The sequence below is a fragment of the Bidens hawaiensis genome, unplaced genomic scaffold (genome assembly GCF_021521415.1).
Source record: "Bidens hawaiensis isolate Kalapana, Puna unplaced genomic scaffold, B.hawaiensis_p1.1 tig00001269_1, whole genome shotgun sequence".
NCBI classification, from domain to species: Eukaryota; Viridiplantae; Streptophyta; class Magnoliopsida; order Asterales; family Asteraceae; genus Bidens; species Bidens hawaiensis.
In genome coordinates this window covers 4,355,694-4,420,135 of record NW_027491072.1, presented here as the reverse complement: position 1 = coordinate 4,420,135, position 64,442 = coordinate 4,355,694, and the positions used below count along the sequence as shown (strand labels likewise).

Genomic DNA, 64,442 nt, shown 5'->3' with positions numbered 1-64,442 from the left:
CGAACCCGGGCCGACCACCAACAAACTTTCTCCCCGTCTTATTCATGAAACGCTTGACTCTCCTCACTATCATGGCCATTTGCCATTGCAAATCCATCTCCTCCAGATCATCAGCATCGATCTGGTCATAATCCTCATCCAGAACAGCAGGGTCCACAATCTTCCCCTGGATGTAGTTTTCATAGGAAGCAATAAATGATGCATAGACTGCAAACTGCTCTTCAGCAGATTTTACACTCATAGGCATCTTGGAATAACTATTGCTAGATGCATTTGCAGAAAAACTACTTGTGGATGCTTGAGGCTTTGAAGTACTAGATCCTCCAGCAACGAAACATACATCACCATTCGTGTTTACAGAAACTTTTCCTTCATGAGACGAGTCAGAGCCTGACTCCCCTTTAGAGTAATAAGCAGCAGATTCAGGCCTTGAACTTGAGCCTGAGTTGACCTTTGCACCATACATACCAGGGTCTTGTATCTGATCTGTAGGTGTTTCTTTTCGAACCATATTAAGCTCATAAGTTCTGAGCTTGTTCACTGCCGTTTCAAGATCATAATTAGGAAAGTCTCTGTCTTCCCTCATAAGAACGGTGTACATTTCCCACTTCGGTGGAAGAGCATCGAGAAGTTTTTCAACGATCTCTTCTTCTCGGTAAGCAATCGAATAATTGCTAAGCTCTGTCATTAGATGATAGTATCTGGTGATAATATCATCCAGCGATTCGTTCTTCAAAAATTTGAAGACGGAGAACTGGGTCTTCAAAAGTTTTACCTTCGATGCACGGATACCCACATTCCCCTCGAATCTATTTTCAAGAGCATCCCAAAGCTCTCTTGCAGAAGTGTACTTTCGGAACGTATGGAGAACCTCTTGAGGAAGTGCCATTGTTATCGCAGCATGGGCCTTGCTTTCGGCCTCGTACATTTTCTTTTCTTCCTCCTCCATTTTGCTGTACTTCTTAACCACATCGCGACCTTCGTATTGCGCAGTTGGAGGGATATATCCATCCTGGATGCACACCCACATTTTGGCATCCTGGTATTTGATGTATTGGATGAATCTGTCCTTCCATGCCACGAAGTCAGTTCCCTTCATCAGCCTCGGGGCCTTAGTGGCAGACCCCGCTTCTACTTCCATCTTGACCAAGTCGGAGATATTGATCGACGACATCCTTGCAAAAACCTGAAAAACCTGGAAAAACAAAAAAATATTAAAACAGCTCAGTTGGCGAAGTTAAGAATAACTTCGCTTGAAGGTTAACTTCGCTGAAAGAGAACTTCGCTGAGATCTTAAATTCGCTTGATTTGGGCGAAGTTAAGAATAACTTCGCTTAGCTCTGGCGAACTTATGAGTTGAGCGAACTTGGGTTTGAAGCGAAGTTGCGGATAACTTCGCTAAGGCGAACTTATGAAGTGAGCGAAGTTGTAGTTAACTTCGCTAATCCTTATATCTTCGCCAAAAACCCTAATTCCAGCGACGGCAACTTCGCCTGAAGAATGGTAACTTCGCCCGATGAACGGTAACTTCGCCCGATGAACAGGGAAGTTTGTTCAGATCTGTTTTCGTCAATCCAGCAGCTCCCGATCAATGCAAAGGCTTGAAAATGACTGTCAAGCACTAGCAAAACTCAATCCCAACAAAAACACGTCCCGCGAATAGGTCAAACGAGACGTTTTCTACACCCGCGTGAAATCCCGAACCTCACAATCGAGCCGATTGGCTCTGATACCAATTGTAGGTTCCAGGACGGATCGTACACGGGATGTCTCTAACAACGCAGGTGCGGAATCCCTGCGTAGGTAGATACGAGTGTAGAGTATGTAGAGATCGAACACACAAGCAATAAACCAACCACGTTATATTGATAACAAACACGTGACCCGAGGTCACCGTTACAGACTATGACACGTAACTCGGTTACTGAAAACTGAAACGAAAACCCTAAACCAACTAAGTAAACTGTTTCGTCTGAAACAGTATATAAACACGACAACTTCGCCACAGGCGAAGTTGTCAATAACTTCGCTGATTCAACAAGTTCGCCATAGCGAACTTGTTGACAACTTCGCGCATTACAAAACAAACATAAACAAAACATAATTACATTACAGACTCGATTACAAATGCTAGACTATGAACTACTGACATACATGTACCAACAAGATATTATGATTTATCCATTGAACTTTAATAAAAGTGTTGAGTAATAACCCGAATTCCAAGAGGAATACTTGCTTAAGCAATTGTTTACAACTTTCGTTTAGTTTATTTAGTTTATAAAATCAAATCAAAACCAACTTGAGAATTACTTTTTCGTCATTTACATTTATATTAGTTTAATTGTTAAGTTACTTAGTAACACATATTCCACAAACTCCTCATGTTCGAAACCCACTTACCGCTATATAGTTAGTTGTATTTGGTTTATTTTTGTGCGAGTCTTCGACCTCGTGTCAATAGTAGACTCGAGAAGTATGATCAAGCGGACTGGATGTTTAAAGTTGATTTTGTGATGCTATTCATCACAACAATGGTGGAGTGTGCTGGGAATGGTAAATGTTTGAAGTCGTTTTTACCACTGTTGAGTAAGGAGTGTGATTTCAAGAACATTGATTGGTGTGAGCTTGTACACCAAAGTATTCGAGAGTGTACGGATAAATGGAAGAACGAGGATGGGAAGAATTTCTATTTGGGGCCTCTAACGATACTAAGTGTAAGTGAATTATCATGTCTTTATTGGTGTGTTGGTTGTGTAGTAGTGTGTAATTAGTTGGTAGATAAATGATAATCAAGTGTAGGAAGAAAAACTGTTAATACACGAATTTAAGGATTATCGTTTTAACAGTTTAGTAGGATGTGTAGAGAACCAATTAGTGTAGCATTTTTAGAAACTTACATTGTTTATGTTGTTGATGTTGCTTGAAGCTATGCTAATAGTAAATGAACTTGTGGTGTGGTTTGTAGTGGTATTATGTTAACTCGGTAACAATCAACAACGTACCTTCCTCACTATCGAATCTTGGGTTATTAGGCTGGACGTTGGATAAGTTGAAGAAGAGGCAACATCTAGAGATAGTAGGTGGTGGGTTTGGTAGATGTACAAGAGTTGGAAAAGACGGATCAGCAATCAGAAGGAGTAGTAAGAAGAAATCTAAGGATAAGACCAGTCAGTCAATACCGAAAATTGATTTGCGGGTAAGAAAGGTTACGTCTCTATTTATTTATTGCATATGTGTAGGTGATTTCCAACTGTGGATATGTGTATGAAACTACATTTTGTTTTGTTTATGTAGGAAAAGTTGAAACAAATGGGGGACACAAGTGAAGGAAGCTAAGGATAAGCCCAGTCAGTGCCGCCCGGAAACTGATTTGCAGGTAATATATTATACGTCTCTATTTATTTAGTACCTACGGGTATGAGGTTGTAACTGTGGATATGTGTATGAAAGTACATTTTTTTTGTTTATGCTGGAAAAGTTGAAACAAATGGGGGACGCGTTATCCATGATGTGTAGATGCAAAGAAGAATTCGAGACGTTTATGAGCGTAGCGCTTGCTGAGTATCCTCGTAAAGGTGATCTGGATGAACTTTTTAACAAGTACGTTGATGTTGTTCAATCACAGTGTGAATGGATTAATGATGTGGGAATATGTGCCGGTACAAGAGAAGGTGATACTTTGTTAGATGTGCGGGCTGCAAAAACCGCTAAAACAGGTGGAAATCGTGAAAAGCGTAGTACGGATGAATTAGATAAGCAGAATGTCAGTGTAACATGTGAAGATGATGTGGGGCAGTTTAAAGAAGCTCGTAGTACAGGTCATGGAGGCGTTGATTGCTCACAATTTTGGGATGATCCTGAAGTTGTAAAGGAGTTGTGCGATAATGCGGACAAGTACAGTGCTGGTGGGAATGGAAGCGGGCTTGGAAATGATGGTGGAATTGTTACGGGAAGGGGGGGAAATGGATGTGGTGCTGGTAAGCAAGGGATATGTTCCTAAGCCTTCGTTTAGTTTGGGTATGACTCAAGTAGATGAAGGATCCGTTTTGAATACACCAACCACCGAAAAAACTGATACAACGAAGGTGCCTGATGATTTTAGGACACCACCAAATGAAGAAACACGGGTGATTGATAGTGATACAGAGCACATACCGTTGAGTAAGTTGTCAAAAAGGATTGGCATGAAAGGTAAAGGTATCGCCAGGGATAAAAGAGAAACACGTCAGAGTTACCGGCTTAGATCGCCGTATTTGTATAGGCCAGTGGACATAGCAAGTAAAGAGGATAAATATGAGACACTAGTGTGGAGATACATAGATAGGACAGGCGGTCCAGAAACGTGAGTTTTTTTGATGGAATGCATTTTAAGTGAATGTGTAACCGTTTATGGTTTTAATAAAGTCGTGTTTTTTTTTGCAGGGAAAAAGTGTTTCTGACTGATGACGGGGTGATAGGGATACGAGGTGCGTTTGAGACGCTTCAGCCAAACATGCTGATTAGTAGCAATGTAATCTCATGTTTCGCAATGGTGTTGAATGATGGGGAGGCAAATAGGAGCGATTCATCACCGTATCATTTATTTCTTGGACCTATCGATCTTGTAAGTCAGTCTACTCGTATGTACCATGTATGATGTCCGCATGTCTGCTGTTCATTTGTCTTGATTATGTGTGTCATGGGTGTTAGATGGTCTGTTACATCGCCATTATTAGATGGTCTAGTCTTATGTATCTGTTACAGCGCCATTTTAGATGGTCTGGTGATATAAAAAGACACAAGTTATGGCAGAAAAAATATGTGTATGTATTGGGTTTAGTGGATTAGGAATTTGTGGTTGTTGGATGGTACGTAAAGTAGTTGTATAAACTAGTATGTTATGGTCTAGTAAGTGATGATCGATGGACTATTATAAAGTTTGCATCGACTAAGTAGTTTACTAGTTTTATTTAGTATCTGGTATTTAAACTTTCAGGATGAAATTGGCATTGGATTTGAAGATGTGAATTTCTTGGCGGGTGTTGACATGATAAAAGATGGTGTTAGGCGCGCGGTTAAGAACGATTCGACAAAACTACATATAAGACCATATGATATGATTGTTGTACCAGTTGTGTCGCGGGATCACCACTATTTGCTGTGTTTTGATGTGAAGAATCTAGAAATTGTTGTCATAGACGGTCTTGATAAGTCGTCAAACAAGCGCCGGTCGAGAACAGCGATGAAGCATGACTAGGAGTATGTTAGTAGGTGCAAGAGTACAGTTAGTGCACTGGTTAGTATCATTTCAATTCAAAGTTAGTATGTTTTTGGTTTTTTAATTGTTGATGATGAAGTTTATGATTGTAAAGTAAGTTGTGTGTTTTATTACATGTAGAAGGAGTTTCTTGTGAGTTATATGATAATTGTTGATCATCCTAAAGCAATTCCAATGGATGGGGTGGAACCAAAGTGGCTGAAGTTAAAGTGTACACGAAACGATAAAGAAGAATCCGGGTTGTTAAGCATGAGGCATATGGAGACTTTCAAGGGAGGGGCGAGCTGCTGTTGTGGCCTAGGGGATGTGTCGGTGAAGAATAAAAAGGTGTTACTCAGCCTAAGGATAAAGTTCACAGCCAAGATTCTGTTTTCCAGCATAAACAAGCTTAAAAAGTAATATCGAGGAATCGGTGGTGGAAGAATGATGATTGTTGACTTGAAGGAAAGTATCAACGGTTGAAGGTCTTTTGGTTTATGGTGTTTTGTTTTATGGTATTTTGTTTTATGCATTTATGGTTAAACTACGTTTTGGAAGCGGCTGTTAAGTCTGCTTTATTTTGGCTGGATAATAAGTTTATATAGGATGATGTAGGTGTTTATGATGTTTAAGCCGTGTTCGAAGGCTGGATTTTGATGACACGATGTTGTCATTGGTTAATGTTATGGGATTTAAGGTTGATTATGAAGTTGGAATTTATGAAACATATATGTGTTGGAATTTATGAAGTTGGAATTTATGAAACACAACATGGTGATCTAATGAACTGTCGCATATACTTTGATAATATGTGATATACCATGTCCTGGAGGCGTTTAATATAGTTCAACTATAAAGTGGTGTTACATAGAATAAGACGGCGTTAAATGCAGTTCAACTAATATGTGACGCATAAGTTGATACTTAGGAGGAAATAGTGACATCCAGAAACAGTTGTGTCGTGACTACATTCACCTGGATGTGTTTTTGGTTAGAAGTTGGTGTGGGCGCGTGTCGTAGCTTAACATACTGTCACATGAACATTCAAGACATATGTAGGAAAAACCCCGACATACGTGGCAATGTTCATAGGGACGTATGAACGCGTAGTTACATATGAGTGGAGGACAAGTTTTTTGCGCCTTGGATTGCGGTTACACCCCAGAAGTTACGTCGTGAACGCAGATGCGAAACTAAAAGGCTCATGATACGGGCGATGATACAAGCTAGTGGCATGTAAAACATGTATAGATAATAGTAGATAAAACAAGCATCTATAATGAAACAAACAGCTACGCAAATACGTTAGTAGATTCATACACCATGTTGGACAAAGCTAGTTACGCGTACAGACATGACAAGTTTGGTAGGTGGACACCGGGGTGGTTTGATAAGTCAGCTAGAAATATTAAACGAACCAGCATCCCCCAAGATGGATCGTACGTGTCTTCCTATATGTGTGCATACACCAGGATGTGAGATAACAAGTAATGAGTTAAGGCCTATGCGTGGATAAGTACATAAGCAATTAGATGTAAATGTGAACATGTGGGTGGAGACGTGTTTTGATACCTGAACTGAATGCCTGCGATAATCAGTCATATCGACATAATAATGACAATTGAAGCAGACACAGGAGATGTTGTATGCTTACGTAAGCGCACATCGAATACACGACCATTGAATCTCATATGCGACCAAGTAGGTAGGCGCATACCAAATGTGTGGCTTCACATATATGAAAAAATAGAGAAATGGCATGTACATTTCTGGAATTATAGATACCCGGTAGGTGCAATTGTAAGTTTTTAAGTAAGCAGTTTGCAAAATGGAATGTGTAATTTGTGGAGTTGAAGATATACGAGTGTGAGCAAACAGACACGGTGAGTGAGACACAGATGTTACACAGATATATGTAACCTGTTGAACACGTTGGTTTGGTGAAACTAGAGGTGTTAGTTAGATGGTAGTATAGACAAGGTAGTTAATTATGAGAGATTTAAGTGTGCGCGAATCAGTTGAGAGTGAGAGACACATAATGTAGATGTAATACATAAGTAGAACTTGCATATGGTTACATGTTTGTAAATAAAGAAGTTTTATGCTACTATTATTTAAAAAAACTAAGACAAGATAGTGAAAAAAAAGCAGTTAATGGGAAAAATAAGAGGACAAAAAGTCATGTGATGTTCCTTCAAATCCAAAAGAGAAAACAAATTGCAAATATCCAAATAAGTTTTATTCTTCGAAACTTGAGTCGGTAGCGTGGCTGCCATCAGAGTCTTCGGATGAGTCACTTTCCGTGGTGTAATCGGTATAGTCGGCTTCAACATATTTCTAAGCTTGATTGTCCATCACTGCAGCTTTACCTTTCCTCAATTGGTCCCTTTCTTTTCGCCGTTGCTCCCTTTCTTTTCGCTGACGTTCCTTTTCTTGCATAACTTTTTCATGGTTACGTGAGTCTTGACCATGAACGCGTTTGTTGCATTTTTTACCAAACCTTTTAGGTTTCTTGCTTTTCTTTTTGGTTGCCTCACCTGGACCCGTCTTGCGCTTGCGTGATCCGGAACCCTTATTTCGAATGCCCGTTGGTGGAGTTATTGTGATTTTTTCGGGTATTTGGTATCCAATTAAATCTTGGATGATGACAGAGTTGCTGTTATACAATGGCTCTGTAGGAATTCTCTCCCAAATCTTATCCTTCATCTGTTGCATTTGGTCGACCAACGAACGAAGAAGTTCTAGGTTACCTCGTGCACGGTCCGCACAGTGGTTGGTTAGAGACAAAAACTGTTGCCTTAGTTTAGTTCTTTCGTCGAGTGGAACACCTATCTGGATTCAATATTGAAAATTGACGATGGCAGCACATCACTCCTCCACCGGGATGGGATGTATTTATCAGGGATTTCATCAATTAGCTCGATCTGGAAGACAGCGAAGATGTGTCTACAAAGGTAGCCAATGCGAGTGAATGACTTACAGGAGCATGAAAATGTGTTGTCAGTGAGATTGTGAGTGACATGCAACACACATTGGAAAAGGGCGAGTGAATGACATTAAAGTATAAACAGCAGAAGCATAGTTTATGGTGTAATGTGGTGAGAATACGAACCTTAATTTCACCAACAAAACCATTCCATTTGTCTTTGTGATTGATGAAATGAGTATTTATTCCGTCTTCTGACTCAATACGAGAACGTGCACAGTTATATAATCCCTTTATAATCTCTTTCTGAACCTCTTTGAAAATTGTTATAGTGTAGACATACGACGCGTGGCGCTCGATTGGCAAACGGGTCTGTAATGGTGGTGCCTTTGTTGTAGTATCATTTTGCAAATCGCGTTGCACGTGCCTTTGAGAATTCAATGGCATTTCAAAGCAGTTCATGAATTGTACTAGATTGTTACCTGGGCTAGAATACACTTTGAATTGTGAGTTGGAACTCTCACACCTAGAAGTCGTCTTCATCAAACAACACATTGGCAACTCTCTAAAGTAAGTCGGTACCCAACTTTCTCGAATAACAAACATGTCCTTTTACCATTTGTTTTCGCTTAAGTTGAACTCATTAATCAAATCGTGCCATCTGGATTCAAAGGTCTCTGGCTTGATGAATACGTTCCAAACTAGCTTGTTTACACGACATCTGATGGTTTCATTAAGCTGCAACTCGCCCTTCAGCTTTAAATAAACAATATTATAAAAAGACAACAATTGAAGAATGAGTTTGATGTGATAGGAAGAATATGATGTATATAATATGGTAGTCACATAACATGGTAAGTTTTAAAAAATGTGGCTTGGTATGTTTAAAGTGAGACCCCAGATATGTGGGCTGAAAAAAGAAAGTATAATGTGCCTGATGTGTTTTGTAGAGTCGATCAGAGCTGCGTAGTTACATGAAATCTTAAAATAATAACACAATAAGATGCAATAAAACAATAGTACAATTGATTTCTAATTAACGTTTAGTAAGTGCATTTAAAAAAATAAATGAACAAGACATAACATAAGATTTTAAAAACGAAACTGGACATTGTAATGAAAGGCATATACGCACCTTAACGGGTATTTTATTTGTTACATGCCACATGCACAGTCGATGTGTTGATTCCGTCAAAACAGATGAAACCGCTTGTTTCATAGCTGCATCCTGATCTGTCAAGACCAACCTGGGCTGCTTTCCATGAGCTGTGAGGAACGCATCTAGTAACCACTGGTAAGAATCGATTGTCTCATTATATATCAAGCCTGCACCGAAGGTAACACATTTCTTGTGGCAATCCACGCCCGTGAAAGGGACAAAAGTCATCTTATGCCTGCATTAAAAAATGAAGGGATATACAATAGTGATAAAGAATGTGGATAAATATATAATAACAGGATCGATACGTGTTAGTTGTGTAGGTAGCATCAAAAGCTAACACTTCACCGAACAAACTGTAGTTGCATTTAGATATGCCGTTACACCAGAATATAGACCTTAGCACACCATCGACAACTTTGTATTGAAAATAAAAATCCTCCAAATGAATCACGTTGTGGTTAAACCTACATACAATCATTTGTGCATCCGCATCAGCAATACAAGCCCTAACATTGCGAGCATGGTTCTTAAAATCATTCCTAGATCCCGTGACCATGTGCTGGCCACCCTTCAAAGATGATTGGACACGGTGAGCAACGGTTGGACTGAAACCCGTAGTTTGAAGACGTTGGATAAATTCCTTGTCTGAGAACTGTAGCTGTCTTCTTCCTCGTGTGAAATCCATATTATAGTCACTAACAAGACCATGATTGTGAGACTCTATAAAATGATAAACCTCGGATCCCGCAGAGCTTGCTATAACTTTAAGTTTGGTGCATGCATTGCAACCTGTACCTTTATATTGGTGTAGCATCGCTTTGTAGATGACGCTGATGTGTCCATGGTATCTAAATCTTTGAAACATGGGCTACCAGCCTTGCTGCATACCATATATCTGTGAGAAATGGCACCTTTTGTCCATGTTTTGGTTGACTTCCTTATATCGAAACCAGCTTTGGCTGCATATGCCTTGCACATAACAACAGCGTCCTCCCATGTTTTAAATTGTTGCCCAATTGAAGGCTTTTCTTCTCATGGAACATTTGGAATGAATAGTTTTGTCCCATCAGGTGAGAATAAATACGTAGGTTGCTCCATTTCTGCATATAATACAAATTCAAAAATCAAACATAAAACTAATAATTGGATAACAATAATACTAATAATAATAATAATAACAATAATAATCATAATCATAATAGTAAAATACATTAAATGAAAGTTGATGAAACTAAATTAAAGTTGGTTAGTCTTACGTTCATGGTTGATAACCTTTGGAACGGTCGACAGTCCGACAAACGTTTCGTTGGTTTCAGGAACAACAGTTTGCATCTCAGGAACTTCGCTAATTTCTAGCAAAACAGTTTGGAACTCGATAACGTGCCTACTTACTGTTTATGGAGATTGAAAACTAGATAAGTGTACAGCCAAGATAACGTAAATTAATCAAAAAGCTGGTATTTAAAAAGTGTAAATAATTATGACTAATAAGATGTTATAAATAAATGCAGCAAAAAAAACAAACATCAAATAACAAATACGAGCCTACTTAAATACATGCATAAAAACAAAGCTACACAGACACAAACATACATAAGCAAACACATACGAATCAGGTAGCTTGAAAAGAACAAAATTACGCCATGTAAACAAATAGCTGGTAATTGAAAAGCGTATACAATTATGACTAATATCAGGTTTATAAAGAAATGACACAATCAAAACAAATACAAATTAACAAAAGATAGACTATGCAAACGCATACATACAAACAAAGGTACACAACCACGAAACGTACATTGATGAATAAAAACAAACTAACAGATTTACACAGATATAACTCAGAATGACTTTAGGTAATAAAGTATTTGTTTATTTGGAAACTCTATCAAATTTTGACTAATCCTTAACATCATGTTTACAAAGAAATGGCACAAGCAAAACAAAGCGAAAATAACAAACTGTAGCCTACAAACATGCATACCTACAAACAAAGATACACAGACAGAAACGTAAATACACACACACAGCCGAACAGAGGTACACAGATACACACTTACATACATACCTACATAGATGGATCCATACATAGGAAGATATGAGCATAAGTATATACAACTACAACTCTCTTCATGGATGAACAAAACAACAATATATAGACACGAAACAAATATTAATGTTACAAATTATAATACAAGTTTAATACACAAGAAAATGGGCAATTTCATCAGTAAGTGTAACTTACTGTCATTGTCATTAGTCGGTATGCTGACTGAGCAGCATGTGTAGTTGATTCCTTTTCCATTGCACCTATATAGACATCAAAGTTGATAACAGCCAAGATCAATTGAACATCCAAGTAACCGGAATAATAATTTTACCAATATATTAATTACCTGTTTTGAGGGAGATAATGTGGAGAATGAAGAGGTGAAAATTATAAGTTAAGGAAAATCAAGAGCTTATAATCATGCTCGGTCATTGATGGTATGCTATATTCAGTTAAGCATCTTCTAATTCTTATTGAATGAATTTGATATTTGATATACAAAAAGAAAAAATATTACACAATTTTTTTTACATAAAAACAATGGAAATAAGTAACACTAAAATTAAATAAAAATCCCATTCAATGTATATTAAATGATAATCATGCCAGAGTATCAACATTACGGACTGGAATAATATACCATTGGTTTTACTGAAACTTAATAAATACAATGATACTACTGGCTGATTTTGAGAACCCAAAATTACGCTTAAAATTGAAATTGATATAAGAAAATTAAAGGAAACCTGGAGTTTCTGGTATTGAATAGACGTATCTTCATGTTGTAATAAGCAACTTCGCAAATAGACTGCAACCGAGAATGATTTAGGGCAGAAATTAGGCATAACAGCCGCTGGGTGAATCTCATATTGGAAATTGACATCGTCGTTGCCGCATAATCTGACATAGTTATAGAATTTGGTTAACAATGAATCTGAAATAGATATAAAATTCGGATTGATTTAGTTGCTGCTCGGAATATGGGATTATGAAGAACGTGGGATTGTTGTTGACAAAAATACTGTTGTTGATCGGATTATTTGATAACTGAAATAGTAGACACAAAGTTAGTAGTTAACAAAAATTATAAACAAGGATATTACCAATGTAACCTTGTATTTAATTAAAAATTAATTTAATAAGAAAAAATATGATTGGTTGTGGTCACTTCTCGCACTTCTCGTTGTAAAAAAACTTCTGAAATGACCCAATACATACATATATATATATACATACATATATATATATATATATATATATATATATATGTGTGTGTGTGTGTGTGTGGATTTTAATTTTATTTATTGTAAGAAAGTTAGTAATTAATATACTTGAGGTTTGATGATAAAATGGTTTCACAAATAAATGATATGTTATAATCCGGTTAAAAAGCTATCTGGGTTTGGTGATACACATTACCCGTTTATTTTCTTTATTATAAAATTGTTTCTTAATTATAAACAATATATTTTTTTAAATGAAATAGGATATTAATTTTTAGTATATCCATATTTTATAGGATTTTCATATCAAATATTTGATGAGATTAATTTTTAATGTAATAAGATGTTATAACCCGTTTAAGAGCTATCTAAGTTTGGTGAGACATTTCCCCGTGTATTCGGGTCAAATGAGTGAGAAGCCTTCATTTACAAATAAAGCAATCTGATGGCTTGAGAGAATGGTTGTTTTACATTTTTCGTTTTTTAATATTTATTTTTTGGATTTTAATTTTCTTTATTGTAAGAAAGTTAATAATATACTTAGGGTGTGATGATGAAATTGTTTCATAAATAAATGATATGTTATAACCCGTTTAAAAGCTATCTGAATTTGGTGACCCATGACCCGCTTATGTTTTTTACTAAAAAATTGTTTATTAATTATAAATAATATCTTTTTCTTTTTAAATTGGATATTAAATTTTAGTATATCCCTATTTTATAGGATTTTCATATCAAATATTTGATAAGATTAATTTTTAATATAATGAGATGTTATAACCCGTTTAAGAGCTATCTGGGTTTTGTGAAACTTTTACCCGTGAATTCGAGTCAAATGCGTGAGAAGCCTTCATTTAAAAATAAAGCAATCTGATGGCTTGAGAGAATGGTTGTTTTACATTTTTCCTTTTTTAATATTTATTTTTTGGATTTTAGTTTTCTTTATTGTAAGAAAGTTAATATTATACTTAGGGTTTGATGATGAAAGGGTTTCATAAATAAGTGATATGTTATAACCTGTTTAATAGCTATTTGGATTTGGTGACCCATGATCCGCTTATGTTTTTTTACTATAAAATTGTTTATTAATTATAAATAATATATTTTTCTTTTTAAATCAGATATTATTTAGTATATCTCTATTTTATAGGATTTTCATATCAAATAATTGGTAAGATTAATTTTTAATTTAATGAGATGTTATAACCCGTTTAAGAGCTATCTGGTTTTGGTAAGACTCATACCCATGAATTTGGGTTAAATCAATGAAAGGCCTTCATTTAAAAATCAAGCAATCCGGTGGCTTCTATGAAAAGGGGGAGCGACCACATCGCGACATGTAGGATTTTAGGGGTTTCGTTTATATGTATTATAGATTATTATATTAGCTAGGTAATTGTTGATGTACCATATTACCCTTTCTTGCTAATCAATGGTTTCCCCTTAGGTGTATATAAATATATGGAGGAGCTTAATTAACATCATAACATAGCTTAATACATACATTAAAATTCGTATTCATCTCTTTCTCTCCATATTTTCGATTTTCGTCAAGAACCCTAATCTCCATCACTAATATACATCCTAAAGAAGACCTCGACCAAGCTGACAATCATGTTGTCTGGATCATTCTCATTAGCCGTGGCTACTCTCTCTGCTATAACAAGTTTGTTTCAGTTATAGTTTTATAATAATATTCATGTTTTCCATAACCATTGTGAAGAACTGATCAACATGTGGTATCAGGGCGATGTTGATTAATTAATTTTTCATGTTTTCCTAAATCTGGATCTTAAACGGAAGACATGAACTAAAATCTGATAAACCCTAAGTAAATATCGATTTTATTATTAATTCCGTCTTATATATTGAAAACCAAATATATGTAGAAATCAATATGTAAATTTTTGATTTTTATATATTGAAAACCCTAACAATTTTTGGTTTTTTCGTTATTAAATTCGTATATGATATAATGTAACAACCCAACCCGAAACAGGCTGGCGTGTCAATATTATAGATATCAAATCAAAGCCACAATCTAAATACAACAAAAAAAAATCAAAAACAACCTAAGTCATATTATTAAACCAAAATGAATTAACTTTTAAGATCTTGAACTTCATTAGTCTCTCTCATCACTAATTCCCCCGAGTCCTGGATTATCTATGAACAATTAAGAAAAACACAACAAAGAAAATACGGTTGAGTCAAAAATTTCCTTGTAACGGAAAGAATAATAGTATATGTAAGGACGAACGAAGGAAAAGTAAGTCTAAGAACTCTGATTCAAATTCGCAACCAACTTTTTACTGACAAAAATACTAAACATAAACTAACGCATAATCCGATACTTGGCGCGGAACAAAATCAAACACATACAGAAACATATCAGAACATATACACACATCAAATCACGCAACTACACATATCAAGAACTCAAAAGTCACGTGAGAAGGAAACACCCATGAGCCTAAACAGAACAGACTGGTACACAGCTAGCTAGTCCATGCACCTATGAGACGGTTAGCGTTGCGTGCACCCATTATTCCATCTCCACATAATAAACACAAACTCAGAGCTAAGATCGATCTATACGCCTCTAGGAGCCAAAGTGCTACACAAGCACAAGCTAGAGACGCCGTGAAATTTTATTACGCACTGTCATGATAAGTGCATGCCTTTGACTCTTATACGACATTTCAGACATGCTTGGGTGACAGAGTACAAAAGTTAATTTCATATAAATATGCAACAAAAATACTACTAACGGGACATGCAATAACGAGTACAAAATATATAATCTATTGCATGTTACAGAAATAAATATATAACATAACAAATAAACAAATAAATAAACCGAACACAAACTGTAACTAAATGGTAACGAAAGGGGCCACACTACAAAGTGACGAACACCTAGTATAAAATGAAATAGAATTTACACTACGAGTAAAGAGAAACAAAATCTGTACCTTAATAGCCGATAAGTAAGCAAAACAATTGTAAGTTGTCCTTAAGTAGACATGACAATTTGATATATTTCAATTTAGAGTTTTACTAAAATTCATTATTATTAGTTTATTAATAGAACTTCTGGCAAGAGGAACTTTAGGATCTTCAAGATGTTTAACATCTAATTACAAACAAGACTTGCAATGTTTTATAAATAAAATATTTTACCCCACCTAGGAGGTTCATTAGATAGCCATTTCAATTTATAAAACTATTTACATAAAAGTATAAATAAATTAGTCTCACGTGATTTATTTAGAAAAACATAATCGATTATTATATGCAAATGCCAATGCTATTGGGGTATTTTTGCCCATGAGAAAGCCTAACAAATATTATCTTTTCATGGGTTATATTATTATTATTATTTAATAATAAAAGAAAAAAATAAAAAGATAAATAATCAAATTTGTTTTGGTTGGGTCCCGTGACCATAAGATGAAGTTGAGTGGGCTTTGAGTGGGTTTTTGTGATGTCTTGGACGAGAAGGAATTAGTAACAAAATAAATAGGTTTATTTTGTTTGGGATTTTGTATTATATTTTTAACCGACACAAGAAGAACCAATTTTTGGTGATTACCTTTCTGTCAACACAACAGAAACAAGAAAGAAGAAAATTTTGCTCCAAATTATTTTGGTGTTTTGGTGAAGATAAGAGACGTTCCAGAGATTGATATATTCTCTCGTGGTGATACCTCTTACTCGTTACTTTCTATATTTAATTCCATATACTTGAAGATTGTTTGAACCAAGTATATGATGATGTATGCCTCTAGTTTTACCTAGAGAAGACTTTGTATTGCTATTATTGGTGATAGTAGATTTGAAGCGGCTCTAGTAATCCCGTGGTTTTTACTCTCGCCTTGAGAGGTTTTCCACGCTAAAATTTTTGTGTCACTTTTACTTTTAAATTACCCTATTTGTTTGCATCCTCATTGGTTCATTCAGGTCGGGAAAAAGTTTAGCCAAACGAAGATTAATTCCACAATTTTTGTTTACCGTTCGTGACTAGGTGGTCGTTTTACCCAACAGAGTGGTATCAGAGCTTCGGCTCTTGTTCTTGGGTTAAGACTTGTTTGAACGATGAAAGCTAATACAAGTAGGATGGTGAATTTGAATGGTCCTAATTATCATGTTTGGAAAGACAAAATGGAAGACCTTCTTTACGTGAAGGATTATCATTTATCAGTGTTCACTACCGATAAACCTGAAGATAAAACTGTTGAAGAGTGGAATACTTTGCATAGAAAGGTTTGTGGGTATATTCGGCAGTGGGTTGATGATAATGTTTTGAACCATATTTGTGGGGAGACTCATGCTCGTACTTTATGGACCAAGATTGAAGAATTATATGCTTGGAAGACCGGGAACAATAAGTTGTTCTTGATTAAACAGTTGATAAACTTGAAATACCGTAATGGTACGCCTGTTAGTGATCATTTGAATGCTTTTCAGGGTGTTATTAATCAGCTTGTAGGTATGGGTATTAAGTAGGTACGGGTATTAAGTTTGAAGACGAGATACAAGGTTCATGGCTTCTTGGTACGTTACCGAATTCTTGGGAGACTTTTAGGACATCGTTGTCCAACTTCGCAGCAAACGATATTTTTACTATGCAATTGGCTAAAGGTAGTATTATAAATGAAGAGATGAGAAGAAAGTCACAAGGTTCCTCTTCACATTCAGATGCCTTAGTTTTCGAAAGTAGGGGAGAAGTCATAGTAGAGGTCTGAGTAATAGATCAAAGCATCGCAGTAAGTCTAAAGGGAAGTTCGAAGATTTTGAGTGCTATCATTGTGGTAGAAAAGGGCACACAGTAAAATTCTGCAGACAATTGAAAAAGGAGAACAAGAAGGCTAATTACAACAATAAAAAGAACAACCACAAGAAAGACAACGGTGATGAAGGTACTTCCGAAACTAACACTGCCACCGAAGAATTTCATATTTGTTGTGATTATGAAAGGGTGAACATTGCACGTGATGATTTGAGTTGGGTTGTTGACAGTGGTGCTACTTGTCATGTGACATCACAAAGGGATTTTTATTCATCTTATACTTCTGGTGATTTTGGGAATGTCAAGATGGGTAATAATGGGCTATCAAAGATTGTTGGTGTTGGGGATGTTTTCTTGAAGTTTGATACTGGGATGGAGTTGGTTTTACATAATGTAAAATATGTTCCAGATATTAGATTTAATTTGATCTCCGTAGAAACATTAGATGAAATGATGGTTTCCACAGTACTTTTGATGGTGGAATTTGGAAACTCACCCGTGGTTCGTTGATCGTGGCAAGAGGTGAAAGAACTTCAAAGGTATACATGGCACATCCAAAGATTTCCAGAGACTCGGTTCATTCATTGACGAATTCTGATGTGATTGATATGTGGCATAAGAGACTTGCTCATATGAGTGAAAAGGGAATGTCCATATTGTTGAAGAAAAATGCCATGTCCGGTGTGAAAGATGTGCATTTAAAGAAGTGTTCTCATTGTATGAATGGTAAGAAAAAGAGAGTTTCTTTTCATAGTCATCCGCCTCATAGAAAAGAAAGTATACTCGACTTGGTGCATTCAGATGTATGTGGTCCTATGAAGACTAGAACACTTGGGGGCTGCTTATATTTTGTCACATTTATTGATGATCAATCGAGGAAGGTATGGGTTTGTACTTTGAAGTCTAAAGATCAGTTATTTGATGTGTTTAAGCAGTTTCATGCCTTAGTTTAGAGACAAACTGGGAAGAAGCTCAAGTGTATTCAAATAGACAATGGAGGTGAATATATTGGTCGTTTCAATGCTTATTGTAGAGAGAAGGGTATTCGACACCAAAGGCCACCTCCAAAGACACCATAGTTGAACGGTTTAGCAAAACGGATGAACAGAACGTTGGTTGAAAGGTTTAAGTGTTTGCTTTCACATGCATGGTCGCCTAATTCCTTTTGGGGTGAAGCTTTAAATACAGCAGTACATGTTATTAATCTTACTCCTTGTATTACTTTGCATAATGATGTTCCAGACAGGGTTTGGAGTGGCAAAGATGTTTCATATCGTAATTTGCGGGTCTTTAGATGCAAAGCATTTGTGCATATTCCCAAAGATGAAAGATCAAAGCTTGATGTGAAGTCTAGACAGTGTATATTTCTTGGTTATAGGCAAGATGAGTTTGGATACAGGCTATATGATCCGGGTTCAAAGAAGCTTGTAAGAAGTCGTGATGTTGTGTTTGTGAAAGATCAGAGTTTGAAAGATATTAAGAAGACACAGGTAGTTCCTCAGTACACTGATGATCACATTGATTTTAATCTAATTTTATTAAAGTAGAGTAAAGTTAAATTACAAAGGACAACAAAAATAAGAAGTGTGAGAAGAAATATAATCCATTAATGTTATATTTGAATTGTGAAGATAAATTTAAAATAATAAATTGATGAGAATGGCATAAATATAATAATCCATTTTTATTGATTTTCTCTTTCCAAATGCAAGGCATATGCTAATTTTCCGACTTTCTCCTTTCACATGCAAGATACATATCAATTTCCCCATCATTTTAAAACGTCCATAACTTTTTCATGTAACATTATTTTTTAAAAAAATATTTCACCATAAGAACAAGCATTTTTTGTCTTTAATATGAGTATCATCTTATTATCTAAAAAATATTAATGGGTTCCTTATATTGTGTTATTGGTTGTTTATTATGATTTCTAATTGGGTTTTTTTATGCATTGTGTTATCTAGGGGCGAGCAGGAAACGGAATTAACCGAAAAGCCCGAACCGAAAGAACCGAAGCGATAACCGACGGTTAATTTTTTGTTTTTTTAAAAACTGAAATTTCGGTTTCGGTTCGGTTTTTCATTTTTAAAAAACCGAACCGAACCGATATGTGTTTTTACTTAAATATTAATACAATTATAATGTGTTATTTTTAGATGTTATGACCGGAAACAAAACACTAAAATGATCTACCATTAATGGTGATGAAGATTATGAAGATAATGAAGATTGGGAGTAAACTTTGAAGATGAATAAGATGAAGAATGAAGATTGGAACTAAACTTTTAGTGTTTTTTGATTAAGAACTTTGTTGAATTTTAAACTCTAGTACTCTTGCAAGTTTGTATTCGTTTGGTTCCATGTAACAAATGGCTATTTTTGTGTTTTGAATCTAATATGCATTTTTATTATTTTGGAATTTTTTTGCAATTTCTACACACGTAACAAAAACCGATTATAAACGAACCGAAACCGAAAAAAACCAAAAAACCGAAAACTGAAAAACCGAAAAACAAAAAACCGAACGGTTTTTATATTCGAAAAACCGACTTTTCGGTTTTGGTTTCACCTAAAAACCGAGTCGAACCGAATCGTGCACAGCCCTACTGTTATCAATTGATACTCATATTAAAAATAACAATTAAAAAAAAGATTATGTCATTGTGTCTTTTTTATTTGTCATTGTGTCTTTATGCTCATAATTTGTCTTTCGACTTATCATTGTGTATTACGTTCATGTCATTGCGTGATATGTAGTTTCCATTGTGCTTTACTTTTAGATCATTGTGTTATACGTATTCACATTGTGTTTTACGTTTTAGTTCATTATGTTATATGCATTTATCATTGTGTTTTACGTTTCATGTAATTGTGTAATATGTATTCAACATTGTGTTTTATGTATTAGATAATTTGTTGTTATTTTATCATTATATTTATATATTATTATTACACAATCGTATTATTAGCATTTAAAAAAACACAATGATGATTTGAAAGACACAATGACGTATTTTTTTTAAATTTTTCTATAACAAAGTCATACTCATATTAAAGATAAAAAAACGCTTGTTATTATGATGAAATTTAAAAAAAAAATGATGTTGCATGAAAAAGTTATGCACGTTTTAAAATGATGGGGGAATTGAGACGTAACTTGAATGTGGAGAGAGAAAATATGTACTATTACTTTTATACCCTTTTACATTTGGTTCTCAATTAACGTATGTCAATCAATTATGGCTTCTCACACTTCTTATTTTTGTTATCATTTGTAGAATAACTTAACCATATTAAAGTAATCTTACAAAATGTAATCTTACTTCTATATTTGATATAGCATTCAATATAATAAACTAATACAATAAACCGTTTTATACAATTCAATATAATAAACTAATACAATAAACAATGTTAATACACTTTTGGTAAAAAATATAAAAAAACATAAATAGTTTTTCTTGGAATATATGAATGGTTTTTGTTTTTTGTTTTTTGAAATAAAGAAAGAGACAATTTCTAGACTAAGAAATAACCTAATTTTATTATAGAATCATTACCAAAAGTAATCTTACTTCTATATTTGATAGAGCATTTCAATATAATAAACTAATACACTAAATTAGGTTAGAATCTCTGTTATATGGTTCGTAGTTTTTTTTAGATAAGAAAGGGACAACTTATAGATTAAGAAATAACCTAATTTTATTACAGAATCGTTACCAAAAGTAATCTTACAAAAAGTAATCTTACAACGTTATATAAATTATTATAATAAAAATGACATTAATAACAAATCATGGGAATTCCAACTCATTCTTGAGTTCTAGTGTTTTGAACTTGATGTAAGCTTCCAATTACCCTTTCAATTACCGTTTGCACCGGGGATAGAACCATACTGTAACATATTTAATTTGAGTACCAAGTACTGTAACATGTTTCCAAAATGGCATCCTATAAAGAAGCGACCCATAGCCAAAAACGTGAGCACCAACAAAATTGATCAAAACATATAACATAAAACAAATTGTGTACCAATTAACCTGAAAAAATCATTCAATTTTCACATGTATAAATCATGTATAAATACTCATTAATTTTCACATGTATAAATACTCTCTCGCTCAAATAATCTACAGTTATGCATAACTAAACACTTACATTACATAAAATCTTGCACATTAACAACTATAAGTACCATAAAAAACCCTGACTAAGAAAAGAAATATTGAATTTAAACTGATAAAATATATTGTCATAATATTTAAGTTAAATGTGAATACGTCATAGAGCCTCGGATCTAGTCGCAATACCAATACGTTAAGATCGTGTTCAATACGTTAAAAGAGGATACATTACATTATGATGAAGGAATACATTAATAGAGGATGAGGAGAAAATCCGGTAGCATAACGTTACAAGGAAATAAATATGGCACGCATCACTAGGTAATTCTCTATGGAAGACCTACTTATAGACAGGTCTCATTCGTTATACTGTATTAACGAATGAGGCCTCTCATTCATTAGAATAGTACTAACGAATGAGTCTTCCTCATAGCGAATGACCCCCATTCGCTAAACACCCTTAGCGAATGGGTATATCTTAACGAATAGCCCTAGTCTTTAATAAATGATGCCTCATTTGCTAAACATACTTAGCGAATGAGCCTTTATACATTAAATGTAAAGACTAAACTACCTATATCCTATTCGTTACTGTTCATAAAAATGAAGGGAATGGAGGCTTATTCGTTAAAGGAGGTAACAAATGTGGATGGATGTGGACGAATGAGATAATGTTCTAGCGAATGTGAACAGGGATTAACGTAAGAGGACAAAAAAAAAGTATTTTCAGAAAATTTTCTTAAATGAATTTTTTCGGTGATATTCCAGATATGTGGGACACTCACTCTTCTTGTAAATTTTGGTGATATATTTTTCCGACCGACTTTTCACGCATATCGATGGGCCGAGGGGGAGTACCCGATTAAGTTAAAAAGGCATTTATTGAAGATTTTAGAGGATTTGTTCAAGACTTTGCCAAATTTGTCAAAAAAAGGGGGAGATAAAACTTTCAAGGAGTTTATTCGATTGTTATCTTCCTACCTTCACAAGTGTTTCTTGAAAAATTACTGTAATTCGGGTGGTAATACATCATTGCAAAGCTACATTTGACTGAGTTCAAGACTGCAATTATTCTTCGATTGCTGATTGATTTGTTCGAGATTGAAACTCGACTATGTGGGATACGAGTGTCTGTCCATTTACTTCTTTCTGAGGGACTTTGATCCTGACTATGTTGGATACGAGTATTCGATGGATTGCTTCTGTTGAAGGGGACAATTCTTGAATGAGTTGATCTTGTTGAGGAATATACGAGTCTAGTTATTGGATTAAAGAATCTGATCATTCGAGATTGATTAACGAAGGTTGAAACTCTAAATCATATGCCCAAAGCAATAACGCATCCAAGCATATTGATCAATTTATTCATGCTTTACAAGACTCCATTTATTCATGTTAATATACCACCATTAATTTGATCAATTCATTCATGCTTTACAAGACTCCATTTATTTTATGTTCTTTGAACCTAAACATGCATTTATTTCCACTCAATCGGTGTAGAGCCTTCTATCATTTTATATGTTTTAGAATGAGAGGACTGATAAGAAAATTTTGTAAATGTAATACAAATAAGAAATTTATCAGATGTGTTATACAATATATCATGAGAGGATTAATAAATTAACAAATATGAGCAATATGTTGTAAATTGTTGACGCCGCCACGTCGTGCGAGTTTTGTACTAGTACACACACACACACATATATATAAACGAAACAAAAAATTCAAAATGGTTTAGGTTTTCAGGTTTGAAAAGTAACGATATTATTACATTTCACCCTAATGGATCAACAATAAAACCAAATCTTAGGATCTTAATTCTTCTTCAAAAAAATCAAGATCGGAATTGAGTGTAAATGGTTACTTAAAAAAATGAGTAATCGAATATGCAAATTGACTTTGTATAGTTGAATCAGATATTTCTAATACCTTTAAACTTGAAGACGATGATTGCTATTACACTTTTCGTATGATCGAATGTGATTCAAAATTAGGGATAGTATACAACACGATTAACGATTACATATGAATTCAGATTAACACCATAATCTTTGAAGAAGATAGAAATTAGGGTTGATGATGATGCTCGGAAATTACTAATGCCTAGAGTTGAGGATTGCATATAAATTCTGATTGCCATTGAATTAGGATTGAGGATTACCTAAACTGAAGATGATTATCTTAGTAGAAGATTGATGAGTTGTAGTTAATATTTGGATTACCAAAATCGATCGATGGTGGTTGTTAGAATTCTAGGGTTACGCCTGAAGGAACAATGATTTGTATTTGACAGTGAAAATTTGGGTTATAAAGGATCCGATTATAAGAGTTAAAGTCGGTTTTTTAGAACACAAAATTTAAGAACTAATTGAATTGAGGCATACAAAATTTAAGAAAAAAATTACAAAATGACATGTAGCAATTTAAATAGATCGGATTTGGTGAAAATCCTATTGTTTTATTTTATAGGAAGATATGGCATTGAATGGGTTAATTACTCTTGATCACGGGAGGACAGAAACAAAAATTAATTTTCAATGTACATTTCGAGAGTTTGTGAATTAAAAATCGTAAAAGAAACAATTACGATGCCTAATGATTTTTTGAATTTAAACGAAAAGAAACTGATGCCGCATGATTAGTTGAAATTAAACGAAAAGAAACTATTTAAACGAAAAGAAATTCTAATTAAGCAACCATTCTTATAACAAGCTGGAAAAATATACCTTTTAAGTCTTTAACATTACTGAATAATGTAAACATGTTTTTTATACGTTGATTAAAGTTATGATAATAAACATAACAATTTTTATACGCTGGTTAAAGTTATGACAATAAACATAACAATTTATAAAATTATGGTATTAGAGTGAGTTTATATGCTGAATAGGCTAATATATAAGTGAGAATTTGTGACGCTCTCTGATTATTCTTGATAACAAATTAGTCAATCAACTATTCTCAATTTATGCTCTTTAATAATTTTGTTCTCAATTGCCTTTTAAGTATTAACATTACTAAATAGTGTAAACACATTTTTTATACGCTGATTAAAGTTATGACAATAAACATAACAATTTGCAAAATCAGGATATTAGAATGAGTTTATAACTAAACTGAATAGGCTAATAGATAACTAAGAATTTGTGAAGCTCTCCGAACATCCTTGATAACAAATTGGTAAATCAACTCTTCTTCAATTTATGCTCTCTAATAATTTCGTTCTCAATAGCTTTCATTGTCAACCCATTAAGTTTTTCTTGAGGCTTTGTAAATTGTAAATAAGATTTCAATAACTATAATTTTGAAAAACTCTTTTTTACAGATGCTACCGTGGCTACTGGTGTTCGAAGTCGACTTTGTTGTTATCATAATGAGTCTTTGTCAGCTTTTAATGAGCCTATAAGTTTTTGGGTAATCTAAAAAACGTGAGTCTAAAATGTGTGAGTATTATAAAAGAATGGTATTATAAGCGTGTGGGTATTTTATAATATATAACATCAGGAACTTTTTTAATTCTGTCTGCCCCAAAGAAAAGTGTCCTGATCGAGCGTTCACATGGCACACCCTTAAAGCCAGCCATGAACCTACTTAAGAAACCACCTTTACCAAGGAAATGGTGAAAGGAAATGGTAATGAAACTTGCTTCTCTGGTCTATGTGTATTTGTGTGTATCTGGTTGGAAATAGTAATGAAACTTGCATCTTGATTACGATTGATCTGTGTTTATTTTTAGCATAGGTTTATAACTGAAGAGCCTACTCATAAGACGGGCTCATGGACAGGCCTCCAGCCCAATAATCCAAGCAAGGCCTAACGAAGGCAGGCCCAATAATGAAAGAAGTTCTAGAAGATGGCTTGGAGGGAAAATGGTTGCGGGGGAAACTCATGCAACAAGTCCGATCCGGTTGGTGGCCCGAGGCACGCATGTCCCGGGATAAGGGGCAGTAACCAGGGGATAAAGATCTGCGAAGATAGAAAGGCCCGCAGGAAACAAGATCGAACCAAAGGAATCGGCCGGATGAAATAGACCATAGGATCATGTACATATATGTTTGTGTCTATAAATAGGGAAAGATAACACTTGTATTGATTCATTCACAATATACCATACATACTTCAAACCACACACTTTACACCGATCCCATTATTGTAATCGTTAGGAACCTTCCCAGGCCTGTCGGAATAGGATCCAACATTGGCGCCATTCGTGGGACCTCTTGATCACGGGTCTTACTTCGACATCCAAGAATGGCTGATCAAACCTCAAAAAACATGCCACCTCCTTTCCCTTCGAGTTCAGGGAAAGGTCATGTCGTTAACGAAGAAGCGAGCGAAGTTCAGCAGGAACCTGATGCCTGACCAGGAGACAGAGGACCCATCCTGGTGGAAGATATCACGAGGCGAGAAGGGGAAGAGGAACAATCCCGAGAAGAAGATGGAGAGAGAGAGGGATGGAAAGTTACCCCGGAGTTCATACGAGCTCATAGGGACGCCCTGAGGGCCTTTTTAGACGAAGAAGAGAAAAAGGAAAAACTAGAAACACTTCGGACCCGGCTCTCTTTCGAGACGCCCGGGTCGCGGTTGAATACAGAAGGCCCCAGTTTCCCCACCGAGGGTCCCGACGCGCTGATAGAATCTCTGGTAACCTTCCTATACACTGCTAAGGGGAAAGAGAAGATATCGGGAAATCAACTGGACGGACCATACCGACCCAGGGACACCTCTGACGTCTCCAAGTTCACCAAACGTATAGCCGAGGCCCCCTACCCCCAAGTTAAAATATCCCTCTACGGTTGACAAATACGACGACACATAAGATCCAGAAGACCATCTGCATGCCTACCGGGGGGGCTGGGCTGGTGAGTGACTGGTCCATGTCGGTGTGGTGTCTTATGTTCCCCCATACGCTGACAGAGGGAGCCCGGGTCTGGTTTGATAGCATAGAACCGGGAAGCATTGACAGCTATGAAGAGCTAAGAGAAAAATTCCTTCGGAATTTTAGTCAGCAAAGAAAGGCCATGAAGAATCCCAACGAGATCCTCCATATAAGAAGAAAAAGATGAAGAGAAAGTAGAGCAATTCATGGAAAGGTACATCTCTGTAAGCATGAATATAAAGGGAGTACCGGAGGTAATGAAAATATGTGGATTCATTAATGGGGTTAGGTTCTCCCAACTTACAGAAAAGTTAGGAGAGGATTTTCCCACCACCTTTGATCAGCTTATGGACAGAGTCCGAGCTTTTGTTAGGGGGAAAGACACGGGGTCCAAACTAAGGGAGTGGAAAGGAAAAAAAAAGGGGAACTGCGGGAAGATATGGAGGAAACCCCGCAGGACGGGGAAGAACGTTGGGGGAAGGGGTTCGATTTTCCCCTTACAAGTCCCCACATCCTGTCAACACATCCTACTACCCCCTCTCTTTTCCACCCCTAGCAGGGCGGAAGCTTTTCGCCTTAAGCCTCTTTTGGGAGATCGGTTGCATATGGGAAACAAGGATGTGATGATGGCCGACCGAGCTAAGTATACCCCCGGGCTCCCACTCAACTGAAGCAACCTTACAGGCCCAACCCTCAGGGGTATTGCAATTATCACAAGAGCCCAGGGCATTCCACTGAGAATTGCTTGCAGTTAAAAAAGTTATGGGAGGCTGCCCTTAAGGCAGGGCAGCTACCGCTCCCTCCCAAAGAGGGGACCTCAATGGTTAAGGAAGAAGATGAAGATAAAGATTTTGTTGATATGATCTGACGAAGAGGAAATGAGGAGGAGCGCGAAGATCGGCGTATTAAGAGGGGGAAAAATGAAGCATTTCCCCAAAATCCTGTATGGATGAATGTCCCCCTATCGTTCTCAGGACTAACTAACGAGGACGCTAGGGATATGCCTTTGAACATATCCACCAGCGTTGCGGGACACCGGGTCGCCTGGGTCTACGTAGATGGGGGAAGCGGGGTGGAAGTCATGTATGAGCACTACTTCACGAGACTTCAAAAGGAAGTGCAGGACCGTCAGGAAGAAGACGTATGCCCTTTGGTAGGATTTTCGGGGGAGGTCGTTAAGCCTTTAGGCTCCATAACCCCCCCTTTTAGTCTAAGGGAGGGCGCGAAGACTTGGACCGTCCAGCTTTGGTTCTCGGTAGTTAGAGCTCCACCAAAGTACAACATCATACTTGGGCGCCCTGGCTTGAGAGCCCTCCGAGCCATAGCATCCACCACGCACGGATGCATTAAATTCCCAACCCCTGAAGGGGTAGCCACGATACGGTCCTCAGCTAAGATTATAGCCAGCCTGGATCCAGAAGGGAAGTCAAAAAAGAAGCATGCAGGGACCGAGGAATGGGTCCTCAACGGGGAGTTCCCCGATCAGACGGTCAAGATAGGGACCTCGTTAACAGATAAAGGGAGGGCAGGGCTAAAAGAGCTGTTGCTGAGAAATGTGGATGTGTTTGCCTGGAGACACGAAGACATGACGGGGATCCCCCGAAACCAAGTGCAACACATTCTCAAAGAGTTCCATTGGATGGAGCCTGTAAAACAAAAGAAAAGAAGTCTGGGGCTAGAAAAAAGCCAAGCCGTATTAAAAGAAACCCGGAAGTTATTGAAAACTGGAATAGTCAGGAAGGTAAAATATCCACAATGGAGCTCCAACCCAGTGATGATAGCGAAAACCGACAACAGTTGGCGAATGTGTAATGACTTCAAGGATTTGAACAAGGCTTGCCCAAAAGATGAGTACCCATTCCCCGAAGTGGAGAAGAAGATAGAATCTTTGGCAGAATATCCTTGACGTGCTTTTTGGACGCCTATAAGGGATACCATCAGGTACAGATGGACCCCAAAGATGAAGAAAAGACAGCTTTTTACACTGACGAGGGGACCTTCTGTTACAGTAAGATGCCGTTCGGTCTGAAAAACGCAGGAGCCACGTACCAGGATTTTATGGAACAACTATTTGAAGAACAAAGAGACAGAAACGTGGAGATTTATGTGGATGATCTGGTCATAAAAAACAAACATGAAGAGGGAATGTTGAAAGACATAAGAGAAACATTTCAACCCCTAAGAAGAGCTAACATGAAACTAAATCCGGGGAAAAGCTCTTCTGGGGTAGAAGAGGGGAAGTTCCTGGGGGGTGTTAGTCACAAAAGGGGGGATTCGAGCCAATCCGGAGAAAGTGGAAGCACTGATACAGATGAAGTCCCCCAAGAACCTCAAAGAATTGCAGAGGCTTAATGGAAGACTTGTGGCTTTACATAGGTTCCTTTCCAAAATAGCGGAAATGACCTTGCCCTTTATGGCCGTTCTAAGAAGAAGTACAAAGAAGAGTAAATTCTGTTGGGACAGGGAAGCAGAAGAAGCCTTCCAGGAGCTGAAGAAACACCTATGTCACCTCCCTACGATTGCAATACCTATGCCGGGGGAAACGTTGATACTATACCTTTCCCAAACACCAAAAACAATAAGTTCTGTGCTGGCGGTGGAAAGAGGAGAAACACAAGTTCCCATTTATTTCATAAGCTGTACATTGAAGGGACCAGAGGAAAGATACTTACCGATAGAAAAACTGGTACTGGCTTTGATTTACATGGTGAGGAAACTCCGGAGGTATTTCCAAGAACATGTTGTGCGAATACTTACCAACCAACCTCTACAGCAAGTTTTATCAAAGCCCGAAGTCTTGGGCCGACTAACAAAGTGGGCAATGGAACTGGGGAATCATGCACTCGAATATCGGCCAAGAACGTCCATCAAAGGGCAAGTGCTGGCTGACTTTTTAGCTGAAACAGAATAAGGGAAGGATAATGAGAAAGAGGAAGAATGTGAGGCAGGGAGTAGTGAGAAGGCAGGGAGTGAGGAACCTTGGTGGAAGCTATACACAGATGGGGCCTCCAACGAAGAGGGAAGTGGGGTGGGGCTAATCTTAGTAAGTTCCGAAGGAATAGAGTTGACTTATGCAATAAGGTTGAATTTCCCAAGAACAAACAACGAAGCAGAATACGAGGCACTTTTGGCAGGGCTCAGGATTGCCAAGGAAATAAGAGTAAGAAAAGTACAAGCTCACGTTGACTCACTTCTGTTAGTCAACCAGGTAGGAGGGACCTACGACGCTAGGGACCCGAAAATGAGGGAATACCTAAGTGTAACTCAGGAACTGATGAAAAAGTTCGAGGAAGTGGAAGTGATACACATTCCAAGGGGTTCGAACAAAAAGGCAGGTGCTTTGAGCAAGCTGGCAGCAGTGGCCTTCAATCATTTGGCAAAAGAAGTAAAAGTGGAAACCCTCAAGCAACTGTCAGTAATGGAAGCTATGATAGCCAATGTAGAAACCCAAAAAGAAAGTTGGATGACGCCCATCATTGAGTACCTGTAGGAAGGGAAGGTCCCGGAGGATAAAGAGGAGGAAAGGAAACTAAAGGTCAAAGCATTACAGTATGAAATAATTGAAGGGAATTTATATAGAAAGTCTTATTTGGGACCATCCTTAAAGTGTATTAATGAAGAAGAAGCAGAATATGTGATAAAGGAAATACATGAAGGGATTTGCGGAATGCATATGGGAGCTAAAATGGTTGTGGCGCTGTTAAAGAGATACAAAAATGTGATAGCTGCCAGATACATGCCCCGGTAGGGAGGAAACCAAAGTCAGCATTAATCCCACTAAGTTCCTCATGGCCATTCCAGAAGTAGGGTATAGACATCGTGGGACCCTTTCCGGAGGGAACAGGATGGGCAAAATTTTTGGTGGTAGCAATCGACTATTTCACAAAATGGGTGGAGGCCAAGCCGCTTCGAACTATCACGGGTGAGCAGGTCAAGAGGTTTATATGGGAAAACATTGTTTGCAGGTTTGGGCTACCATACGCCATAGTCAGTGACAATGGGAAGCAGTTTGCCAACAACCCGTTCAGGGAATGGTGCAATTAAAAATCAAGCAAACGTTCACGTCAGTAGCCCATCCACAGTCTAACGGCCAAGTAGAAAGAGCAAATCAAAGTATGGTAGAGGGGATCAAAGCAAGGCTGGGGAGAGAAAAGGGATCGTGGGTGGAAGAGTTTTCTCACGTCTCATGGGCACACAGAACAATGCCTAAAACGAGTAACACCTTTCAGCCTAACGTATGGAACAGGAGCTATGATCCCTGCGGAGATCAGGGCGCCAACCAGGCGAACTCCGTAGGGGGAAGGAAGAGTTGAGGAAGATTTGAGGTTGAACCTAAATCTGGCAGAAGAAAGGAGGGAGGAGGCAGCGAGAAAGGAGGTGGAATACAAAAAAAAGATGGAAAGATACTACAACGCAAGGGTTAGGGAGGTCAGGTTTAAAAAAGGGGACTGGGTGTTAAGAGAAAATGAGGCGAGTAGAAAAGAAGATCAGGGGAAATTGGGGCCTAAATGGGAGGGGCCCTATCAAGGTATCTGGGCCGGAGAAAATGGAGCCTACAGATTGGTAGAGTCAATAGGAAAGGATATTCCTAGAACTTGGAACTCCATGAAACTCCGAAAGTACTGCGCCTGAGGGCACTAACAAAAGGGCTAAGGATCAAACAAAACAAGTGACCTCTCTGTGAGGAATAAACAAGAAAGTCAAATTGTAATTTTTTGTAACCATGATGTAAACATGATCCTGATGAAAGAAAGTACTTTATTAAGTAAATTATGAGTCCGTCTCATCAAAAGGCAATAAGTATGTTACGAGTCCATCTCGTAGATACTCATGCATTACCCCCCCCCCAAAGGGGAAGGCGTCGCCGGTAGGCTAAACGGTTAACCAATAAGCAAGCATAAATATTTAAAATCCAAGACATACATCAAACATTAGCATATGCATTCAAGTACAATCTAAGACAAAGTTCAAATATACCCACAAAGGGGCAGATAACAACATCATTGTCTAACAACATGAAAACCAACACAAAGTTACTTGTCCAAAACAAATCACATACTACGGCATGGGGGAAGGAGGATCAACAATGGAAGCAAGTGCCCGAATGTCTGCGACAGAGATTCCGGGATCTAAAGAAACTTGGGCAATGATAGGAGGAACGTGAGTTGTAAGGGCCACAAATGCCTCTTGAGCTTCAGCCTCCGTGGTAGGGGAAAATGAAGGAGCATCTTGAATAGGAATACCATGGGAAGAATGTTCATAACGAGCCCGGAACCCATGTTGAAAACCAGAAGCAAACACAGCCCAGTTAAGATTGTCCCGAACTTCCAAAGTCTCCCTACAGCCCAAGCTCGATCGTATACCTACTTAAAACCCATAGACACAGCCATTTCCGATCATCCTCATGCTTCGACACTGATCCCTGCAATCGGGAACACTCACCCCTTAACCACTCAATCTCTTTTGACCAATCAGAAACCTTCTGCTCCTCTTGATGTTTGGCCGCCACCAATTGCTCCAAGGGAGACTTGTGGTCAGAGTGCTCACGATCAAGCAAATTCTCCAATTTCATGAATTTTCACAAGTGGGGGGCTCTCTTCAAGATTCAAGAAAGACACAAGGCAAATATGTAAAAAAAAAAAAAGAAGAAGAGAGAACGATAACAACAACAAAAGGGAGAAATGAACCTTAGAAATTTTAGCCTGAGCATCAACAAGGGAAGACCGAACAGCTTCAAGATCAGCAACCTTTTCATGAGCAAGCTGAAGATTGGCAGTCAAATCAGCTACTTGTTTCTTTGAGGATTCCAATGCAGATTTCAAACCAGGAACCTCCAAACTCAGCTCCTCAGCCACGTTAATCCTTTTCCGCATCTCCCTAACCCGTCGAACATAACCCTTAATAGACTTCTTCAAGCTTGCAACCTCCTTTTGACTATTGTGATATGCAACATTAACATCCACAAACCCCTGACGAAGAGAGGAACCCAGCACCAAGGTACGATACAGGTACGTACCAAACTCCCTAACCAAGACATCCGGTAGCATAGTTTGAACATGAGCATAGTCAACGGGTGGAATAACGCATGTCAAGAACTCATGAGCAAGTTGGGGTGTGTTAACCGAAGAGTCCGTAGTCAAAGACCATTTTGGAAGAAACAAGTCAACGGGAGGGGGATTACCTAAGGAGGGATTCGGAGTAACTTCAGGTGTAATAGGGGTTTTACCTTTGGGGTCAGCCTCAGTGACAGAAGGATCTTTGTCTTTCAAGATGGGAGCAGCAACGGGATCAGAAATCCTAAAGGAAAAGTCATCGTCGACATCAAGAATTTCGGGGGTAGAGGAAGAGCCCTGGCCAGCAGAACCTAAGTAAGTTCGTTTGGAGTTGCGAAGAAGACTCTTTAGGGACGAGTCAAACAATTAAGAAGCAACATTCTTGCGTTTCAAAGAGTCCGGAATAGCCACAGATGAGAAGCCAGGAGCTTCTGAGTTAGAGGAAACATCACCAGTACGGGTGACTGGGGTAGAAGCATCAGCAGAAACGGGTAGAGTAATAAATTTGGCACCTTTCACATGTCCTTTTTTAAGAATCTCCATCAAATCCATCTCTGCAAAACAACAACAAATGAAAGTCAAAGAAAAAGAAAGGAGAAAATGTTTGCGGATGACAGAAGCAAGGGGTCACCAACCTCCGTCCCCGTCAAACATAGCAGGACGTGTCAACGGGTTCAGCCAAATGTTACTAAGTCCAGTCATGTACAAAAGGCGCTCGGGGTAGGTGACAGCTTCAGTGGGATTTTTAATCAACAACTTATAAAGAGAGTCATGAACAGTAGGGAAACCAGGGCAGGGTCATCAATGTGAGAGCCAACATGACGGCGACGAGTGAGGCCGGGAGCAAAAGAAGAAGACACAAAGAAAAAGTCATTCTTCCACTCCTGGGGATAAAACCCAGAGGGGAAGTAAGATATACAGGGAGGGTGTTTACTACTTGCCCGTCGTTCTAAGGTAAACCAATCACCGTCAGCCTTCAAGTGGTAAAAACGACGGAACAAGGTAATAGAGGCATCTCCACCAAAGGCAAGACAGGCAACTTCAAACTGGGTGACTCGAAGAAACCTTTGAAATGGCTTGAGTGGTTAAGGGGTGAGTGTTCCCGATTGCAGGGACCTATGTCGAAGCATGAGGATGATCGAAAATGGCTTGTGTCTATGGGTTTTAAGTAGGTATACGATCGAGATTTGGGCTGCAGGGAGACTTTGGAAGTCCGGGACAATCTTAACCGGGCTATGTTTGCTTCTGGTTTTCAACATGGGCTCCGGGCTGGTTATGAACATTCTTCCCATGGTATTCCTATTCCAGATGCTCCTTCATTTTCCCCTACTGCGGAGGCTGAAGCTCAAGAGGCACTTGTGGCCCTTACAACTCACGTTCCTCCTATCATTGCCCAAGTTTCTTCGGATCCCGGAATCTCTGTCACAGACATTTGGGCACTTGCTTCCGTTGTTGATCCTCCGTCCCCTTTGCCGTAGTATGTGATTTGTTTTGGACAAGTAACTTTGTGTTGGATTTCATGTTGTTAGACAATGATGTTGTTATCTGCCCCTTTGTGGGTAAATTTGAACTTTGTCTTAGATTTTACTTGAATGCATATGCTAATGTTTGATGTATGCCTTGGATTTTAAATATTTATGCTTGCTTATTGGTTAACCGTTTAGCCTACTGGCAAGGCCTTCCCCTTTTGGGGGGTAATGCATGCGTATCTATGAGACGGACTCATGCCATACTTATTTCCTTTTGATGAGACGGACTCATAATTTACTTAATAAAGTACTTTCTTTCATCAGGATCATGTTTAGATCATGCTTACAAATAATTACAGTTTAACTTTCTTGTTTATTCCTCATAGAGAGGTCACTTGTTTTGTGTTGGGTTGGATTTATGATAAGGAAGATTGGAATCTTCTCAACCTCCTCAGAAAACGGCTAAGTATGGATTTCGAGCAAGCATAGACGATCGAGCATGGTTTTACTACTTCGAGAAAGGTCTTCAGAACCTTAAATGGTTGATTCTTCTAAGTGTTAAGGCTTCCAGCAAGCTACACTTCAATGAGAAAGAGTATTCTTCTATCGAGCATGGATTGCCAATCGAGCAAACTGCTTGATCATACAAGTTTTAACCAAGTGTTACGAGCACAGGATGATCGAGCACATGGGGACAAGCATGGATGCAATAAGAAGATGTCACATGATCAAAGCAAGGACTTCGAGCACAGTTCAGTTCCCGAGCAAGATTTACATCTGGGCATGATAAAGATTGCTGAATAAGAAAAGCTGAAGACATCAAGAAGAATGAGCTTGCTCGATGGACGAGTTCGAGCAAAGCATGAATTAGTCAAGAGGAATGAAGCTTCCTGAAGGAGAATATCTTCACTGAAGATACTCTAAGTAAATTATGCTCGAGGACATCCATCGAGCATACCTAGTGTAGTGAGTCTGCTCGAGCAAGATTGTTACCTTGCTCGAGGACTCAACACTTGTATTATTTTGTATTTCATTATGTAATTATTAGGAACTTAGAAGGAATGTCAGGGTCTATAAATAGGGGTCCTAGGATTCTGTTTTGGACACGGATTTCTAGATGGAATTACAGGCTGGCACACACAGAATACGAGAAACATTCCAAAAGAATATTCTATTTGTTTCCTCGTATAGCCGACATCGTCATACACGAAACCCTAGACATTCCTTTGACTGTTCCATTAATGATATAATGAATACAGTGAATCTTTGTCTTTGAATGAGCTTTTATTGATTATCTATTATTTTTTTGTGTTTGCTATTTGCACTCCTTTGTTCCCACTTGTTGGATATCCTGATTCCGCCGGAATATTTAACAGGTCTTTTGGGTAATCGAGTCGGTGTGTTCTTGTCAACCTATAGAAGGTTTCACCCGACTCACGGCCCAGAAAAGTGGTATCAGAGCCTGTGTAAGCTCGCTGAAGGCCACAGGACTAAAGGTGTGTGATAAAGCTTAAAGCTTTACTCTGTTTTACTGCTACAAATCTCAGATCTGATAAAAATGGAAGACCAGGAAGTTTCCACTAATAAGATTCTCAGGAAGTTTCCATCAAATGGAAGGTGCTCTTCGAAGCAGCCGTGAACTACAACGACCCAGATCTTTGGACTTCCATCGCTGAAGGAAACTATATTCCCTCAACAGCTCCGAACAACAATGCCACTGTTGAGCTAAAAATGAAGAAACGAGACGATAAGGCTTTGTCTATGCTGAAGTTAGGGCTTTCTTGGGAAATTTTGATAACTGTCAATCATCATAAGACCGCAAAGGGTATGTTTGATGCAGTTATCGAAATGTTTGAAGGGAATACTGAACTAAGAGACATCAAGAAAGACAGACTGAAGCAGAAACTTGACAGGTTCAAGTTTAAAGATGGAGAAAGATTGAAATCAGTCTTGCAGAGGTTTATGACGATTGTAAACAACATAAGAACGACTGATTTAAATATCTCTGACTTTGAGCTGAACAAAAAGCTTTTATCATCCTTATCTGGAGAATGGTACATTGCCAGCAAGTTTATCAAAGAAAAGGCCAGCTTTCCCAATTTCAAGTTAGATGATGTGATTGCCTTTCTCAAGGCTGCAGAACATGAGATGATAGAGAACCATATGATTAGGGAGGACAAGCCAAGTTTTCAAGTGAACAATGCTCTTGTAGAACCTATGGGAAACCTCTCAATCAAGAGCCATCAGCCTATTATTAAGGAACCACCAGACACAAGTTCAACTTGCAGTGGCCAATCAAGATTCAATGTTCAGCTGATTGAAGACGACACTCCCTCTGCCGCAAATGGGCAGTCAACATTCTTGCAGAACAATAGTGTTCAAGGAACAGATTATCAAGCATTGTTCTCTATATTTATTGAGTCATACCATGCTTTTGTCGCCAAGAACCTGATCAACACAAGTATTGTGCAGGAAGATCTTGAGCAAATCGATGCTGATGATTTGGAAGACATGGACATAAAATGGCAGGCAGCTATGTTGGTTGTGAGAAGCAAAAGGTTGTATAACAGGATTGGTAGAACAAGCTTCAATGGACCAAATGAAATAATTGGATTTGACAAATCAAAGGCCATCTGTTATAACTGTCAACAACCTGGACATTTTGCTAGAGAGTGTAACATGCCAAAGCAAGCTGGCAATCAAGTGAACTAGAATCAATTCTACCAGAACCAGAATCAGAATTTCCATCAACAAAGAAATCATATCACCAACCAAAACCCCTACCAAAATCCAAACAGACCCCAACAACAAACATTTCAACCTCAAAGAAACAATCAAATGCAGGTTCACACAAATCAGAACATAACTAATCAGAACAATGTGAACCAACAGAGAGACCAAGGAAATGTTGCTATAACCAGGGTGCCACAGGATGGGGAATTTGATTGGAGCAATCATGCAGCTGAAATGGAGAAGGAAAATGTTGCATTTATGGCCAAAGTACATGACAAGGCTGAATCTTCAAATGCTCAGGTACAATCTGATGTTTCAATTTCTGATCTTCTTGTTACTATTGATAAACTAAATCAAGAGATTGGAAAGTGGAAAACTGAGTGTGGGAGAAAGGAAGCCTTCTTGAATGTGTATGAAACAAGTGAAGCAACTTATGAAAGTCAAATCAAGGGGCTTGAAGAGGATTGTATGATGGCATACCAAACCTAATCAAGAATGACAATTGAAATTGAAGGTTTGAAGAAGATGTATGCAGAAGAGAAAATGAAGAATGCTGAATTGCTGACACAAATGGAATTCTTAAAGAACCTTGTTTCTACAGGCAATATTGTGGGTTATGTTGATAAAATGACTGATGAAGAGAAGTATAAAAAGGTGCCACCACCTTTTTGTGATAGCTACCCACTGAAGGTAGACAAGGAGAGCAGAAGTGAGTATCTTAAACAATTCAAGAATATTTTTGATGATAAGGCTGAGTTTGTTAAGCAATATGCTGATGTGTTTGTGGATAAGAATGGAGAGTTTGCAGTAAAGCAGAGTGAGGAGCTAGAGATTGAGAAAATAAAAAGATAGAAAGTGAGAAGAAGAAATGGAGTGAGTACTCCAGTGAAGACAGTAACTGCAGCTGTGGAAGCTCTAAGTCATCTAAGGGCAAAAAGAAGAAAGGATCAAGCAAAAAAGAAAAGTGATAAGATTCCTCTTCTACCAAAGATGACTCCAAAGTTGAAAAAGCACTATGAGAAGATGAGAAAAGAACATGTAGTGTTTGACATCTGTGCAAGACCACAACCTGATATCAAGAAAAGAACAGAAGAAACTGTGAAATCTTATTATGATCAGTCACATCCTTCAATCTATCCAGTCTTCTCAAACCATGAACTTTTTGACATTGGAGATGTGGAGTATGCTCCAAGGAAAAGATCTGTTAAAGATGAAAAGGGAAGCAGTTCAAGAACCCATTCCAAGCTCAAGCCTGTTGTATTTGTCAAAGAAAAATATCATATGGAGCCTGATCTGAACAAACCAATCAAGATGGACTTTAGCAATTCACTATGTCCTAAAACCTCCCTAGGCTTTGATTTCCCCAAACCAAGTGACAAAATTAAAGACAAGAAATTGCTTGAAGATATGGGGAGTTATGCAAAGGTCTGGTGCAAGAAGTGTGATGCATATGGTCACCACACTGACTCTTGTTGGTTTGAAGAGGAAGAATTTGAGGTTCCTGATGTGGTTTGTGGGTTTGATATGAAAGGATACAAGAAAATGTATCAAATATATTTAAATGAAGAAAAAGAGAGTTCAGATGATGCAAAGAAAAGTTCAGTGCTTGAAAAGAGACTGAAACAAATACTAAAGATCAAAGATGAACCAAGTGTATCTAGTAAACCTGCAAGGAACAAAAGGTCTAGTGACAAAGGAAAAGAGAAGATTAGACCTGGTGTTCTCAATGGAGATGATAAATTTCTGATGAAGCAGGGATACGAACCAAGAGGGTTCCAATGGAAGACTAAGAAGGAGTTGAGTGAAAAGAAGAACTATGTGATTGAGCAAACTCAAGAATTAATCAAGACACAAGTTGTGAAGAATGGGTCAGATTCAGACACAGAAGAAGAATGTGAAGTTTTGTATGAAGATCCACTTCCAGTTCTAGTTCCAACTCCTGATGAATCTTCAAATGATACTGAATTACAAACTAATTCAGTTTGTAACTCAGATTCCAACTAATTCTGTTTTATATGTTTGTGCAGGAACAGTCCTTGAACAACAATGATTTATGGTACATGGATAGTGGATGTTCCAGGAACATGACCTGTGACAAGAGTGCACTAATCAATTATGAAAGAAAATATGAAGGGCTAGTTGCTTTTGGGAGTGATGAGAATGGAGGGAAGATAGTTGGAAGAGGAACACTCACCAATAGCAAGGTATCCTTTGAGAATGTTCTACATGTTGAAGGACTTCAATACAATCTGTTGAGCGTTTCTCAAGTATGTCACAAAGGATACAAGGTAGCCTTCAATGATGAACATTGCCTGATTTTGAAGCCTGAGTTTGTGATTCCAACTGAAATGATAATGACGATGGCTCCAAGAAATGGCAACCTTTATGAACTAAGAATGAATACTGCAACTTCAAGAGGTGGTTCATGCTTTGTTTCTAAAGCAACTGAAAATGAAACCAAGCTATAGCATAGGAAGATGTGTCATGTGAACTTAAAGAACATGAAAAAACTTTTAAAAGGTGAACATTTTGTTGGCCTTCCCACAAGAGAGTTCAAATTGGAAGAAAAATGCACATCTTGCCTAAAAGGAAAACAACATAAATCCTCAAATAAGAGCAAAATGATAAACACAATTGATGAGGTCTTGGAACTGTTACACATGGATTGATTTGGTCCTGTAAGTGTTCCAAGTATTGGAAAGAAGAGATACCGCCTAGTGATCACTGATGATTATTCAAGATTTACTTGGGTATACTTCATGGGTAGCAAAGATGAAACCCCAGACCTGATCAGATCCTATGTGCTAAAGATGGAAAATCGGATTGAGAGGAAGGTGAATGTCATTAGAAGTGACAATAGGACAGAATTCAAGAATGGAATTATGGATGAATTCTGCACTTCTAAGGGAATTTTTCAACAATAAAGTGCACCTAGAACTCCTGAACAGAATGGTGTTGTAGAAAGAAGAAACAGAACATTGATTGTAGCTGCAAGGACCATGATTGCTGATGCAAATCTGCCAGTCACTTTTTGGGCAGAAGCAATCAACACTGCATGTTATGTGCAGAACAGTGTTCTACTAAACGAGGCTCAAAATAAGACTCCATATGAGGTTATCTTCAAAAGAAAGCCTTATGTGAAGTTCTTAAAGCCTTTTAGATGCAGATGCTCACTCCTGAATACAAAGGGCTATTTGAACAAATTCCAGTCCAAGTCGTTGGAATGCTTCTTTGTGGGCTACTCATCTCATTCAAAGGCCTAAAGAGTCTATGTGAAGGAGCACATGGTGGTCATTGAGTCATCAGACATAATATTCAATGAAAATCATTTTAACAATGTTGATGGTCCCAAATGGCTTTTGATCTAGAGAAAATGATCAAGTCTTTTAAAATCTACAATGAAGATATGGATGACACTATGTATAGAACCAGCTTTGAAGAAAAGGGAAAACAAAAACAAGTTGATCTGGACAAATTGTGGACATCAGTTACTCCTGAAGCAAGTGGATTAAATTTTGAAAGAAGCAACCAAGGTGAAGCTGAAGCTGATAGAAATGGATAGGAGGCTGCTGTTGAGATCTCTAATGAAGTTCCAAGTGATGTTGAAAGTGAACCTATTCAGAGTCAACAACCTATTCAGAATACAGGGACAAATCATTTTGAGGACATGTTTCAATCTTTGTTTAACTCAATCCAAATTGGATCAAATGAAGAATCAACATCTGAGATCAATCAAACTCAAGAAGCTGATGAAAGTCAAGAGAGAATTGAAGATGAATCTGCTTTGTTAAACATGACAAATCTAGAGATAGAAGTGTCTGCACAACATGTTGTGCAGACTACTTCTGTTGAAAGAAATCATCCTGCAGAGAACATCATAGGAGACATAAATGAAAGAGTTACCAGAAGCTCATCTGAAAAAGCAAATATCTGCCTGTATGCCTGCTTCTTATCCCAAGTTGAACCAAAGAACATCAATCAAGCATTAAAGGACAATAGCTAGGTAGAAGCTATGCAGGAAGAATTAGCCCAGTTCAGAGATTTGCATGTATGGGATTTAGTTGACAAGCCCAGAGGCAAGTATGCAATTGGAACAAAATGGGTATTCAGGAACAAGAAAGATGAAAGGGGGATAGTGATCAAGAACAAAGCAAGATTGGTAGCTCTAGGATGCTTACAGGAAGAATGAGTGGACTTTGAAGAAGTCTTTGCTCCAGTTGCAAGACTAGAGGCTATCAAGATCTTTCTGGCATATACAACATCAATGAACATTAAAGTCTATCAACTTGATGTAAAATCTGCATTTATGAATGGAAAGATTGATGAAGAAGTTTATGTCATTCAACCACCTGGATTTGAAGACCCAGTTCATCCAAACAAGGTTTACAAGCTCAGCAAAGCACTTTATGGACTACATCAAGCACCAAGAGCCTGGTATGATGAGCTGTCAAACCATTTGTTGGAAAATGGCTTCTACAGAGGAGCCATCGACAAGACTCTATTCTACAAAAGGAGAAACAAAGATCTGCTGCTGCTGCAAGTGTACGTGGATGACATTATCGTTGGCTCTACAAATGAACAAATGTGCAAAGAGTTTGAGCAAGTGATGAAGTCCAAGTACAAAATGAGTTCAATGGGGGAAATGAATTTCTTTCTTGGACTTCAGATGCAACAGAAAGCAGATGGAATCTTCATAAATCAATCAAAATATGTACAAGAGATTCTTAACAAATTCAAGTGCCAAGATTTCAAGACATTGTGCACACCAATGGACACACATGAGAAAATGGTACCAGATGAAAAGGGGGAGCCAGTGGACCAGCAATAATATAGGGCCAAGATAGGATCACTAATATATCTTACAGCATCTAGGCCAGATATTATGTTTGCTGTGTGTGTCTGTGCCAGATTCCAAGCTAACCCCAAAGTCTCACATATGCTAGCAGTGAAGAGGATATTCAGATACTTGTAAGGAAAGCCAGATTTGGTACCTAAAGAACCCTTCCTTTGATTTGATGGCCTACACAGATAGTGACTATGATGGTTGCAACATGAGTAGAAAATCAACCTCTGGAGGATGCCAGTTTCTAGGGAACAGGCTGGTATTGTGGCAATGCAAGAAGCAGACTACAGTGTCAATCTCTACTGCTGAAGCTGAGTACATTGTTGCTTCTGCCTGCTGTGCACAGGTTCTGTGGATTCAAAATCAGCTGCTAGACTATGGTCTGAATTTCTTATTTACACCTATTTTAATTGATAATACTGCTGCTATGTTTATTGTTAAGAATCCAGTCCAACATTCTAAGACTAATAACATTGAAATTAGACATCATTTCTATAGGGATTGTCAGGAAAAAGGTTTAATAGAAATGAAAAGGGTAGATACATCTGATAATTTGGCTGATTTATTCACCAAACCTTTAGATAAAACCAGGTTTCATTTTCTGTTAAAATGCCTAGGAATGATAAATGCTGATGAAGTTTAAATTAGGATGTGTGCTCAAGTGAGGTGCTTACTGATTATCTGTGTTACTCACCTTGAATGTTTGCATGATGAATTGCTATGCTTGAATGATTATTCCAATTGCATGAATCATGTATGTGACTGAATTGTGTGAAAATCTTGTTGAAATATGTTGCTATTGTTGTTTACAGCTTTTGGTACTTTGATCTATGCTTGCATGATGTATTTATGTGATTCTAAGTACTTCGAGCATGAATCTGTGCTTGATAGTGTGCTTGTTGCTCTTCGAGCATAGGCAAAGGCTCTTGTAAGACTATTCTAAGTCTTTCAAGCAAAGATGTCATAGCTCAGTTGCTCGAGCACAGAATTTGGCCTTGAAAACTCCAAGTATTTCGAGCACAACTCTGTGTTGCATGGTGTGTTTAATGCTCTTCGAGCACAAACAAACCATACTTGAGGTTTCTCAAGTAACTCGAGCACAAATGATGTGTTACTTGTGGTTGAGCATGGGCATGTGTTTTGGAAAACTTTAGTATTTCAAGCACAAGTATACTGCTCGAGCACTCAGCTAAGTCTTTCGAGCACAATATCTGAAATGATAAATCTTAAGTTTGCTCGAGTGACTTTCGAGTATGCTCGATGAACTTCTGATCATGCTCGACAGACTCATGTGATTATCTGAATGATTTCTACTGTCTGAATGAATGTGTTTTGATACTATGATAATGTGTGCCTGTTAAACATGCTTAAATGACAACACTATTTTTAAAATCAATATTTCTCAATTGAACTTTCAAAAGGAAATGATTTTAAAATGGTAAAAGTTTTTGACTAAGCAACACTGTTTTCGGTGATATTTCATAAGAGATATGATAATATTATCCAAGTTCCCAGCTTCAAAGAAACTAGAAACTATTTTCTGTGGAGATTGAATCCAACCTCAAATGGGAAATGATAGAAAACCGTTTGAGATAACTAACCCATGGATTATAAGTTCAAAGGGCTTTGAGTACAGTCATTGGCAAAGTATGGTAACTTTCCATAGTCTGTAGTTGTCATATGTGAGATACACCTAAATTTGCTAAGTATGATGTGGGAAACATTGAAAAATCAGGTATGCTCTCTAGCATATCTCTCCGAATGATAGGCAGAAAGGTTATTATCCAATCGTACATGTGCCTGTTGGTGTTTCTGGTCTATCAAAATATTCATTAAGTATGTGAGCAGAAGTAAATTATTCCTATTAGGCAAATTTCTCAAAAGAAAAGAAAAAGAAAGTGATTGAAAAGTATAAAAAGATCAAAATTATAATATAAATAAATAAGTTATCTGATTTCATGACTTAAGGGGCACTAAGGGAACTACAGGGGTGGGGCATTCAAATAAGTCCTAAACACCCTGAATATAAGGTATGTAAGTCCGGATGGCATGTAAGTCCAACGTTCAATCTTACAGTCTATTTTCAAAGACAAAATATAAATAAGTAACTACTCTATTATACAAAAATCAATTTTGACCAGCGCATCAGGGGGTCGAAGTCAATTCGGGGTGATTTGGAGAAACCTAAATAGGCTTTGAGAAGAGATTAGAAGCAATCTGAAGCTATAGTGATAACCATTCCTAACTTAAGCTCTAATTGAATCTTAAATGTATCACAAAAAGAAATGACCATTATGCTAAGTATACCTGCTGTCAACCTGACTTAAGCCTTATTAACACTAACCATGAAGTGGTGTGATCGTATTTTAAATAGTTTGATCCCATGTTGAGATATTTCCAATGAATTAAAATGAATTTTTATTTTTGAACTGGATTTTGATCTCTTATTTCACCTTAAACTAATTGCTCAATTTAACTTACTGTTCTACAATGATGATTTTTAGTAAAAATTTGAAATTTTGGGCACAAGACATGATTGATCATGTCTTGGATTAATGTAATAACATTTGTAATTCTCAAACTGAATTGAAATTTCAGTTAAGTGTTTCAAGCATTGAGACTGTGCTTGCTTATATATCACTACTTCGATCATTCCATGTGACGTGTGAATTGACTATCTGTTTCGAGCATGAATGACTATCTGTTTCGAGCATGACCTGAAAATTTGCTGTTAAGTGTTCCGAGCATGCATTTTATTTTCGAGCATTTGTGACATGAAAATCATTGTGTTTCGAGCATGTTTGCATGTTTGCATGGTAGGAAACATTTAAGTGTCTCAAGCATAGAAGTGTTCAGAAGGTGTTGGCATGAGAGTTCGAGCTTAAGGAAATGGATCACTTTGTTAAGTAGTTCGAGCAAATTTGTGGACTAGACACTTAGGTTGTGAGTTCGAGTACAGGCTTAGGAATGATTTAATAAGCTAAGGCTTTCGAGCATAAGGGTACATCGAGCACATTGAGCTTTTTCACTCTAAGTTAGTCGAGCAAAGGCTCTAACACTTAAGAATGCATCTTTAGCATAGGCCATTTTCAGGATATATTTCTAAGTATTTCGAGAATGATGCATAGTCAAGTAAGGTTCGATTACTGGTGTGTCTCAGAAATTTGTATTGACTAAATTTTGATAAGTATAGTCGATCACACTACACCTCGAGTATGACTTAATACTCGAGCAGGTAATATGATGATCATTAGAAATTTGGCTAAGGCATTGAGCACAAGTCTAGTCGAGCAATCTGTCTCGAGTACACTAGTGATCAAGGACAGAATATTCCAAGTACATCGAGCAAAGGTGGTACTATGTACTCATGTACAGAGGGAGCCAGCTGTTACCTTGGCTGTATGCTCGAGCAAGGGAGGTACATTAAATTTGACTTAAATGACAACTGTCGTGCACTAGACGACAAACCAAGGTACTGTACCACCCAAACGTTAGGTATAAAAGGGGAACTTAGAAACTTTTTCAAATATTTCTTCCTCTTTTAAACCTAACCACAAAAACCCTCTTGCTCGTGCTATCTTCCTCTTGCTCGATTGCTCTAATACTTGCTTGATTTTACTTCCATTACAACCATTAGCTCTGTTTCGACTTCGGTAATACATCGTTATTCGATTATCGTTGCACCGATTTCGAAATTAGGGTGTCAAATTGATTTACAGACTAACTGTTTACTTGTTCTTGCAGGTACGCATATTACTACGGAACAGGTTATTGAAGACGCCATTAATCATCTATCTATTCTCATATATTAGTTCTGCAACTTTGTGTACTGACAACTCTTCTTGTTTTTGCAGAACTGATGGCTTTCAAATTCGAAAAGCGGCATAATATGTGTGCTCAGTTGGAGATAGACGATGACAACTGAGAGTTGGAGCCAATGATAAATTTTTTGAGTAACTCCAATCTGAGGGTAGCTTTAACTAACAACCCCACAATATACAGAAATCATATTTCGGATTTTTGGGGGTCTGCAACATATGTCAATGACGTCAATGGGGAATGAATTGAGGCGTCGGTTCTAAATCATGACATTGAGATAATTGAAGCCTCAATCAGAGCTGCATTGGACCTTAATGACAATTTTGATGCTCAGCCATCCTACTCAGTCCCAAGGTTACTAAGAGTCTTTCAAGAGACTACGGGCTATCAGGGAGGAGTTAAGGAGGGACAATTTCAAAAGGGAAGTTTTTCTTTAATCTACAGGTTCTTGGTTCATCACGTGATCCAGTCCTTATCTCCTCGGAGAGGGAATTGGACTTTATTGAGCAGAGAGCTTGGGACTCTCACAGCAGCGATACTCTATCAGCAACCATTTAACATTTCAAGACTTATCTTTCAAGGGTTGGTGTCTAATGCAGAGAAAGCAGAGGGTCAAAGATTCCTCATGTATCCGAGGTTTCTACAGATCTTGATAGACAGAGTTTTGCCTGATCTTCAACGAACTGGTGAAGTGTTGAGGTTGCAGAATCCAAACATCTGCAAAGGGTTGAAAGATGCTAAGAGTAAATTTGTTGACAATGATGACTGGGATGTACTCCCATGGTTGCTCGTACCAACTCTAGGTGCTATTATTGTGCCTAGAACCCCAGCGAATAGTGATGATGAAGAAGATAATGATGCAGATGATGAAGATCAAAATGATGATGGGGATAATGGCCTAGAAGGTGGAAATGGCATGGTTGTTGGTAATAGTGATTCTGCACAAGAAGTGGTTGAGGAAAATGTGCCTTTGATTAAACAATTTTCACATGAGGCAGATACTGCAGAAGTAGAAGAGCATGATGAAACAACATAACAAGGTGAGGGTGTAGTCAACCAAGCTGTAGAGCCAATGGATGATGATGTTTTCGTAGCACAAGTTGTAACAAATGTTGCGGAAACAATCAACAAAATAACTCCACCAGACTCACCACCACCTACAGTTTACAATGATGACACGGATTCTATTGAGATAGATGATGTTATTGATGATATTCCTTCTTCACCAGCCACAACCGAACCTGCTTTATCTGATACTGAACCAACTGATACTATTCCTGTCCCCACACCACCTACATTTCCACTACAAGATCCACTTCATTTCTCACCAACTCAACCATCCCAACCCATTCAAGATCAACCTGCTACTGACACTACCCCACCAACTCAACCAATCCCATCTTCTGAACCATATCAAGCTCCATTTCCTGAAACTGCTGAATCTGAACCATTCTCTGGAACCTGCCCCAAAGCCGACTCAAGATTCCCCACCGTCAAGCCCTAATCTTTATGACATTGTTTGTGAGAATGCAAGGCTTGAATTTGAAAATATCATGTTGAAAGAACAGAATGCCATATTGGCCTCAAGGAACTCGACATTAGAGGCTGCTTTAAATGAAGCTTTATTGAAGATTCGAACCCTAGAGGGGCAGTCTGAGGTTGAGAAGACCTCAGATGTACCAAAACAGGGGGAGAAACCTGAAGGTGCAGAAAGTGTAAAGGTGATTGGAGAGCTATATGAAAGCTTGGATGAGGAAGTTGTGGAAGTTGGACCATCAAATGCTTTAAACATGATCAATCAAGCATATGATGATGGAGATTCGGATGATGAGGGGGAGAATAAAGAAGAAGAAGAAACTGAAGAAGAAATAATGAAAAGAAAAGAAAAGGGAAAGGGGATTACATTTACTGATGATGATCTACATCCCCTGCCCCAACACAATGTTCAATCTGATGACATATTGCATAGAGAAAATATAATTGATCCAGACATAGCAGAAGTTGAATCTGTGAAGACTGCTATGAGATTGATAAATGAAGAGTTAGAGTTTTTGGATCAAGAGGAAGAGGAGGAAATTCCTCAGGAAGTGCTTGAAGCACTGATAAAGATGAAAGAGAAAGAAGAGGAAGATGAGAGGATGAGGAAAAAAGCAGATGAGGCAATTAAGGCCACTTTGGATGCTCTTAGAGCAAATATGAATGTTGATGAACAAGAGCCCATGAAGAACAAATACAAGAACAATGGAGGAAAAGCCAACTCCTGCTGACAGACACATCTGAACCAACTATAGATGAAGTTTGTGATGAAGAAGACCATGAGCAAGAAGAATCTATGACATCTGAATCAGTGGATGAAGAAATCATACTCGAAGGGCTAGAGGTTGAAGTAAATCAATTCAATACTCCCACTCAATCTCAATCATCCTTAAAACGAAAGGCAACAGCTGAAACTGAGACACCCAAATCTAAAAGACAAAAATCTGTAAAGAAAATGGTGTACAAATAATGAAAAACTGGAAGAAATAAGGAGAGCTCAATCTAAAAGAAGTGAAGAACCAATGATTGAGGCTCTCCATGATCTTGAAGAAACAATTGATTTAGAAGATGTGAAAGAAGATGATGAGGGATCAGAGAATGATGAAACGAAGAATGAAGACAAAGATTATCTGATCAGTTTGGAATATGAGATTAAGTACCTTCAAAGACTGACAAAAGAACAAATGGCCAAAGAAGCAGAAGGTTGGAGACAAAGGGATATACGAAGAGAATTTCTGATAAAGGCTGGGTATAAGTCTGCATTTTTAAATTTACAATCCTTTGACTCCATTGATAAATTGTACAAAAAGGCTCTGGTAGATGACATGGCAAACATGGTTGAGAAAGTGAACAAAAGAAGAAAGACAAATGAGGACAAGGAATATGAATCCATGAAAAAGAAACATAAAGATATTCAATTCCTTCAAATTCATGGTTTTGAATATGAGTTATTAATCAAACTCACTCTGAAGGAGTTGAAGGAGAAAGTGCAAAATGTGAAAGACTCTCATGTGAGAAAACAGACATCTTCAAATATTGAAAGAGAGAAAAAGCAGAATGAGCAAAAAGAAAAGGAAAGAATTGAATATGAAAAGAGAGAAGCTGAGGCAAAAGATTGGTTTCAAGACCCTTAGAGAGTTCAAACCTTAAAGAATCTTGTAATAAGAAAGGGTATGACTGAAGAGGAATTTGATAAAATGCCCCATGCTCAACTACTAGAGATATACAAAAGGGAGCAAAGAATGTATATGGAGACAGAAATAATGTTGCAGGAAGAAAGAAGGAAAATGGAAGATTTGGTCAGAGCAGAATGATGGCTGCTTTACACAGGAAGGGTGTCAGTATGGGTAGACTGATAAATCAATCTGATGAAACCTTGAAGAGATGGTATGAGGAAGAAGGGCTGGAAAAAGTAAAGAAAACTCAACAAGGAAGCACCAGCCGAACACCATTAAGATCTGGGAGTGTGAGGCATGAACAACCAAGAAATTTGAATCTGCCCACACATCTCTTCTATGATAAAAGGTCAAAGACATTGAGAGTTATAACAGAAGATAAAGAGGAAACTCTTATCATATTCAGAGATGACTTGAGGAAGTTTACAAAAGAACAATTAACTAAGATGGCTGAATTGACACTGTATGATAATCAAATCAGAAGTCAGCCATCTGGTCAGCAAAGAAATGATCTCAAGATTTATAAAAGAACAAGCAGAAAGGGGGTTCCCATTCATGCAACAAAAAAGAAGAGAAATACGAAGCCAAGTAGAGAGGGAGAAAAGAAACAAGAGGATTAGTGAAGTGCACATCGCAGAACTCTCCCTCTTTGATACCAAGAAACGAAAGTCCCAAGCAAGCAGCTCACACTATAAAAGGAAGACCTTGAAAGAGTGCTTGGCTATGAGAGAAGTTATGCAGGAACCAAACTCATTATTGCAACAAAATGGGAGGATCACATACATAACGTACAATCAGCACAACGATTCAATTTCACTGAGAAATGAGTCCGGCATACCAATTGCTGTGATAAGACATGATGAAGATCTCAAATTCATGCATCCTCAAGACTTAATTAATGCCAAGTTTCCATATGACTCCTCAGATGCTATGGAACTTGATATGATCAAACAAAGAGCAGCCCTTATCAAGAAATGGAAGGAAGAATCTGACACAGGAAGGAGGAGGAGATAGCAGAAAGGAGCTTAACGATGATTGTTTTATTTCTGTTTATCTTTGTATTTTTAATTTATACTGGATGTAAAAGCTTTAATATGTAATGCCAAAGAGGCAGAATTCCTACTTATGTAATGAAATGACATGTTCTTAAATGATATATATTTTTGATGTCTGATACATGTGTAACTCTATGCAGGTATGTTTTGGTGCATCTGAGCTTGTTCCAATATAGGGGAGATTGTTGGGTCGGATTTATTATAAGGAAGATTCGAATCTTCTCAACCTCCTCAGAAAACGGCTAAGTATGGACTTCGAGCAAGCATAGACGATCGAGCATGGTTTTACTACTTCGAGCAAGGTATTCAGAACCTTAAATGGTTGATTCTTCTAAGTGTTAAGGGTTCGAGCAAGCTACACTTCAATGAGCAAGAGTATTCTTCTATCGAGCATGGATGGCCAATCGAGCAAATAGCTTGATCATACAAGTTTGAACCAAGTGTTACGAGCACAGGATGATCGAGCACATGGAGACAAGCATGGATGCAATAAGAAGATGTCACGTGATCAAAGCAAGAACTTCGAGCATAGTTCAGTTCCCGAGCAAGATTTACATCCGAGCATGATAAAGATTGCTGAATAAGAAAAGCTGAAGACATCAAGAAGGATGAGCTTGCTCGATGGACGAGTTCGAGCAAAGCATGAATTAGTTAAGAGGAATGAAGCTTACTGGAGGAGAATATCTTCACTGGAGATACTCTAAGTAAAGTATGCTCGAGGACATCCATCGAGCATACCTAGCGTAGTGAGTCTGCTCGAGCAAGATTGTTACCTTGCTCAAGGACTCAACACTTGTATTATTTTGTATTTCATTATGTAATGATTAGGAACTTCTAGAAGGAATGTCAGGGTCTATAAATAGGGGTCCTAGGATTCCATTTAGGACACGGATTTCCAGATGGAATTACAGGCTGGCACACACAGAATACGAGAAACATTCCAAAAGAATATTCTATTTGTTTCCTCGTATAGCCGCCAGCGTCATACACGAAACCCTAGACATTCCTTTCATTGTTCCATTAATGATATAATTAATACAGTGAATCTTTGTCTTTGAATGAGCTTTTATTGATTATCTATTATTGTTTTGTGTTTGCTATTTGCACTCCTTCGTTCCCACTTGTTGGATATCCTGATTCTGCCGGGATATTTAACAGGCCTTTTGGGCAATCGAGTCGGTGTGTTCTTGTCAACCTATAGAAGGTTTCACCCGACCCACGGTCCAGACATTTTGTTTGATCCTTAGCCCTTTTGTTAGTGCCCTCAAGCGTAGTACTTTCGGAGTTGCATGGAGTTCCACGTTCTAGGAATATCCTTTCCTGTTGACTCTGCCAATCTGTAGGCTCCATTTTCTCCTGCCTAGATAACTTGATTGGGCCCCTCCCATTTGGGCCTCAATTTCCCCTGATCTTCTTTTCTACTCGCCTCATTTTCTCTTAACACCCAGTCCCCTTTTTTGAACCTGACCTCCCTAACCCTTGCGTTGTAGTATCTTTCCATCTTTTTTTTGTATTCCACCTCCCATGTCTCTGCCTCCTCCCTCCTTTCATCCGCCAGATTTAGGTTCAACCTCAAATCTTCCTCAACTCTTCCTTCCCCCTGCAGATTTCGCCTGGTTGGCGCCCTGATCTCCGCAGGGATCAGAGCTTCTGGTCCATACGTTAGGCTGAAAGTTGTTTCTCCGTTACTCGTTTTAGGCATTGTTTTGTGTGCCCATAAGACGTGAGACAACTCTTCCACCCACGATCCCTTTTCTCTCCCCAGCCTTGCTTTGATCCCCTTTACCATACTTCGATTTGCTCTTTCTACTTGGTTGTTAGACTGGGGATTGGCTACTGACGGGAACGTTTGCTTGATTTTTAATTGCAGGCACCATTCCTTGAACGGGTTGTTGGCAAACTGCTTCCCATTGTCACTGACTATGGCGTATGGTAGCCCAAACCTGCAAACAATGTTTTCCCATACAAAGCTCTTGACCTGCTCACCCGTGATAGTTCGAAGCGGCTTGGCCTCCACCCATTTTGGGAAATAGTCGATTGCTACCACCAAAAATTTTGCCCTTTCTGTTCCCTCTGGAAAGGGTTCCACGATGTCTATACCCTACTTCTGGAATAGCCATGAGGAACTTACTGGGATTAATGCTGACTTTGGTTTCCATCTTTCCTAGGTTGTCTAATTTGGACTTAAATTTTTGGGATGTTACATTTGCTCACACCCTCGGTCGGACCGTCAGCCACCACTATTGGCCACATGTCATTCTTGTGACGGCACGTGTCAGTCATTCCGTCTTGACATCTGGCGACACATATCATTCCATCCAATTAGTCATCAGCCACGTGTTAGATTTTCTATATTTTTATTTTAGTTTAATGACTTTGATTAATGACATTCGGTCTGAAAAACGCAGGAGCCGCGTACCAACATTTTATAGACCAAATATGTGAAGAACAAAGGGACAAAAACGTGGAGATTTATGTGGATGATCTGGTCATAAAAAGCAAACATGAAGAGGGAATGTTGAAAGACATAAGAGAAACGTTTCAAACCCTAAGAAGAGCCAACATGAAACTAAATCCGGGAAATGCTCTTCTGGGGTAGAAGAAGGGAAGTTCCTGGGGTGTTAGTGACAAAAGGGGGGATTCGAGCCAATCCGGAGAAAGTGGAATCACTGATATAGATGAAGTCCCCCAAGAACCTCAAAGAACTGCAAAGGCTTAATGGAAGACTTGTGGCTTTACATAGGTTCCTTTCCAAAACAGCAGAAAGGACCTTGCCCTTTATGGCCGTTCTAAGAAGAAGTACAAAGAAGAGTAAATTCTGTTGGGACAGGGAAGTAGAAGAAGCCTTCCAGGAGTTGAAGAAACACCTATGTTACCTCCCAACGATTGCAACACCTCTGCCGGGGGAAACGTTGATACTATACCTTTCCCAAACACCAAAAACAATAAGTTCTGTGCTGGCGGTGGAAAGAGGAGAAACACAGGTTCCCATTTATTTCATAAGCCGTACATTGAAGGGACCGGAGGAAAGATACTTACCGGTAGAAAAACTGGTACTGGCTTTGATATACACGACGAGGAAACTCTGGAGGTATTCTAAGCACATGTTGTGCAAATACTTACCAACCAACCTCTACAGCAAGTTTTATCAAAGCCCGAAGTCTCGGACCGACTAACGAAGTGGGCAGTGGAACTGGGGGATCATGCACTCGAATATCGTCTAAGAACGTCCATCAAAGGGCAAGTGCTGGCTGACTTTTTAGCTGAAACAGAATAAGGGAAGGATAATAAGAAAGAGGAAGAATGTGAAGCAGGGAGTAGTGAGAAGGCAGGGAGTGAGGAACCTTGGTAGAAGCTATACACCGATGGGGCCTCCAATGAAGAGGGAAGTGGGGCGGGGCTAATCTTAGTAAGTTTTGAAGGAATAGAGTTGACTTATGCAATAAGGTTGAATTTCCCAAGCACAAACCAAAGTCAGCATTAATCCTAGCATTAATAGTCATTCCAAAAATTACTCTACTAATTTTGCCAATTTAGAAAGTTGAGAGATCATTTAGTCATTAAACTAAAATAAAAATATAGAAATTCTAACACGTGGCTGATGACTAATTGGATTGAATGATATGTGTCGCCAGATGTAAGACGAAATAAGTGAAACGTGCCGTCACAAGAATGACATGCGGCGAATAGTGGTGGCTGACGGTCCGACAGAGGGTGTGAGCAAATGTAACATCCCAAAAATTTAAGTCCAAATTAGAAAACCTAGGAAAGATGGGGTGACCCAAAATATTTTCAAACTATGTTACGAGGAATGTATGAAATAAAGAAGCGGGTTTATCCCACAATGGTAAAATAAGAAAAACGGGTTCATCCCATATTGGAGAAGGAAAAAAGTGAAGTTATCCTACATTGATATAAAAAGAAATGGATTTATTCCATATTGATAGAATACAAAACTTGTGAGCTCTTTATAAGGAGATGGACTAATATGATAAGATTCTTATATGACAAGACACATCCAGTGATCTTAGCAAGGGTGCATAGTACCCGACTCGCATGAGCATGGGCGCAATGTGGCGCTTTAATGACGCACTTCGCACACTCGCATCAGCGTTAGTCTCTTGAGTCCCGCCATAGTATTTTTGAAAGAAGGACAAAAAATGAAAATTTTGATTTTCTAACCCATCGCGCTACGCGATGGCGTGATTCTTGAACCAAATCGATATGTAACGCCCGTTAATTTACGGGTTAAGGATTTAAATCATGTAAAGTATGCATACTTCTCGGGAGTTATCCGGCATGTTTCGTTGACCCAACCATCTTCCCGGTACGTTAAGTTATCTAATCTTTTCTTCCAAGATACCATATCTCTTAAATTTGAGGGGCTAGGATGAAACATTTTTATATTATAACAATAAACAAAAAAAAACCATAATCCTATTACCTTGTCCAATCGGCAGCTTCAAAGCCCCTCCCCCCCTGCGATTTTCTTCTTTCCAGCCACGGTGTGAGCGTAAAACATCAATTAAAGGTTAGTACTACGATTCCCCAAGTCTTTTACACCTTAATTGACCCTTATATCACACGTATAAATCGTTAAATTGCGTGTTGTAGGCTTACCGGGTGGCTGTCAATTCTAACCTTTTGGGACTGTTTTGGTTGAGGCTTTTGCAACAAAATACTCCTAGGTATGTCTAGTATATCATACTTAAAAATCATGTTCATTGGTGTTCGTTAGATTGGTCAACTAGTTGTAGTTTGATTGTTAGTGTTCGGTTGACTAGAATTGTAGTTTGATGCGTTTAACACGATGGTTGAAGTGATTAACGACCAATTCAGCTCGGGGGAACTTGGTTTGATGTACGGGCAGTTGAAAAATCATTTTTATAAGTTATGGGGCTGAATTGGTTGTCGGTTACTCAAACGGGTCGGTACAACGCGCAATTGCGTTTATTGAATGGTTGGTGCGTTGTACTTGCGAGTTACCGACCATTTGACTCGTGTAGCATCGTGTGGACTTGTTGGCTGTGATTTTATCATGTTGGGTCCACACGGGACTGAGTTGGATGTTAATGGCCTAAACGATTCTTAAACGCGTGTGTTTGTGTCACCTAGTGCTTCTGGGGGTAAATTGGGAATTCTTTATTCCTGGAAGTATCTAAGGGTCGTGTTGGTGAATGTAAGGCCTCGGGGGCTGTTATGATTGAGTTTAATGAGGTCGAGACTTTAGGTAACTCGAACCATGCTAGAACGTCTCGTAGGATAAACGAGTCCTTTCGATGTCGATTGTAATGTTTGTATGTAAACCCACAGGTGTTTGAGTTTTGGGATGACTTAGGGATTATCTAGCTCGTGGTGAATACGTGTCTTGTGTCAGGTGAGTTCATGATGCCCCATTTAACTCTTTTCAAGTTTTTGGGCTAGCATGCCCACCTAAGCGATTTTGCTTGATGAAACGTTTAAACTACTTTATATAGGCTTGCTTGTATATGGTAGGCCTTGGGATGTTATAGTATGTATTATTATATGGCCAATATTTGGTGATGTTAGTAGTCGTTATCGACTATGGATGTTACGTGTTTGGGTTGTACGTGTGCTCAACCTTGATGTTATTACTTGGATGTTATATATATATATAGGGATGTACTTATAAAGATGTTTATATATATGTATGTATATATACATATAAGGATGATTATTTATTGATGATGATGGCCTAACTGATGTATCCCTTTATATTAAAATCCTTGGAATGAATATTATGATTATTAGTTATTAATGTTATTTATTAAAACTTGAACTCACTCAACTCAAGCTGACTTTGTGTGCATGTTAGTGTGAGTTTCAGGCTAGGAGGAGGATGCCTTACCGCTTGGACGTGCATGAAGCTACTTGGACGGTGAAGGGCATACTTGGATGGAAGATTTAAATATTAAACATTTCTTTTTAAGAGTTTTATCAAATACATTTAATGTGGTTTTGGGGCATAATTCCCGGGATTTGGGAACTTATTTTATTAATTATGGTTTTCCGCTGAAATATATTCTGAATTGGTTGTTTTACTGAAATGAACTGTTTTCAAGTGTAAGTATTTTTATAAGTGTTATGGGTGAATACCAACTATAGGATTCCCGGGATTCTGGGTCTTACATGTTGGTATCAGAGCCATGGTTCGAGGGATCCGAGCATCCTCGAATGCTTGGACTCGAACTGTAAGAGAAAAACTAGTATGCCCACCGCGAGTAGCTGCATGCCAAGAGGTAACTTTAAATTGTTTAGTCTTTCCTTTAAATTTTAAAGTTTCCAGTATGTGATTAATTGTTTAAGTGTTAGATAGAATGCTAACGTGGTTAGGGGCAGGGGGTGATTAGGACGGGCGGGTAAAGTAAATGACTAATTACACCTGATCAACGTCATTAACAGTTTACCCTTACCTTACATGTTCTAAATGCCACTTGTACTTGACCGTGTTAAAATTCTGTCTTTGTAGGGATAAGTCATGGTTAATACTCGAGTAAATAAGAGAGGCCGTCCTAGTGTACGTGGTCATGGTCGTAAGCCACGTGCCGAAACAGAGAATGAGATTCCTACTTCCCAGCAGGAAGGCCCGATTCATGAGAAGGGTGATAACCCCGCCTAAGATCATGCTATGCGTGCGGCAATCGCGGATGAGGTTTACCAGGTGCTTCATAGCGCCATTCCCGAGATCGTTGCCGAGGCCGTTAGGGCCATGGAGGAGTCATTGGTTGGTAGGAGTTCGGATAAGGGAAGGAAGAGTAAGGAGGTGCAGGTCGAAGAGGAAGAGGAGGTGCATGTGCCGAGTGGGGATGAAGATGAGGTGCAGACTATTAGTGTGTCTACCCGGGGTTGTTCGTACGGTGACTTTAAGAAATGTGACCCTCATTCTTTCGATGGTACTAAAGATACGTTGGCAGGACATCAGTGGGTGAGGGAGATGGAGGCCGTTCTGAGGGTTAGTAAATGTAAGGGGGATGACATGGTGACTTATGCTACTGCCTCTTTTCATTTCGAGTCGCTGTGTTAGTGGGATAACTTGGCGCCTATGGGTGACCGTTCGATTAGAGTAAGGACTATTAGTGTGTCTACCTGGCAGCAAATTCTAATACATGGGATGAGTTGAAGAAATTGGTTCTCGATCAGTTTTGTCCTCCGTATGAATTGGATAAGATGGAACATGAATTCTTGACCTTGGAGGCGGGTAGTTTGACGCATCGGGAGTATACCACCAAATTTAACCAGATGGCCCGTTTATGTCCCGATTTGGTTACTCCCGAGGCCAAGAGGATTAAAAAGTATGTGAAGGGGCTTCTGGCAGATATTCGTAGGGGTGTGGTGACCACCAACATGAACTCCTTTCACTCGGTGGTTACCCTAGCGGGCACGTTGTATGATCAGAGGGAGAAGTTGCCACCGAACGAGACTAGAAAGACTTGGACTCAAATTCGTACGGTAAACGGCCAGGGGGAAACAACTTTAATTCGGCTGAGAAGAGGGTAAAGACTGAGAATTCAAATTTTAAAAGGGATGCGGCGTTGGGTAATTGCAAGAAGTGCGGGAAACCGCACAAGGGGTAATGTAAGAGTGGGTCTGGCTCTTGTTTTCGTTGTGATAAGGTCAGACACCCCCATTTCGAGTGTCCGACGTTGACTTGTTCCGCTGTAAGGGTGCCGGTCACTTGGCATCAAACTGTCCTACCAGTAAGGCGGGGGGGGGGGGGGGTCCGATCAGGGGACTTCCTCGAGGGGGAAGGTGGAAGAAAAACCGAAGGCCAGGGCCTGCAACATCTCCAAGAGGGAGGCGAAAGATGAAACGGATGTCGTTTCAGGTACTTTTCCTTAATTATCTTTTATTCCACCGTCATAATTTCTCATTCCTTGGAATTGTATGTGATGATCATGTAGCTAAGCAGTTGTATAATATTATCCCAGGTACCTTCTTACTTGATGAATTACAGGCATCGGTCTTATTTGATTCGGGTGCCAGTTGAAGTTTTGTGTCTACCGCTTTCTGTTCCTCGTTGAATAAATCGCCCGAGCGCGTAGTCGATGTGTTTGAGGTTGAGGTCGCCGTAGGAATGTCTATTTCTAAGGCTATTCAGGATTTTTCCATCGAGTTGTCTGGGTATAGATTTCTGGTGCGATTGTACTTGATGCCGCTCGGCTGTTTCGATGTGGTGCTTGGGATGGATTGGCTCGCAAGTGTTAATGCTCAGATTGTTTGTGGTCAGAAACTTGTACGTCTAAGGGCCCTGGATGGGACCCAAATTACGGTCTTCGATGATCGGAATTGTGCGACGCCACATATCATATCCATGCTTAAGGCGGGAAGGTTGATGCGGCGGGGGTGCGGGGCATATCTTGAGTATGCTATAAACGTGAATACCGAGGTGGCTACAGTCGGTGATGTTCCTACTGTTCGGGATTTCCCGGATGTATTTCCAGATGATTTGTCAGATGTACTGCCGGATCGCAAGGTCGAGTTCCAGATAGACCTTGTACCGGGTGCCAAACCCGTTGCTCGAGCCCTTTATCGTCTAGCACCGAATGAAATGAAAGAACTTATGGCTCAATTGGAAGACTTACTAGACAAGGGCTTCATTCGACCGAGCATCTCACCTTGGGGTGCCCCGGTCCTATTCGTTAAGAAGAAGGACGGTAGCATGCGGATGTGCATTGACTACCATGAATTGAATAAACTCACTGTAAAAAATCGGTACCCTCTCCTAAGAATCGACGACTTATTTGATCAGCTCCAAGGGGCTAGTTGGTTCTCGAAGATCGACCTTAGGTCCGGGTAGCATCAGTTGAAAATTCGGGAGGAAGATATTCCTAAGACTTCCTTCCGCACTCGTTATGGGAATTATGAATTCCTCGTGATGTCTTTCGGTTTGACCAACGCACCGGCTGCATTCATGGATCTGATGAACCAGGTGTGTAGACCGATGCTCGATCGTTCGGTTATTGTGTTCATCGAAGACATTCTTGTATATTCCAAAAGCGAATCCGATCACGCCGGTCATATCTCGGAAGTTTTGGAAGCTCTGCGAAAGAACAAGTTGTATGCGAAATTTTCTAAGTGTTCCTTTTGGTTACGTGAGGTTCAGTTCTTGGGTCATGTTATTAACCCGAGTGGTATTTTGGTTGACCATGCAAAGGTGGAAGCCGTAAGTGAATGGGAATCTCCTAAGTCTCCGTCCGAAATTCGTAGTTTTCTGGGCTTAGCGGGGTATTACCGCTGCTTCATTCCCGATTTTTCGAAAATCGTTTCGTCATTGACCAAGTTGACCAAGAAGAGTGTTAAGTTTGTTTGGGGTTCTGAGCAGGAGGAGGCTTTCCGCGAGTTGAAGAACAGGTTGACGCATACCCCGATTCTAGCTTTATCCGATGGCACCGATGGTTTAGTGGTTTATTCTTATGCCTCTTACCAAGGGTTTGGGTGTGTTCTGATGCAGCGAGGCCGAGTCATCGCTTATGCCTCGCGGCAGTTGAAGCCTCATGAGGCGAATTACCTACTCATAATTTGAAGCTGGCGGCGGTTTTGTTGGCGCTTAAGTTGTGGAGGCATTATTTGTCGGCGTTCCTTGCGTTATCTATACCGATCATAAGAGATTAAAGTATTTCAGTAGCTTCATATCTTGATCTTCAAATCTTGAGTCTTGTAATCTTGCATCTCTACGCGTGCGCTCCTTCTCTAACACATACCGACACCACCCGTTGATATTTCCTAGCTTGATCCTTCCAAGCAGGAATGTAGAAGATCTTCTTCTCGTTGAGCACTTTCAGATCAGCCTGCGATAGATTAACAAGATGCATCGGGTCGTAAACCCTAAGCACTTCTTGTTCATCCTCATCTTCCATTACCGCCTCCGCTGTCTCACAATCCACGAACCACCATTTTAGGTCTTTGAGCACGTCCTTGGGCATGAGCTTCATCGGTACTTCTTTAAGGCACCGGATCGGTTTATATTTCATAACCATCCAAGGTTTTCCATCAACTCTCAGACCTCTATCCTTGTCTTCGACAAGTTTCCCTTTTTGTGGTTTCAGTAGCTCAAACTTTTTCTCTTTAACGCACTCCTTCCACACGATCTTCCCGATGATTCTAGCCATGTTGTCTTCACCTCTGTTTATCAATCCCAATCTGGCTAAATCTTTTACCTCACATTCTGGCAGTGTGTTTAGAGATCTCAACGTTCTCCTGAAGTACTGAATGCCATCGTATCTCTTGATCACGAAGAGCCGCAGCTGCTCGTCATATAACCAGCAGATAATACCTTTCTTAGCTTCTGCATATCCCTTAATATTGTAACTTTTTCTGAACATCTTAGGGACCGCCGGCTTCTTCGTCTTTATGAACCAGTGAGCACAACTCTCCTTCCAATTCGGTTGTTCCTCCCATTCAGTATCTTCCACCACGCTCTCATCACCCAACTCTGGTCTCTCAACCTCCGGAATCTCGTGTTCCACGGAGTCATCTACAATCTCACCCTCCTCTATCACGTTTTCAACAGTAATCTGCTCTCCGATCCTCTCGATCTCATCAACAGGCAGCACATCATCTTCATTCATAAACTCATCATCCTCCTCATCCAACTCTTTCAACGCATCTATAACATCTTCAACATCAGCATCAGCATCAACATCTACAACGTCGTCACCGGCTGCACTTGTAGACTCCCCCTCAGCTGTGGAAGCCCCAAGAGCCTGAGAGGTTCTTGGCAGCACACCACCTGCACCTTCCGGTGCATTGGGATCATCGTCATGATCTTCTCTCCGTTTCGTCCTCAACTCATCTCCCCTACAAGTCTTCTCCCCCTGAGATGCCAAGAATGCCTTGAAGGCATCTATAACTCTTCCGTGTTCAACCAAGAGGGCTGCTTGTAGCCGATTGGATTCCACTAGGCTTTGAATGGTCTTTGACTGTTCAGCAACAATCCGCTCTAGCGATGCAATCCTTTCGTTGTCAGAAGTAGGCGTCGGAGTTGACGGGACATTAGCAGCAGAAGTGACCGCAGGTGGTACACTTGGTAACCCTGCAGTAGTGGTGACGGTCGACTCAACAAATCGTGCAACTACCACCGGTGGAGTAAGCGATTGGGGTGGTAGAGACACAACTGCTGGGGCCGACGTCTCGACAGCAGTAACCTGTGCTGTAGAAGGAATAAGAGACATACCAGACAAGGCAGGTGGAGCAAAACGTACCAGCCTTGAAGATTCTCCAGCTCCTGAACCCATACCTGTCCGTTCTCTTCTTGAACGTCTGAGCACAATCTGAACTGCTTCCTCTTCATCAACTTCCTCATCATCCTCGTCAACAGTTCTCGGCCTCTTTCCCGTAGTTCTCTCCCGAGACACCATTAGTCGTCTCGCTTCAGCAAACGTTTCGTCAAGATCGGAGTCAGCTACCGAAGTAACTGCTCTAGTAACATCCATGACCTGAGAAACTGAGACATCCATATCAAACAAACCATGGCCGCTAAAAGCAGCATCAAGATCGACATCTTCAGTAGTAGGCACAGCAGAAGATGCAGCAGCTGGCACAGCAGCAGAAACCACAGTAGATACAACAGGCGCAGCTGGTACAGCATGGGGTGCTGCCGCCTGATGTGGCTGTGGGTCTCTGAACTCGTCCCCTCCTGCATGAACATACCCCGGGTTGATAAGATACCCGAACAGTGGAGTATGCCTGGGACGCAGCTCAGGCTTGCTACGAGTGCTCGAAGTGCGGCACTGAGCAAAGATACGTTTCGTCACGCATTCGACGTATCTAATAGGGCGTCTCTGCGGTAGCGACGGAGCGACATGATTCAGAATCATTTGTATGAACCGAGGATACATGATAAATCGCTCGCGCGCCACAGCCCTCCTCTGACAATCGATCTCGTAAAAGATCAGCTGACTAAAGGAATATCGTCTGTTATAAGTCAGCGCAATCATGGCTGACTGCATTGTCGCGCCCATCCCATCCGTTCCTGCCTTCCTGCCAGACATGCAGACAATCAATACATGCATCAGGAAGCGCCATTGATCCAGCAAAAACCCTTTTCTCCTCTATGTGTCCCCTAACGGTCCTGAATAACCCATCCTCAGGTACGCTCCATCACGAAAAGGAGCTACGAACTCCGTTGGGTCATCCCTTGTTTCTTCCCCAAACTGCAGAGCCAACCGTATATCTTCTGAAGAAAACTGTATGTCATGACCATTTACGGTTGCTCGCATCACCGGGGGTTCAGGCCTGCAATCATAGTATACTGTTTCCCAAAAGTCTTCTATGTTAGGTAGTGAAATGGGCAGTGTATTTGTGATCGCATGAAAGATTCTTGATCTCTGGAGAAACGTGATAATCTCCCTGTAGTCTTCTACGCCTCTTGCGTCTGGATCTAAAATGATATACTGGTTATGGGCCGGAAAGAATTGTCGTTGATCATCACCGTCATCACCACCAGCACCGCCAACAGCAGCCATATCTGCGCAAAACGAAACAAGTTAGACAACGTTTAAGCAACTCACAAGTTCGCTTTGTACCACGAGCGAAGTTGTGATTAAACCTGTATAGGCGAACTTAAAGGTGAGGCGAAGTTGGGAACAACTTCGCTTCAACTGTAAGTTCGTCTAAAAACTGTTAAGTAAATTGGTATAGGCGAAGTTGATGAAAACTTCGCCTTATCACAACATCGCCTCAGGCGAACTTGAGTTCAAGGCGAAGTTACGGATAACTTCGCCACAGGCGAAATTAAGCTTCAGGCGAAGTTGTGGATAACTTCGCCTTAGGCGAAATTAAGCCACATGCGAAGTTGCAGATAACTTCGCCTAAACCCTAACTTCGCCTGAATCTGAAACGGCGACTGTTCAGATTCATAAGGCATAGATCCGATGTTTTCGCAACGATTTGACGATCCAGGAGTGGAGAACATCATATATTAATGGTTTAGAGACGTAAAGGTCGTCCATGAACTCGTAATACACGGTTGAAAAACTAGGTTTTGAAGGTTCGACGACCCGAGGTCTCGAACCGGGTAAAACTATAACGAACGAGTATGTTTTTGAAAGATATCGACAACACATACCGTCAATGAATAATAGATACTGAAATCAAAGATCGAAAACGGAATGGTAACAAGATCGCCGGAATCTCCTCTGATTATAAGTTCGCCGGAAATAGTTGAAAATAATGATATAGTTACTGTTTAAAAGTCCTTATATAGGGCAGAGTCTGTTCAGGCGAAGTTACGCTTAACTTCGCCTAGGCGAAGTTAAGCACAACTTCGCCGAATTCAACAACTTCGCCCGTAATTTCAAAATCAACCCTTTAAGTTTGAAGAATCTTGCACTTAACAATAGAAGCTTCCAAAAAGAGTTAAACAAAAATGATCATGTCCAAGTAACCAGTTATACAATAATACAACTACAAAAATAGAAAAACTTATAAAAATTTAACGAAATAAGGGATCAAATTTCAGTCTAGTCAGGGACCACTACGTTTTTAGAAAAGATCCTAACAGGAATCATACTAACTGCGTGACTGTCACTTGGATCCGTGTTTAGCTGTATTATGACATAGAGAAACAGGTTGTAGGCATGTAAATAACTTAAATGGTTTTCATCGTTTCTGTGATACGGATTAAGGTTCAGTTAAGCTCAAAATTTAAGTAGGCAACAACTCAAAGATAATGATGCCTTCTATCTATTCTCAAAGCGTATTTGGCTATACCCAAGTCACCCCGAATTGACTTCGACCCATAGTGTCTGATTAACTTGTAGGTACTCGTTGTCTGCTTCCCGTTCTTTTCTTCCTCCAGAATTGAGAAGTCTTGATTGTTACTATGACTCATAAGTGCTGAAAATATACACATTTTTTTTTTTTTTGAACGATACATACTTATAGACTTCGGAGTACTAAACCACTGCAAGTCCCGAATCTGGATCACTGCAGTGTCTTGAAATGCTTTCTTTACGGGAATCAGAACACTCACGGGCTCGTGTATGACTGGGTAGTCGCTTTTCTGCCTATCATTCGGAAAGATATGTATGAAGACCTTCAAGACTCTTAAGGAGTTTCCACGTAAAATCGAGTAATTTAAGTTAATATCACATACACTTTTACGCACCATAAAAATTACCATGACATACAATGACTGTTCTAAAGCCTTTTAAGCTTAATAACTTCACTAGTTAAGCACACACAATCAGTATATATATCATTTTCCAAGGTTGGATCAATTTTCTGTTAGACATAGCACATTTATTTCATACGAAGTAATAGACTTGAAAAGTAATTTCATTTCCCAATAAAATTTTTGATTTCAATCGCCCCGATCACGTCAAAGTCTTCAGGTAAACGGCAATCCTGAGGATCCAATGGATCAACTGGACCGACCACATACAAGTATGTGTCCTTCTTACTAAGAATGACCGACTAATTTTCAGCAACTGAAAGAACACACGTCATAACTGCCCCGGTCACTTTCAGTCTTCCGGTTAATGGCGATCCTCATTCTCTAAGTCGAAACGAGGACCAAAACATATCCGAGGATATGTCCATCAAACTGAGGTAACCGACTAATTTTAAGCAATAATGACAAATTTTTTTTTTTTTTTTATATTTTTTTTTATTTCAAATAAACAGAAAGACATGGTTACTCGGGATTGATCATCCCGTTCAGCTCAATTAGGTTTTGAAATCTGGATTTATCAAACACTTTTGTAAACAAATCAGCAAAATTTTCAAGTGTATCAACCTTTTCGATCTTGATCAGTTTCTTCTCAGCACAATCCCGTATGAAGTGATGACGAATGTCAATATGCTTAGTTTTACTATGCTTCACGGGATTGTT

At 39.0% G+C, this 64,442-nt stretch overlaps 1 protein-coding gene and 1 pseudogene across 1 annotated transcript; one reads left to right on the top strand and one right to left on the bottom strand.

Moving 5' to 3' along the window:
- Positions 1-7,576: 7,576 nt before the first annotated feature.
- LOC143570046 (protein FAR1-RELATED SEQUENCE 5-like) lies at positions 7,577-10,659 on the bottom strand (annotated as a pseudogene).
- Positions 10,660-27,353: 16,694 nt separating this feature from the next.
- LOC143570035 (uncharacterized) lies at positions 27,354-28,310 on the top strand. Its single transcript, XM_077055798.1, has one exon. It carries the CDS (start codon positions 27,354-27,356, stop codon positions 28,308-28,310), a length of 957 nt encoding a protein of 318 aa, XP_076911913.1.
- Positions 28,311-64,442: the final 36,132 nt, after the last annotated feature.

What these genes read in the sequence shown, in the direction of transcription:
- LOC143570035 (XM_077055798.1), top strand. Translation starts at nt 27,354, where the DNA reads ATGAATGTCCCCCTATCGTTCTCAGGACTAACTAACGAGGACGCTAGG.